This window comes from Pongo abelii, chromosome 22 (genome assembly GCF_028885655.2).
Source record: "Pongo abelii isolate AG06213 chromosome 22, NHGRI_mPonAbe1-v2.0_pri, whole genome shotgun sequence".
NCBI classification, from domain to species: Eukaryota; Metazoa; Chordata; class Mammalia; order Primates; family Hominidae; genus Pongo; species Pongo abelii.
In genome coordinates, this window is record NC_072007.2 from 24,511,292 (window position 1) to 24,583,380 (window position 72,089).

A 72,089-nucleotide genomic window follows, 5' to 3' on the forward strand; every position below is an offset into this window, starting at 1 on the left:
GCAGCTTTCTTAGATGTCTCTCCTTCAAAGGATAACTCAGGAATCTAAGTTCCTTTCATTATATGGTTCTGCCATTTGGGAGCCTTTCACTTCCACACACACAGAGCAAGCAAATGAAAAACCTTATGACAGATATTAGGTACTAAGCCTGGGTTTGACTTTCAGTTCTTGTCTGAACTAGGCACATGGCCCTAACTCAACTGCAAAGAATTCTAAGAAATGTATTCATCCTGAGTGCACTGAAAAAGACAACAGGTTTCTCAGCAGCTAGCCTATTACTTCTATTATCCTTCTTACTTATATAATTAATTGCCAGTTAAAACTGTTCCTTGTAAGCCATGGTAATTGATTTATCTTTTTTTAATTCTTTTAATTTATCTCTATTAATTTATAGCCAATGGAAAGTTGCCCAACTTTCTGACTTTGTCACTCTGAAGACCCAGTATGGAAGGTTCTTAACAGCAAAAGCTGTATCACATTCAGAAGAGGATAACCACATGGAAATAAATGAGCAGTGAAGCTGACAGTGGTATCAATGTGTCTTTCAATGCTTCGTGCATCATCAGCTGTTTATTTCAATATTTTGTATGTCATCAGCACTTTGTCTGACAGCTCCATTTGTTCACTTTTCATACTTCTTTTGAGTAAACAGCATGTATAAGAGCTCCATTTGGGAACAGCACATTAATCTTCCCTAGTTAAGGGATGACTTGTTCTCACACTTATCATTGCACCTCTCTTGTGATATGACATCACCCCCTCATTTGCTGAGATAAATGCCAAACAAAAACATCACACCAGCATCTGAATTTCTACATTGTCTATTTGATTTGTATCACAACTTTGAAATATAAGGAAAGGAGGACACTAGTCATTAATGAAGCTACTTTTTTTTCTTGGCGCTTTTATATTTTCTACAAGATTTGTACTTAATATTGAGAAACTGACAGTCCTAAGCCAATTCTGTGGCTTGCCCAGTAGGTTAAATCAAGCTGTGCCGGAAAACCCAGACATATACCCATCTCCCACACAATGGAGTGGCAACCAGCCTCCCTTGTCCTTCGGCACCGATGGCAAGTTTGTCCTCTAGAGCACTGAGTTATATGAGCCATGAGCCAATGGCTGCATTTAAAACAATTCTGGAAGGTTTCTTTATAGAAAAAAGACCCGTGAAAGTTGTAATTCATTTACAAATAACTCATGAGTTCAGTCCTGTCCAGAAAGTGATGCTGAAATACTGCACAATAACAATGTTTGTTTGCCTAAAAAGGACATTCAGCAGCAATGGTTCACTACAGGTTAGGCACCATATTTCAATTCCTAATCAAATTCTATTTGGACCTTTCATTTCCTGAAATGACCCTGAAAATGTTATCTCTACTCTAGCTGCCATCCTTCCTGCTTGTGATCTCAGCTTGAAATCTGCGTATTAGTAGAAGACTGTGACTGGATTTGGCATTATTCCAGTTCACTATGAAGACACATTTAAACTGAAAAACATACAGTAAACTAAATGAGATGAACTGATCTCCATAACAGGAGAAAGTAATACGATGATGGCTTATAATTTGGAATAAAAATTATGTAGTGTCTTTAATATCTTTCACCTACAAGACATTATATGTATAAAGACTTAGAAAATTAGAAAATTACGGGAAAACATCCAAATGTCCAAGAGCAAGAGAATAAATAAATAAATTATGCTATGCTCAAATAATGAAATAGTATGTAGCAGAGAAAAGCAATAAACTACAGGCATGACTGACAATGTGTAGGATTCCCATGAACAAAAATGTTGGAAGAAAATGTCAAATGAACACAGAACAATATGGTATAAGATTTTGTATACAAACTTTTAAAACGTACAAAAGGATATTATATACAGCTAAGAGTACCTGCAGTTATTGTACTAAAAACACAGTGGAAGATAAATACCGGTGGCTCCCTCTAGAGGCAAGGAAGAAATGAGACGTGATCAGAGAGGAATGCTTAACGGCACTTCAAATGTGCAGGCTGTGTTTTATTTGCTAAGCTGGTGTTCACTTTATTTTTCTTTATACTTGCCTTGTATGCTTATATATTTGCAAAATAAAATGTAATAAAACCATGTAGGTGGCGATCCCTGCCCTTAGAAATTAAAAAAATCTTATGGAGAAAAGACACTTGCACATTTCTTCAACTTTATATATATTTTATTGTTGCAATAATATAGACTACAAGAAATTAGCTTATTAAGTAAAATCTACCTTCATTCATATATATATAATACTTTGAGTTCTGGAGCACGTGTGCATAACGTGCAGGTTTGTTACATAGGTATATGTGTGCCATGGTGGTTTGTTGCACCCATCAACCCTTCATCTACATTAGGTATTTCTCCTAATACTATCCCTCCCCTAGCCCCCACCCCCCAACAGGCCCCAGTGTGTGATGTTCCCCTCCCTGTGTCCATGTGTTCTTATTGTTACACTCCTACTTATGAGTGAGGACATGCAGTGTTTGGTTTTCTGTTCTTGTGTTAGTTTGCTGGGAATGATGGTTTCCAGTTTCATCCATGTCCATGCAAAGGACATGAACTCATCCTTTTTTATGACTGCAGAGTATTCTATGGTGTATATGTGCCACATTTTCTTTATCCAGTCTATCGTTGACGGGCATTTGGGTTGATTCCAAGTCTTTGCTATTGTGAATAGTGCTGCAATAACATACATGGACACTTGCACATTTTTTAAAAGGTAGACGACAACACAAGATGACAAATGTGTAAATTCCAAATGAATCTTACTGATAACCTGATAATATTCCTGGAGCCTTCAGGAAAATTTTATTTGTGGAAATAAAATGTCTTATTATTAAAGAAGCAGATGGAAACAGGGAGAGGACTAAGAAGAATATGATCCATGTCCATACAATTATAATGTATATCTTCTTACTGGAATGTTATCTCCATGAAGGCAGGATCATCTGTTGTGTTTAGTGCGAATCTTGAGTCCCTGGTATATCCTAGGTAAAACCTACATACAATAACTATCATGGAGGGAAGACTGGCATTCTCTAATACCAGTATTCTTGAGATAGAAAACACATAGACATTCTGACAGGTTAGTAATATACAGTGTTTTACACAGCAGTTCTCAACCTCATAGAACTCCTTTTTCCAGAGAAAACATATGGTAGATATTTTAGGTTTACATTTGTGGCTGACAGATCAGTATTGCATGAGAAAGAGAATGTAAGGGTGTATCTGATACAGCAACTAGTTTGATCCTTTAACCTGAACCATGATGCTCCTGTAGCAAATAATAATTAAAGTGGAACAATAACAACTAAATCTAGGACACTTCAACCATTGATGTCAAAAATACTGAATTGAGAATTAGTACACGTAAAATTAAATTTACTCTATTGTTTGCACTTGATCTAGAGGTTGTATGGAAAAAAATAGAAACAGAAAATAGTGATGGGTTTTAAATAGTTCTTTGTGTCCTAAAAAGCCAACCAAACGACAACAACAAAAAACGTAGATCTCAGAGGCCTTTGCAGGCTGTACATTTCAAGACCAGATAAGAGGTGAGAGGTCTCCAGTGACAGACCAAGATGGGTCACAGGATGCCTGAGAAACCACGTGATTAGGTGCAGTCAGACGAACAACTGTAGAGTCAGTGAAAAATCAATCTGGTAGTGACAGAAGCCTATGAGTAAAATGTTTTTTCCATATTTTTTAGCTATCACTCTGAAAATACACGCACTTGAAATTGGATGCACTTGAGAATTAAAAGATATTAGATCTATAAAGCATTAGAACAGTGTCTACTAAGTACTAACTTCTCAATAAATACTGTCTACTTTGCTGAAGTAATAAGTATATTAATAACAAAATTTTTAAATATTGAATTAAATTTTTTTATTGTATATACAGAAGCTCCTTCAATGCTATCTTTTATTGTCACCATGGCTTCACATTACCCTATCACAAAATTCTACTCCTTACCTACGATCTCAGTGAGGGGTTCTTGCACTAGGATGTACTAAGAACACCAAAGATTCTAAAGAACTCATGGTTATGGCAATTTCTACAATGAAGATAAACAGGGATTATGCAGTTTGGTTGACCTTCAGGTACCCAGTGTGTGGTCTTTGGCCTTTAGTGGTCACACTATGTGCTGCTCTGCTTCTACTTATATCATCTTCATCAAATAACAGGCCTAGTAGGAGAATTGGAGGCAGGGGGTGAAGGAAAAAAAAAATGTATGAAACCTTCAACCAAACAGAACGACTTTATATTACCAGTACTGGTGGGAGATTTGTTATAGGACTAAAAAAGATGCAGAAGAATTCATATAAGAATCAGGAGATCCAAGGCCTACTCTAATTTGCCACTAACTATCTGGGTCACCATGGGACTAATTCCTTAACATCTGTGAGTACAATACTATACTCAAATTAGAAAATCTCCAGATCCCTCCCATTCCATATTTATGATTCATTGATGTTGCACCTTCCCAGACAACCAAGAATCACCTATAAATAGGAAGGCGCAGGCATTTCTCCTTTCTCATCACATTCTCATTTCCAATAGATGTTACTACCCTCTAATTTTTTTTTTTTTTAAATAAAATCCTCTAGCGAAAGCAATGATTCCTCTATTACTCATCATGAACAAAAGGGCCAGATATGTTTCCTGACTGATAGAAATATCTGAATAAACACGTGGTGCAGTGTCAAAAGCCATGGACATGGAAGATCTGCGGCTAACCTCCGATTTACTACTTACTAGCAGTTTTACTTTAGAAGTGATATACAAATTATAATATTGGTGGCTACTGTCTTGGAGATTTTGTCTTTGATTTCACTCACTTTAGAGAAGAGCAAACACCCTCAGTGAGACTGAGGATAGATACTGCTGGAGACATGGTGGGAACCTAGTGATTTTTCCCCCAAGACTTTGAAAACAATTTTTTGGTTTCAAAGACTGAAAAAAATCTTATTAATTATAACAATTCTTCAAGTAAAGGCCCATGTGCAACTTTAATATATTATCAGATCGAAATGATATCATTGCAGTGAAGAGAAGCAAGAGCCTTAGGGTCTTTCACCTGACTTCTCCCACCTCCCTTCCCAACACCACAAGGCAAGAAAAACTCTGACTCCTAGGACTCTTCCAAAGCTCCTCCTCAAAGTGGCCATTCGCATCACCTGAGAGCATGAAAGCCTTGAAAAATCTCAGGCCCCATTCCAGGTTCAGTGAATCAGACTACCATGTGACAAGATCCCCAGGTGGTATGTGTACACAGTGAACTTGAGAAGCCCTGATCTAGAATACAATTTTAAAACTACCAAATTACCCATGCTGTTCTTCCTAATTAAAATCTCTGGCTTAGCTTTCCCAATGCCTACTTCACAGTGTTGTTAAAACCATGAGGGTGAACTCATTTTGTAAAGTACACATTCTATAAACAAAAGGTACTCTTATTCGTTCCAAGTTCCTGGAAGTTTCTGCTACCTCTCTGCTTGTGTTCTAGCTTAAAATCTTGAAATTTCCATTAAAATAATTCTATGTGATAAAGCTATCCCCATGTCTTAGCAGATATTCACTAGGAAAACAATCCTTGTTTGATTTGCTTATAGAATTTCTGTGTAACAAATAATTCCCTATGAGTTGTTTCTCTGATATCTGCTTATCTAAGTCACTTTCTATGATTGAAGTATTTAATTGTGTGTTATTTGCACTGTGTACTGGGTGAGCTGTATTTGATAAGTCAAGTGCTTTACCCAGTAATCACACTTAAATCCCCTTCCCAATTAGTACACTCCACCTTAAATATTTCAAATAATGAAGTAAGGTCCATTTAAAAAAAATACAGCTAAACAACATATGAACTAATAGGTTATTAATAAATGATGGACACTCAAATATATTGAATGAATGAATTAAAAATTTGAAGAAATAAATTTCAAGGAGGTTCAGCAAATTCCTCACCAACTATTGTATTTAACCCTTTGTTTTTATCTGAAAATTCATTTCAGCGAGGCTACTCTGTAATGCTAGTTTTTTTCCAACTTATAATGTGATATGTAAAAACTTATTTTGGCAAGTTTCCAAAAAGCTCAAAACTACGCAGCTAACCTAAGTTTGTGATGAAAAGATTTGACTCATTGTGCTTTTTGTGTGTACCCTCTCTGGTTAATTAATTTAAGAAGAAGTCTCACTTATGTAACCGAGATGTTAAATGGCTGTATGATCTCATGATTCCCATTTCAGTACATTGACTTTTTTAAAAAAACTTAATTATAAGAGTTGTCATTAGATTACTTAGAAACAAGAGTATTAGAGTGTGGATTGATTCCTCTCTCTGTTTTCTTTCTATAAAAAATCTACAGATATATGCATCTCCTGGAAGGAAAAGAAATAAAATTAACCTCATATCTATGTTTAATTGTCTTAATGTGAAATATATGATACTTTCAATCACCAGTACATCGTATATTCAATCATGTCGTTTTACTGCTGGATCTTAGAGATTACTATTACATATCTCACACTCATGCCCTGTTTTCTCTCCAAAATGGTTGCATTTCCTTCCCTATTTCTGTATATTTTATTTTATTTTTTGCTTTCTTGCTCTCTTTTTACACTACTTTGGAATTTTGAAAACCAACATTAAGGTAGCACTAAGGTTATGAATTTATTTTATTTATTTATTTATTATTATTATTATTATTATACTTTAGGTTTTATGGTACATGTGTGCAATGTGCAGGTAAGTTACATATGTATACATGTGCCATGCTGGTGCGCTGCACCCACCAACTCGTCATCTAGCATTAGGTATATCTCTCAATGCTATCCCTCCCCCCTCCTCCCACCCCACAACAGTCCCCGAAGTGTGATGTTCCCCTTCCTGTGTCCATGTGTTCTCATTGTTCAATTCCCACCTATGAGTGAGAATATGCGGTGTTTGGTTTTTCTTTCTTGCGATAGTTTACTGAGAATGATGATTTCCAATTTCATCCATGTCCCTACAAAGCACATGAACTCATCCTTTTTTATGGCTGCATAGTATTCCATGGTGTATATGTGCCACATTTTCTTAATCCAGTCTATCATTGTTGGACATTTGGGTTGGTTCCAAGTCTTTGCTATTGTGAATAATGCCACAATAAACATATGTGTGTATGTGTCTTTATAGCAGCATGATTTATAGTCCTTTGGGTATATACCCAGTAATGGGATGGCTGGGTCGAATGGAATTTCTAGTTCTAGATCCCTGAGGAATTGCCACACTGACTTCCACAAGTGTTGAACTAGTTTACAGTCCCACCAACAGTGTAAAAGTGTTCCTATTTCTCCACATCCTCTCCAGCACCTGTTGTTTCCTGACTTTTTAATGATTGCCATTCTAACTGGTGTGAGATGTATCTCATTGTGGTTTTGATTTGCAGTTCTCTGATGGCCAGTGATGGTGAGCATTTTTTCATGTGTTTTTTGGCTGTATAAATGTCTTCTTTTGAAAAGTGTCTGTTCATGTCCTTCGCCCACTTTTTGATGGGGTTGTTTGTTTTTTTCTTGTAAATTTGTTTGAGTTCATTGTAGATTCTGGATATTAGCCCTTTGTCAGATGAGTAGGTTGTGAAAATTTTCTCCCATTTTGTAGGTTGCCTGTTCACTCTGATGGTAGTTTCCTTTGCTGTGCAGAAGCTCTTGAGTTTAATTAGATCCCATTTGTCAATTTTGGCTTTTGTTGCCATTGCTTTTGGTGTTTTAGACATGAAGTCCTTGCCCATGCCTATGTCCTGAATGGTAATGCCTAGGTTTTCTTCTAGGGTTTTTGTGGTTGTAGGTCTAATGTTTAAGTCTTTAATCCATCTTGAATTGATTTTTGTATAAGGTGTAAGGAAGGGATCCAGTTTCAGCTTTCTACTTATGGCTAGCCAGTTTTCCCAGCACCATTTATTAAATAGGGAATCCTTTCCCCATTTCTTGTTTTTCTCAGGTTTGTCAAAGATCAGATAGTTGTAGATATATGGCATTATTTCTGAGGGCTCTGTTCTGTTCCATTGATCTATATCTCTGTTTTGGTACCAGTACCATGCTGTTTTGGTTACTGTAGACTTGTAGTATAGTTTGAAGTCAGGTAGTGTGATGCCTCCAGCATTGTTCTTTTGGCTTAGGATTGACTTGGTGATGCAGGCTCTTTTTTGGTTCCATATGAACTTTAAAGGAGTTTTTTCCAATTCTGTGAAGAAAGTCATTGGTAGCTTGATGGGGATGGCATTGAATCTGTAAACTACCTTGGGAAGTATGGCCATTTTCACGATATTGATTCTTCCTACCCATGAGCATGGAATGTTCTTCCATTTGTTTGTATCCTCTTTTATTTCCTTGAGCAGTGGTTTGTAGTTCTCCTTGAAGAGGTCCTTCACATCCCTTGTAAGTTGGATTCCTAGGTATTTTATTCTCTTTGAAGCAATTGTGAATGGGAGTTCACTCATGATTTGGCTCTCTGTTTGTCTGTTATTGGTGTATAAGAATGCTTGTGATTTTTGTACATTGATTTTGTATCCTGAGACTTCGCTGAAGTTGCTTATCAGCTTAAGGAGATTTTGGGCTGAGACAATGGGGTTTTCTAGATATACAATCATGTCATCTGCAAACAGGGACAATCTGACTTCCTCTTTTCCTAATTGAATACCCTTGATTTCCTTCTCCTGCCTAATTGCCCTGGCCAGAACTTCCAACACTATGTTGAATAGGAGTGGAGAGAGAGGGCATCCCTGTCTTGTGCCAGTTTTCAAAGGGAATGCTTCCAGTTTTTGCCCATTCAGTATGATATTGGCTGTGGGTTTGTCATAGATAGCTCTTATTATTTTGAGATACGTCCCATCAATACCTAATTTATGGAGAGTTTTTAGCATGAAGGGTTGTTGAATTTTGTCAAAGGCCTTTTCTGCATCTATTGAGATAATCATGTGGTTTTTGTCTTTGGTTCTGTTTATATGCTGGATTACATTTATTGATTTGTGTATATTGAACCAGCCTTGCATCCCAGGGATGAAGCCCACTTGATCATGGTGGATAAGCTTTTTGATGTGCTGCTGGATTCTTTTTGCCAGTATTTTATTGAGGATTTTTGCATCAATGTTCATCAAGGATATTGGTCTAAAATTCTCTTTTTTGGTTGTGTCTCTGCCAGGCTTTGGTATCAGGATGATGCTGGCCTCATAAAATGAGTTAGGGAGGATTCCCTCTTTTTCTATTGATTGGAATAGTTTCAGAAGGAATGGTACCAGCTCCTCCTTGTACCTCTGGTAGAATTCGGCTGTGAACCCATCTGGTCCTGGACTTTTTTTGGTTGGTAAGCTATTGATTATTGCCACAATTTCAGCTCCTGTTATTGGTCTATTCAGAGATTCAACTTCTTCCTGGTTTAGTCTTGGGAGGGTGTATGTGTTGAGGAATTTATCCATTTCTTCTAGATTTTCTAGTTTATTTGCATAGAGGTGTTTGTAATATTCTCTGATGGTAGTTTGTATTTCTGTGGGATCGGTGGTGATATCCCCTTTATCATTTTTTATTGCATCTATTTGATCCTTTTCTCTTTTTTTCTTTATTAATCTTGCTAGCGGTCTATCAATTTTGTTGATCCTTTCAAAAAACCAGCTCCTGGATTCATTAATTTTTTGAAGGGTTTTTTGTGTCTCTATTTCCTTCAGTTCTGCTCTGATTTTAGTTATTTCTTGCCTTCTGCTACCTTTTGAATGTGTTTGCTCTTGCTTTTCTAGTTCTTTTAATTGTGATGTTAGGGTGTCAATTTTGGATCTTTCCTGCTTTCTCTTGTGGGCACTTAGTGCTATAAATTTCCCTCTACACACTGCTTTGAATGCATCCCAGAGATTCTGGTATGTTGTGTCTTGGTTCTCGTTGGTTTCAAAGAACATCTTTATTTCTGCCTTCATTTTGTTATGTACCCAGTAGTCATTCAGGAGCAGGTTGTTCAGTTTCCATGTAGTTGAGCGGTTTTGAGTGAGGTTCTTAATCCTGAGTTCTAGCTTGATTGCACTGTGATCTGAGAGATAGTTTGTTATAATTTCTGTTCTTTCACATTTATTGAAGAGAGCTTTACTTCCAAGTATGTGGTCAATTTTGGAATAGGTGTGGTGTGGTGCTGAAAAAAATGTATATTCTGTTGATTTTGGGTGGAGAGTTCTGTAGATGTCTATTAGGTCCGCTTGGTGCAGAGCTGAGTTCAATTCCTGGGTATCCTTGTTGACTTTCTGTCTCGTTGATCTGTCTATTGTTGACAGTGGGGTGTTAAAGTCTCCCATTATTAATGTGTGGGAGTCTAAGTCTCTTTGTAGGTCACTCAGGACTTGCTTTATGAATCTGGGTGCTCCTGTATTGGGTGCATATATATTTAGGATAGTTAGCTCTTCTTGTTGAATTAATCCCTTTACCATTATGTCATGGCCTTCTTTGTCTCGTTTGATCTTTGTTGGTTTAAAGTCTGTTTTATCAGAGACTAGGATTGCAACCCCTGCCTTTTTTTGTTTTCCATTTTCTTGGTAGATCTTCCTCCATCCTTTTATTTTGAGCCTATGTGTGTCTCTGCACGTGAGATGGGTTTCCTGAATACAGCACACTGATGGGTCTTGAGTGTTTATCCAATTTGCCAGTCTGTGTCTTTTAATTGGAGCATTTAGTCCATTTACATTTAAAGTTAATATTGTTATGTGTGAATTTGATCCTGTCATTATTATGTTAGCTGGTTATTTTGCTTGTTAGTTGATGCAGTCTCTTCCTAGTCTCGATGGTCTTTACATTTTGGCATGATTTTGCAGCGGCTGGTACCGGTTGTGCCTTTCCATATTTAGCGCTTCCTTCAGGAGCTCTTTTAGGGCAGGCCTGGTGGTGACAAAATCTCTCAGCATTTGCTTGTCTGTAAAGTATTTTACTTCTCCTTCACTTATGAACCTTAGTTTGGCTGGATATGAAATTCTGGATTGAAAATTCTTTTCTTTAAGAATGTTGAATATTGGCCCCCACTCTCTTCTGGCTTGTAGGGTTTCTGCCGAGAAATCCGCTGTTAGTCTGATGGGCTTCCCTTTGATGGTAACCCGACCTTTCTCTCTGGCTGCCCTTAACATTTTTTCCTTCATTTCAACTTTGGTGAATCCGACAATTATGTGTCTTGGAGTTGCTCTTCTCGAGGAGTGTCTTTGTGGCGTTCTCTGTATTTCCTGAATCTGAATGTTGGCCTGCCTTGCTAGATTGGGGAAGTTCTCCTGGATAATATCCTGCAGAGTGTTTTCCAACTTGTTTCCATTCTCCTCGTCACTTTCAGGTACACCAATCAGATGTAGATTTGGTCTTTTCACATAGTCCCACATTTCTTGGAGGCTTTGCTCGTTTCTTTTTATTCTTTTTTCTCTAAACTTCCCTTCTCGCTTCATTTCATTCATTTCATCTTCCAGGGCTGATACCCTTTCTTTCATTTGATCGCATCAGCTCCTGAGGCTTCTGCATTCTTCACGTAGTTCTTGAGCCTTGGTTTTCAGCTCCATCAGCTCCTTTAAGCACTTCTCTGTATTGGTTATTCTAGTTATACATGCTTCTAAATTTTTTTCAAAGTTTTCAACTTCTTTGCCTTTGGTTTGAATATCCTCCCATAGCTCGGAGTAATTTGATCGTCTGAAGCCTCCTTCTCTCAGCTCGTCAAAGTCATTCTCCGTCCAGCTTTGTTCCGTTGCTGGTGAGGAGCTGTTTTCCTTTGGAGGAGAGGTACTCTGCTTTTTAGAATTTCCAGTTTTTCTGCTCTGTTTTTTCCCCATCTTTGTGGTTTTATCTACTTTTGGTCTTTGATGATGGTGATGTACAGATGGGTTTTTGGTATGGATGTCCTTTCTGTTAGTTTTCCTTCTAAACAGACAGGACCCTCAGCTGCAGGTCTGTTGGAGTACCTGGCCGGCTGTGTGAGGTGTCAGTCTGCCCCTGCTGGGGGATGCCTCCCAGTTAGGCTGCTCGGGGGTCAGGGGTCAGGGACCCACTTGAGGAGGCAGTCTGCCCATTCTCAGATCTCCAGCTGCGTGCTGGGAGAACCACTGCTCTCCTCAAAGCTGTCAGACAGGGACATTTAAGTCTGCAGAGGTTACTGCTGTCTTTTTGTTTGTCTGTGCCCTGCCCCCAGAGGTGGAGCCTACAGAGGCAGGCAGGCCTCCTTGAGCTGTGGTGGGCTCCACCCAGTTCAAGCTTCCCGGCTGCTTTGTTTACCTAAGCAAGCCTGGGCAATGGCGGGCGCCCCTCCCCCAGCCTCGCTGCCAACTTGCTGTTTGATCTCAGACTGCTGTGCTAGCAAGCAGCGAGACTCCATGGGCGTAGGACCCTCTGAGCCAGGTGCGGGCTATAATCTCCTGGGGCACCGTTTTCTAAGCCCGTCGGAAAAGCACAGTGTTCGGGTGGGAGTGGCCCGATTTTCCAGGTGCCGTCTGTCACCCCTGGAAAGGGAACTCCCTGACCCCTTGCGCTTCCCAAGTGAGGCAATGCCTAGCCCCTGCTTCGGCTGGCGCACGGTGCACTCACCCACTGACCTGTGCCCACTGTCTGGCACTCCCTAGTGAGATGAACACAGTACCTCAGATGGAAATGCAGAAATCACCCATCTTCTGTGTCGCTCACGCTGGGAGCTGTAGACTGGAGCTGTTCCTATTTGGCCATCTTGGCTCCTCCTCCTAAGGTTATGAATTTAAAATGCTGGAGGTGAGCATAAGCAAAGGGTAAGTTTCTTCAAGTAACACTATATATGATTAAAAACAAACTATATGCTTTCAAAAATGCATGCCATAAGGAAGAAATAAGGGGTGGGATGCTCACTGTTATATTGTATGAAAAGAACACATTAAAAAAGAGTCATATAATTTGTTTTCTAGGGTATAGAACTATGAAAAAGGTATACTTAAACTCTTAAATGCAGTACATGATTCTTCCCTATCAAATACTTTAGTAAAATTTAATCCAAATATCCAAAAAATATTTAGTTTATTAAGATTGTAAGTAGCTAATAGCATCAGACTCAGAGGGAACAAGGGGGTAGAGGGACAGCCCTTCATAGGCAGCTAACATTTAAGTGTCCCATTGTCATCCTTAGTGTCAGGAGAGCTAGGACTTTTAGGTTACAGAGGATTTTCCAAGTAAATAATACTGAGTAACTCTGCCAACTGAAGTCTACATGATCTGAAGGAGGAAATAACACAGAAGTCCCCCTTTAGGTTTAGTTTTAAATACAACATCCACTGAGATAATAAGGAACTACTAGTGTTCGAGAACTGTAGAGTCTAGAGCAGCTTGATGCTGTCTCACAATAAACTGACAGAGTTCATTTTGAGGAATTCAGAATTCTCTCAGAAAAAATTTCTGAATCTACTAATTTTTTTTCAAAGACTGTAGCTTGTGATTCTAGCATAAAAGATAAAAGCAAAAATATCAAAAATAACTATAGCTACAACAATTTGTTAATGGATTTATAAAATTAAAAGATGTAAGGTATGACATAAATAGCATAAAATATGGTGGGGGTGCAGAGTGAAAGTGTAAAGACTTTGTATGCAATTGAAGTTAAGTTGTTATTAGCTTAAAATAGAGTGTTATAACCATAAAATGTTATGTATAAACTCCATGGTAACCACCAAGAAAAAACTTCTAGAAGATACAGAAAAGATAAAAAGAAAGGAATCAAAGCATAACACTATAAAAATTCAACAAATCACAAAGGAAGGCAAATCACAAAGGAAGACAGGAAGATTGGTAGAAGGGAACAAAGGAAATAGCAGTAATAAAATGGCAACAGTAAGTTCTTGCATGTCAATAATTATCTTAAATTTAAATGGATTAAATTCTCAATCAAAAGACACAGTAGTTTTGGAGTAAAATATTATATAAGTCCATTTTCACACTACCTGGCCAGGCGCAGTGGCTCATACCTGTAATCCCAGCACTTTGGAAGGCCAAGGCAGGTGGATCATGAGGTCAGGAGATCAAGACCATCCTGGCTAACACGGTGAAACCCCATCTCTACTAACAGTACAAAAAAATTAGCCAGGTGTCGTGGCATGCACCTGTAGTCCCAGCTACTCAGGAGGCTGAGGCAGGAGAATCGCTTGAATCTTGTAGGCAGAGGTTTCAGTGAGCCAAGATCACACCACTGCACTCCAGCCTGGGCAACAGAGTGAGACTTCATCTCAAAAAAACAAAACAAAACAAAACAAAACAAAAAACCTACCTGAGACTGGGTAATCTATAAAGGAAAAAGCAGTTCTGCAGGCTGTACAGGAAGCATGGCTGGAAAACCTTAGGAAACTTACAATCATGGCAGAAGGCAAAGGGGAAGCAAGCATGTCTTACCATGGCAGAGCAGGAGAGAGAGAGAGAGAGAAAGAAGAGAGCTAAGGGGGAAGTGCTACACCCTTTTATACAAACAGATCTTATGAGAACTCCGTCACTATCATGAGATCAGCAAGGGGAAATTCTGCTCCCATGATCCAATCACCTCCCACTAGGTCTCTCGCCCAACACTGGAGATCTCAATTCAACATGAGGTTTGAGTGGGGATACAGAAACAAACCATATTATTCCACTCGTGGCCCCTCCCAAATATCATGTCCTTCTTACATTTCAAAACCAATCATGCCTTCCCAACAGTCCCCCAGAGTCTTAACTCATCCCAGCATTAACTCAAAAGTCCAAGTCCAAAGTCTCATCTGAGACAAGCCAAATCCCTTCTACCTATGAGTCTGTGAAGTGAAAAGCAAGTTACTTCCAAGATACAATGGGAGTACAGGCTTTGGGTAAATGTTCCTGCTCTAAATGGGAGAAATTGGCCAAAACAAAGGGGCTACAAGCCCCACACTAATCTGAAACCCAGCAGGGCAGTCATTAAATCTTAAAGCTCCCAAATAACTTCCTTTGCCTCCATGTCTCTCATCTAGGCTATACTGATGCAAGGGTTGGGCTCCCAAGGCCTTGGGCAGCTCTGCCCCTGTGACTCTGCAGTGTCCAGCCCCTGTGGCTGCTTTCTCAAGCTGGCATTGAGTGCCTGTGGTTTTTCCAGATTTGTGGTGCAAGCTGTCATTGGATCTACAGTTCTGCGGTCTGGAGGACAGTGGCCTTCTTCCCACAGCTCCACTAGGCTGTGCCCCAGTGGGGACTCTGTGTGATGGCTCCAACCCCACATTTCCACTTTCACTGCCCTAGTAGAGGTTCTCCATGAGGGCTCTGCCCCTGCAGCAAACTTCTGACTAGACATCCAGGAATTTCTATACATCCTCTAAAATCCAGGTGGAGGCTCCCAAACCTCAACTCTTGCCTTCTGTATACCCACAGGTCCAACAACACAGGAAGCAATGACCCAAGGTGTACCTTCACCCCTTTTAGCCATGGCTGGAGCTGGAGCAGCTGGGATACAGGGTACCATGTCCGGAGGCTGCATAGACAAGCAGGGCCCTGTGCCTGGCCAATGAAACCTTTTTTCCCTCCTAAGCCTCCAGGCCTGTGATGGGAGGGGCTGCCACAAAGGTCTCTGAAATATCTTGAAGACATTTTCCCCACTGTCTTGGCAATTAACATTTTGTTTGTCTTTACTTATGCAACTTCTGTAGCAGGCTTGAATTTCCTCCCAGACAATTGATTTTTCTTTTCTACCACATGGTAAGGCTGCAGATTTTCCAAAGTTTTATGCTCCTCTTCTGTTTTAAATATAAGTTCTTTTTGCTTATGCAAATGGCCATAGGATTTTAGAAGCAGCCAGGTAACCTCTTGAATGCTTTGCTGCTTAGAAATTTCCTCTGCCAGATAACCCAAATCACCTCTCTCAAGTCGAAAGTTCCATAGATCTCTAGGGCAGTGGCAAAATGCTGCCAGTCTCTTTGCTAAAGCATAGCAAGGGTGATCTTTGTTCCAGTTCCCAATAAGTTCCTCATCTCCATTGAGATCACTTTAAGCAGGACTTCATTGTCCATATCACAATATGTGTTTTGGTCAAAACTACTCAACAAATCTCTAGGAGTTCTGAACTTCCCTCATCCTCCTGTCTTCTCCTGATCCCTCCAAATTGTTCCAACCTCTGCCCATTATCCAGTTTCAAAGTCACTTCCACATTTTCAGGTATCTTTATAGCAATGCCCAAATCCTCTAGTACAAAGTTTTTATATTAGTTCATTTTCACACTGCTATAAAGAACTATGTGAGACTGAGTAATTTATAAAGAAAAGAGGTTTAATTGACTCACAGCTCGATATGCTGTACAGGAAGCATGGCTGGGAGGCCTCAAGAAACTTACAATCAGGGTGGAAGGTGAAGGGGAAGCAAGCATGTCTTACCATGTCACAGCAAGAGACAGAGAGACAGTGAGCAAACAGGGAAGTGCTACACACTTTTAAACAACCAGATCTCCTGAGAACTTACTCACTATAGTGAGAACAGCAAGGGGAAAATCCACCCCCTGATCCAATTACCTTCCGCTGGGTCCAACCCCCAACAATGGGGATTACAATTTAACATGAGATTTGAGTGGGGACACAGAGCCAAACCATATCACCTTTTAAGGATTTATTTTTAGAAGATCATAGGGTATAAACATTCTTATGACAGAGGGCATGACATAAGAATTTAGAAAACAGAGAATTTAGAAAATAGTCCAGAATTGCTGTCCAGAAAATATTAACTATTGAAAAGGAAATAAGCATTTGAAATAGAAATATAAAGTTAAGCATAAAAGTATTAACATCTAATTATTGTAAACTTTCTGTAATTGAACTTGAACTGTTAGGACAATTTTTAAAGGCAGTGTAGTGGTTCAGCATTGCCTTTGAAGCCATCCTTTATGGGTTTAATTCCATTCTGCTATTTGCTTGTTGGGCATTGTATAATTTTGCTATGGTTTCCATAACAGAATACCACAGATTTGGTGGCATAAACAACAGAATTTTATTTTCACAACTCTGAAGGCTGGAAGTCCATTATCATGGTGCAGGGTTGGGTTCTAACGAGGCCTCTCCTCTTAGTTTGCAGATGGCCATCTTCTTGCTGTGCCCTCACGTGGTCTTCTTTTCTGTGCATGTGCATGTCTGGTGTGTCTTCCTCTTCTTAGAAGGTCATAGGTCCTATTGGATTATAGCCCCACACTTCTGACCTCATTTAACCTTATTAACCTCCTTAAAAACTCTATCTCCAAATATAGTCACATCAGGGGTTAGTGATTCAACACATGAATATTGGGAGGACACAATTCGATCCATAACAGGTATGCTTGGCCAAGTTACTCGATGTCAGCATATCTGAGTTATCTCATTTGTAAAATCAAGGTAATAATACTTTATTGGCTATGATGGGATTAAATGTGCTTTTATGCATAAAGCATTCAAGAACAGTGCCTAGCACATAGTAAGTATTCAATAGATAAGTAGTTGTCACATTTAAAAATTGAAAGTTTACATGGACATGGTATGCATTAATCATTATACACTATAAAAATAGCTTCCATAGCAGGATTTCTAAATTGGATAGAATAATAATTCTTATAATTATTAGGAGTAATTAGTATTAATGGAGAAGAAATAGAAACATTAATCAAGTAATCCAAAATCATATAATGAATTGACAGCATGATTAAGAATAAGTGCAAATGTTTCAAGAAAAGTTATATCCTTTTAATTCCTTTTAAATTAAAATAACTGTCATAAAGAAGACTAGTCATCTTCTATAGTAAATATTTTTGAATTTTAGTAGGTGGAAACATGGGCTTAAAAATTTTTTAAATCACTTGGAAGATTTCACTTATTTCAGCTTTTTAAAACTGCTCCATCCACATAGAAAATAAACCTCCCAATACAACTAGCTCCAAAATGTTTAGTAGGATGTTTAAGAATAAGAAAAATGGGCCAGACACAGCGGTTCATGCTTGTAATCCCAGCACTTTAAGAGACCAAGGCAGGCAGATCACCTGAGGTCAGGAGTTCAAGACCAGCCTGACCAACATGGTAAAACCCCGTCCCTACTAAAAATGGAAAATTAGGTGGGTGTGGTGGCACATGCCTGTAATTCCAGCTACTCGGGAGGCTGAGGCAGGAGAGTCGCTTGAACCCGGGAGACAGAGGTTGCAGTGAGCCGAGATCGTGCCATTGCATTTCAGCCTGGCCAACAAGAGTGAAACACCTTCTAAAAAAAGAAAAGGATAAGAAAAATAAGTGCCAAGATACTAAGAGCATCCATATTACCTCCGTATTGAAATAAACTTACTGGAAAATGAAGCAACCCACAAGTAATACCTGAGTTGTATTTTGTGAGTAGTAGTAGGCAAGGTAACATTGAAAATGCAAAGGAAGGTATGATATATAAACAGATAATTAAGATAATATAGATATTCACATAATATCCTTGAGTATAGCTGAAGGACGCCTAACTCAGCATGGCAGGGAGAGATTGGGCAAGAATTCCAGCATCATAGTGGTCATTTTGGAATAAATGGAGAAATGGCATTGAGCTGAAGATTACTATAAGATAGCTGCCAATAGGGGCAGTGGAAAGGGATAGCTTAGCCAGCAGAGGTGTAGAAGACAGGCTTAAATGTGACAAAACTAGAGGCAGATAGAGTCATAAAAACAGCTGTGATGATCCAGCCAGAAGTAGGTAGTGGGGATAAAAGAAAAAGAGCAGAAAAAGTTGAGAAACACTTAAGCGTTAAAAGTATTAGAACTATGGATGGGTAGATACGGAACTGTGGAAGAGGAAAAGGATTAGACAGCAATTCAGGAAGAGGAGACATTTAGAGGGAAGATGACACATTCAGATTTCAAAACGTGATGATAAGTGGTTGACAGAAGGTTAAATATATAAATCTAGAGCATGGGGATTAAGGCTGGGTTGTACAGCAGTTGAAACAAGAGACTGGACAAGATCACCCACAGAGTATTAAAAATGACAAGCAGGTAAGGAGAAGAAAGGGATAAAGTGAGGTATAAAAATAAAGTCAGATAGAAGAAATAATCCCTAGTATTAAGTAAATCAGTAATTAGAGTAAACAATAACCTATTGCACATTTCAAAAGAGCTAGTGATGAATAATTACAATGTTTCTAGCATAAAGAAAATATAAATGTTTAAGGTGATGGATATCCAAATTACCCTGATTTGATTATTACACATTATGTGAATGTATCAAAATGTCACATATACCACAAACACATTTAAATTTATCATGTATCAATAAAAAATATTTTGACCAATGGCTTAGAGACAGAAGCCTGGAAAACATCAATATTAAAGGAAAAAACACATAGAAGAAACCCATGGAGAATCCAGAGGAGAGATGAGAACCAGCAAAAAACTGAGTTACAGAAGATAAATGTGCAGAGATTCTAACACAGGGGAGCCTTTGATAAAAGCCCATTGAATATGCCAAAAAGAAATTAATTTGTGATCTTAGAGATGTCAGTGTCTGTATGGTGAGGGAACTAGGAAGATGAACAGATTGTAGTGAATTCCTTTGAGTAGGAGATGAATGTCTAGAAATACCTTAGAATATTTCTCAGCTTATACAGGCAAGAAATAGTGTCTCACCTAAGGTAATATCTCTGTAGTGAAACAAACGTAGACAGAAGTGTTCAAAGTAAATGATGTGCAGAGACTAGATGGAGAAGTCTGGCCCAGATAGGAGACTACAGTTTAAGCAAGGATTATCAGCCTAATGAAATGCTTTACTTGGGAGAAAACAGAATTTCAAATGGAGAACTAACCAATGAGAAAAGAAAATGCATCATTATTTCAAACAGAAAATGAAGGAACCACAAGCAGAATTAGCAGTAATGTTGACTTTTGATGTCATGTCCTGCAAGTTACTCAGAAAGGATTCCTTAAATACCCTAGACTAAGGGCAGGGCAAGTTTCAGAGAATGAACTGGGCTTGAATGTGTCAGTAAAGATCAAGTTGCTCCAACAAAAGGAGAGGAGTGAGTGTGGGCACAGGGAGCTCGGGAAGCATAGGAATAGATTGACGGGGAAAACATGATTATCCAAGTTTAATCTGCATAGATATGCAAGATGGACTTCACAGCTAAACTGCTAGGACACATGAAAGAGTCAGGAAAGTAAATTATCCAATGGAATAAGAAATGGACAAAGGAAGAAAGAATAGCATGTCAGAAGTCAAATACATGAGACTTTCCATGCCTGGCACATAAGAATGTGGTAAAGTTTTATTGAATGAAGAAATGAATGAGTAAACAAATTAATGAAAAAAATAATGAATGCAAAGACTGGTCACAGTTTTATTGTTTCACTTTATCTAAATTAAGATAGAAATGCAGTATCCATGCTTCATCTAAAATTTCCATTTTTAAATTATGCATGGATTATCCTCCTCACCCTCAAATTTCTCTAGACAAAAGTTGACTTTATAAAAGAAAATTAAAAGTTAATTAAATTTTATTTGGAAAATTGAAAAGAATTAGTGGAAGCCATTGATGAAAATCACTTACAAACATAAAGAATTAGTTTTCCTTTACTATTGTCTTACTTTTCAGTTTCCTCTCAGTAGGAAAGTTATTAATCTGTTGTGTTTTATTGTAGGATCATAATTTTACATTTAATTATACATACAACCTGCACTAAGCATACCCTCACTAAATGGCATACCTTAATAAAGATGATAGAACATGCCTCTACAACCTAGCAAGGTCAATCTGTGAGAAGAATAAATAAAAACGTAATTTAGTAACTGCTAGAATAATCTGAGAAGATAGAAATGAAGATCATGTCTGGAGGACAAAATGATTTTTAAAAAATAGAAAATGATGAGGTCACAAGGTAAATGATTAAAAAGGCTGGATTTGGAGTCAGAAGACAGTTCTTGTTCTATGATTTACCTTGTAGTCTAGGACAAACCATTTAATGTGTCTTGCTTTGTTTTCCTCATCCACTATGCAGAAGCAATAGTGATCTTTTTAAAACATAAATCAAATCACATCACTTCCCTGCCTAAAATCCTCCAATAGTCTCATCTTACAACTGGAATAAAATCTAACCCCTTCCTCGTGACCGTCAGCATTGTGAACGTGAACGGAACCCTGCCTACCTCTTTAAATTCCTGTCTTTTCCTTTTTTCTTTTATTCACTGTTCATAGATTGTTCTTAAACCCTGTGAAGCTCACATTTGCTGTTTGTCTGCCGGAAATACTGAGTCCTAAGTCCTCTTGTTGTTGACTATTTCTTGTTATTTAGGTGTCAGCTCAGATGCTACCTGCTCAGAGATGCCTTACTTTACTTTCTATAGAAAAATAGCTACCTTACTCTCATCTACCAATCTCTTTCAAATAACTATAACTTATTCTTGTTTAACTAAGTATAGAAAATAATATATTATTTACTATTTATGTCTATATATTGTGTGTGTCCTCCTATCAAACATCTCCTTGCCTATCTTGTTCATCACTGAAATCTTTGACTCTGGCTAACAATTTCCTTCACAAGGATTTGTAGATGAAAGGAGAAAAAAGGAAAAAAAAGAGAGGAGAGAACAGGAAAGGAGAGAAGAGGAGAAGAAAGGAAAGGAATGAAAGGGGAAGGAAAAAAGAGGAAGAAATGGAGGGAGAAAACAAATAAATAAAATACTTAGGCAATAAAATGAGAAAAAATGAGAAATTATACTGGGAAAAAACTATCAAGGCATTGTTTAAATATCACTTCATGCTTGAATATATTTAAATACCACAAACTTGTTATGATTTAAAGGAACCCAAAGACTATTGTTTTCGTTTTCTTGATATTTCAGTGAAGCCTGCAAAATGTGTATGTGGGGACGTGCGAGTAGATGTGTGATTTAATTTTTGTGCTTTATTTGGATGAAACTGGAGTATGAAGAAACATAAGAGACACCCTCAGAGCACAATCAAGATGTCAGCATTCACAAACCCATGTGCTCCCCCTCTAAATTATACTCCTCCAGATGGCTTGGTTAATTTTGAAGTGGATAAAGCTAACAGTGCCAGATCACACCCAAGCAGTATAAAACTGTATAAGAACACAATAAAACAGTAATAAACAATAGATTATTTTAGTGGCATATGGCAGATACTGAGTCAGGCCAGCCTCAAATGTAATCTTTGGATTCTGTTTAAAAATCAGTGTCTGAATTATAGCATTAGCATTCAAAGCACTCCTGTAAGCAGTAAGCAACTATTCTAAAGAAGAGAAAGGGAGGGTCAGATAAAGGAGAAAAGGAAAACACAATAGTCATTGGAGAAGAAAGATAAACAAGAAATAATAAGCAGTGCTTGCATGACAATCTACAAGGGGAAATATAAAATTTATGAAAGCATTCAACAGGAAGAGATGGCAACAAGTAGACCAATACGAAGGAAATGAATATGGGAACTCCCAGCAAGAAGGGGAGCAAAGGAGAAAGAGGAAAATACACACAAACAAAATAACAATTCCTCCCTCTTCTGAATATCTGGACATAAAATTTATTATCTTCCATTAAAATGACAAAAATTATATGTTGCATCATAAAAGTTGGAAATATATTGTTAAAACCTTAACTCTGCAATCCCTAAGTAAAAATTCCCTCTTCTGAACATGTCTTCACCCCTACACTAAACCCAACCATCTTCTCCTGGGAGAGGGATGTTTCAGAACAATGAGAGACCTGTTCAAATTGCTGAAATTAAAGCTTCCAAGTGAAGAGCCCAGGATATAGCCCCTTTTTACCTACTTATATCCTATTTATAGTACGTATTTCAATGTAAACAAGACTTCCTCCATACCAAGTAGAGATTGTACACCTAGACACTAAATAAAAAAGTATTTTTTCCAGAAAAATACTTTTCAAGTGAGAGTTTTGTTAATGGATAGTTTCTTGATAACATGAGTGATCTGAATAAAGATAGTTATCCACATAATTAACTATATATGGCTGAATAGGAAGTCCCAGCCTTCATTCCCACACAGAAACACTAATTGCTCACAAATGTACACACTAAACATTTTTATACAAATTCCAGATTCCAATTAAGATGTTGCAGTATTCCAAGTGTGCACAAAGTACAGAATAGTCAAATTGAATTGAGTAAGAAGAGCAATTTCATTTACGTGTGTCAGCCTCTCCCCCAAGTTAGCACAGCTCAGTGCCAAGACAGAATGCCTCTTCACATCTTTTTCCTCTGGGAGAAAAGAATGGAGCATGCCTCCAACATTCCAGCTTTTCAGAGAGCTGCCCAAGAAACTGGTCTCTTACTTCCTTGATTGGTGTGCCAACAGAACTAGCATAATTTGAATGTCTGGGGGTCACTGAGGACAATGGAAAGCATCAGGTGGCTTGATATGGTTGGCACAGCATGGCACAATTGGGGAAGGAAGTGCACAACTTAAGACTTCTTTCTTGGCAAGGAGGGAGAAGAGTGGAGCATGTGTTGGCATTCTGGCTCTTCAGAGGGCTGCCCAAGGGACTAGTTTCTGTCTTGCCTCACTTGGAGCACTGATGGAACTAACATAGTTTGGATGCCTTGGAGCCACTGAGAGCAAAAGTTTAAAAAAAATAGCAGTAGGCAATTTGCTATAGCTACCACACCTCAGTAAAATCAAGAGAAGATGCACAACTCAAGGCTTCTCCTTCAAGAGGGAAGGAGAAAGGAGCGAGAAATGAGTCTGTCATTCTAGCTTCTTGGAACACCAGCTTCTGAGAAACTGATAACTGTCTCACCTTATTCAGTGTACTGATAGGAAGCTGGCATGCCCTGGATGTTTGCCAGCCACTGACAACAAAAGAGAGTGGGAAACTTGCAGCTGTAGAACCAGAGAACTTGTGGTGGCACAGACAGACATCAGAAAATATAATGAGTTCCTGAGGGGAAACAAAAAACACAGTAAGCCTCTCTGAGAAATTGCATGCACAGGCCCAGATACCCCAAAAAAGTTTCAGAGGATTCCAGAATCTCTTTCTGGGCTACTTAGTGGGAGTCTTATCTAAACAAAGCCAGTCTGAAGACTGGGAGCAGTGACAGATCCTAATACAAAGCTACAAGGTGCATGAAAAAACAAGGAAACATGGCTCAATCAAAGGAATAAACTAAATCTCCAGAAACTGAACCTACAAAGAGGTATGTGGACAACTTGAAAGAGAATTCAAAATAATTGTCATAAAGATGCCCAGTGAGCTCAAAGAAATAACAAATGAACAGAATAAAGTATCAAGAAAGATACAGAAAATATAAAAAAGAAGTTTTGGAGCTGAAAAAAAAAATAAACTGCAAAATTCACTAGAGAAGTTGAATGGCAGACTTGATATTCAGAAGAAAACATCAGCAAACTTGAATATGAGTCATGGGAAATTATCTGCTAGAGGCGCAAAATGAAAAAAGAATGACAAAGAATAAAGAAAACCTAAAGGACATATGAGGCACCATCAAATGGACCAATATTTGCATTATTGTTGTTTCAGAAGGGGAAGAGAGAGAGAATGGGGCAGAAACATTACTTAATAAAATAATGGCTGAAAACTTCCCAAATGTAAGGATGGAAATGGACATCTAGATTTGAGAAATTCTACATGCACCAAGCAACATCATAATCAAATTGTCAAAAGTCAAAAAAAAATTTTTTTGAAAGCACCAGGAGAAAAGCAAATTGTTATGAACAAGAGACTATCACCAGATTTCTCAGAAGAAACCTTCCAAGACAGAAGAGAAGTGGGATGATATATCAAAACACTGACAGAAAAAAAACCTGCCAGTCATGAATATTGTATCCAGAAAACCTATCCTTTAGTAATCAAGGAAAAATACTCTCCCAGATAAAGAAAAGCTGAGGGAATCCATCATCACTAGACCGCCTTATAAGAAGTGCTAAAGGGAGTTTATCAAGTTGAAAGGAATGCATGCTAAACAGCAGCATGAAAGCATACATAAATACAAAGCTCACCAGTAAAGGTAAATACATAAAAACATAAAGAATACTATTGCTGTGATCTGAATGTTTGTGTGCATTCAAAGTTCATTTGCTGTAATCTTAATCCCCAAGATAATGGTATGAGGAAGTGGGGACTTTGGGAGACAATTAGGTAATGAGAGACAAGCCTTCATAAATGGGATTAATGCTTTTACAAAAGAGGCCCCTGTGATCTTGCTTGCCTCTTCTACTATGTGAGAACACAGAGAGAAGGCCCAGTCTATGAATAGGAAGTGGGCCCTCATCAGATACCAAATCTCTTGGCACCTTCACCTTAAACTACCCAGCCTCCAGAACTGTGACAAATAATTGTTGTTTATAAGCTACACAACTTATGGTATTTTATTACAGCAGCCTTAACAAACTAAGACAACTGTAATATTGTAACAATGCTGTATAAATCTTTTAATTTTTGTATAAAAGTTAAAAGATAAAAGTATAAGAAATAATTATAAAAATCTAGCAATGGGTATATAATATAAAAAGATGTAATTTGTGACATCAGTAACATAAAGTGTGGGGCAGGTGAGTAAAAGTTAAGCGTTTTTGTATGGAATTGAAATTATCAGTGTAAAGTAGATTATTTTAACAATAACATGTTTTATGTAAGTTTTATGGCAACCACAATGAAAGTACCTATATAGCAGATATTCAAAAGAAAATGAGAACGAAATCAAAACATGCCACTACAAAAAAGTCAGAAAAATACAAAGTAAGACAGTGAGAGCAAAAGTGACTCAAAAACCTACAAGACAGCTAAAAAGCAATTTAAGAAATGGCAATAGTAAGTCCTTTCCTATCAATAATTACCTTAAATGTAAGTAAATTTTACTCTCAATTAAAAGACTGATATGGTGGCTGAATGGATTTAAAGAAAACAAGACGAAACTATATGATGTATACAAGAAACTCACTTTGGACTTTAAGACCCACACAGGCTGAAAGTGAAAGGATAGAAAAAATAATCCACACAAATTGTAGTCAAAAAAGACAGCAAGAGTGGCCAAATTTATAACAGACAGAGTAGATTTTAAGTCAAGAACTGTCCAAAAAGACAAAGGAGGACAAGGACATTATATAATGATATAAGGGTCAATCTGCAAGGAATATGTAACAATTATAAATATACATGTGCCCATAATCAGAGCACCCAAATATAGGAAGCAATCAATGAAAGAATTTAATAGAGAAATAGACAACACACAATAACAGTAGGGAATTTCAATATACCACTCTCAATAATTGATAGAATATCCAGACAGAAGATCAATAAGGAAATAAATAAATAAGAGGATTTGAACCAGACTATAGATCAAACGGAACTGACAGACATTTGCAGAACATTCCACCCTGCAGCAGCAGAATACATATTCTTCCCAAGCATGCATGAAACATTCTCCAGAATAGATCACATGTTAAGTCACAAACAAGTCTTAACAAATTTAAGAAGATTCAAACTGTCCCAATTATATTTTCCAACAACAATGGAATGAAACGAAAAGCAAAGGAAAATGGAAAAGTTCTTAGATATGTGAATATTAAACAACACACTCTTGAATAATCAATGAGTCAAAGAATAAATCAGAAGGTAAACTTTAGAAAAATATTTTGAGACAAATAAAAATGAAAAGAGAACATAACAAAATGTATAGGATGCACCAAGACCAAGTCAGATTTATCCCTGGGTTACATGGATGGCCAAAATCCAAAAACAATCAATATGAGACACCACATTAACAGAATAAAGGATAAAAATTACATTATTATCTCAATATATGCAGAAAAAGCATCCGAAACATTTAACACCCTTTCATGATAAAAACACTCAATAAACTAATAGAATAAAATTACCTCAACATAATACAGGCCACAGTTAACGTCATGCTATACAATGAAAAACTGAAAGCTTTCCTCTAAGATCAGGAACCAGTTAAGGATGCCCACTCTGACCACTTCCATTCAACATTGCTACTGGAAGTCCTAGCCAGAGAAATTAGGCAAGAAATATAATAAAAAGGCATCCAAATCAGAAAGAAAGAAAAACAAATTTTCACTGTTGGCAGATAATATGACGCTATATGTAGAAAACCTTGACAATTACACACACACAGACACACACACATACACAAACCATTAGAACTAATAAACCAATTAAGCAAAGTTGCAGGATACAAAATCACCACACAAAAATCAGTTGAGTATATGTACACTACCAATGAACAACTGGAAACAAAAATGAAGAAGGCAGTCCATTTACAACTGAATCCAAAAGAATAAAATTCTTAGTAATAATCTAAACTGAGAAGTATTATAAAATATGTAGACACTGAAATCCATAAAAGATTGCTAAAACACGCGCGCGCACACACACACACACACACACAAATAGGGGGTGTGATGCCATAAGCCAACCAGCCCACAATGTCAAGTTTATCATCCAGAACACCAATGCGGCAGTGGCCATTTCGATTCAGAGTGTCTTCTTCTCTGAGGTGCCCATAATAGTCATTGACTGGGTTCAAATTGATACCAATTCCTCAGTTCTTCATGATGAGTTCATGGCTCACAAACTTAGATTAATTCCCCTCATTAGTGATTACATTGTGGACAAGCTGCTATCCTTCCGGGACTGACCATGTGAAGAGTTCTGCCGAGTGCTTGGTGGAGTTCACCCTCGATGTGCAGTGCAATGACAACCAGATTTGACATGTCACATCTTGAGACCTCATCTCCAACAGCCCCCAGGTCATTCCAGTGAACCAAGATGATGACCCTAACGATTACGTGGAGCAGGATGACATTCTCATCATCAAGTTGAGAAAGGGCCAGGAGCTGAGACTTTGAGTCTATACAAAAAAGTGTTTTAGCAAGGAGCATGCCAAGTTGAACCCTACTGCAGGGGTGGCTTTTGAATACAATCCAGACAATGCCATGAGGCATGCAGTGTACCCCAAACCCAAGGAGTGGCCAAAGAGTGAGCACTTGGAGCGGGATGAGGATGAGTCACAGGTGCCCTGTGACCCCACGGGCAAGCCAGAAAGGTTTTACTACAACATGAATTCCTATGGCTCTCTGTGTCCTTAAATGATGTCCTCTTAGCCCTCACTGGATTGAAGAAGAAGCTGAGTGATTTACAAACTCAATTAAGCCAGGAGATCCAGAGTGACATGCTAACTATAAACTAGCTGCAGCTTGCTGCTTCAGCAAGAATGGGGATTCAAGCCAGCAGCTGGATTTGGGGGGGTCTCTCTTGAGACCCTTCTAGTTTTTGGAAATCTAGTCTACTGCTGCTTGAGCTTCTTGGCAGGTCATCAGTAACAACTAGAAGCAGGTAATAGATTACTAGGGATGCCAGCGGCATTTAAGCAGGACAGTTTTTTACTGGCCCTAGCTGCTAATTGCCAGCAGTGCTCCACAGATCCCAAAACATCCCTTTTAGCCTGTTTCCTAATGCACCTGTAGGGGAGCCAACTGGACTTCTCTCCTGGTTAGTTCAGCTCTTTAAACGCTTTCTGTCCAAAAGGAATAATTTCAGTTGTACCTTAGATTTCTGGTATTAGGATTGAATGTCACAGCCTTCATTCAAAGGGCCTATAAACCCTTCCAGTTCTTTCCCCAAGGCTGTCCTACTAGCGCTTCAAATTCCCAGGTGTCTTTAATTTGAGAAGTAACCTTCTGGGAATAGCATCAGGCCATGGCTGTGCCCTCTCCCCTACGTAAACACAATATTTCACTCTCTACCCAGCAGTTACAAACCCCTTCACCACCAATACCTGATTATTTAGTTTGGTGATGGTGGTGGTGGTAGTGGTGGCAGTGGCCAGCAGGAGCAAGGGCCCCTCCCACATACACAGAAGTATTTCATTTCTCCCAAATGAAGGCTCTGACCCTGACCTCTTAACACTGTCTCCAGGGAGGAACATACACAAAGCAGTTAATTAGGCAGCCTGGAAAAAATATAGAAAGAAAGAGATATTTATTGATTAACAGAAGTTGTGTTTTTAAAAGTGTTTATTTTTGGCAATGAAGAGCACAACATAATCTCAAAAAAGTTAAAAGAAGAAAACAGAAAGAAAAGAAGACACAAATAAATGGAAAGACTTCCCACATTCATGGATTAGAAGACATTGTTCAGATGTCCACACCATCCAAAGTCTACACATTTAATGCAATTCCTATTAAAGTCCTAGTGACACTTTTTGCAGAAATTGACAAAACAATTCTAAAAATTGTACAGAAGTACAAATGACCCCAAAGTAGTCTAAACAATCTTGACAAAAAGAGCAAAACAGGAGGCCTCAAACTTTTTAACTTTAAAACATATTACAAAGCTATAGTCATCAAAAGACCATGGTACTGGAATAAAGATAGACATATAGGCTAATGGAACAATACTGAGAGTCCAGAAATAAACCCACACATATACAGTCAAATGATCTTTGACAGGATGCCAAGGGCACACGATGGGAAAAGGATAGTATCAAAAAATTGGTGCTGGAAAAATTAGATATTCACATGCAAAAAGAATAAATTTGGATCCTTATTTTATACCATACACAAAAATCAACTCAAAATAGATTAAAGACTTAAACATAAGACATGAATTTATAAAACTCCAAGAAGGCAACATAGGGTAAAATCTTCATAACATTTGTCTTGGCAATTAATTCTTGGATATGACATCAAAAGCACAAGTAAGAAAAGCAAAAATAGACAAATGGATTTACATCAAATGAAAAAGCCAGAAACTAAAAATCTTCTGCATAGTGAAGGAAATAATCAACTGAATACAAAACCAACCTACAGAATGAGAGAAAATATTTGTAAACCATATATCTGACAGTGGGTTAATATAAAAATATACAAGAAACTCAATAGCAGAAAATAAAAATAAAAATAACTATCTTCAAAGAAGAGATACAAATGACCAACAGGCATATGAAAAGACATTCTTCACTAATCATTAGAGAAATGCAAATCAAAACCACACTGAGGTATCATCTCACACTCATTATGATGGTCATTATAAAAAATTAAAAATTAAAAAAATAAAATAAAGTGTTGGCAAGGATGTGGAAAAATTTGAACCGTGTGCACTACTGGTGAGAATGTAAAATGATGTTGCCACTATAAAAAAAAACAGCATAGAGATTGATAGAAAAATTAAAAATAAAAACTACCATTTGATCCAGCAATCCCACTTCTGGGCATTTATCCAAAAGAGCTGAAATCAAAACATGGAAGATATTTGCCCTTCCATGTTCATTGCAGCATTATTCACAATAGATAAGAATTAGAAACAACTGGTCGGCGCGGTGGCTTATGCCTATAATCCCAGCACTTTGGGAGGCCGAGGCGGGCGGATCACGAGGTCAGGAGATTGAGACCATCTTGGCTAACATGGTGAAACCCCGTCTCTACTAAAAATAAAAATAAAAAATTAGCCGAGCGCGGTGGCAGGCAGGTGCCTGTAATCCCAGCTACTCCAGAGGCAGAGGCAGGAGAATGGCGTGAACCCAGGACGGGGAGCTTGCAGTGAGCCGAGATCGCGCTACTGAACTCCAGCCTGGGAGACAGAGCGAGATTCCGTCTCAAAAAAAGAAAAAAAAAAAGAAAAGAATTAGAAACAACCTAAAAGTTTATCAGCAATATGTATGGATAAAGAAAATATAGTATGTATTTATACAATAGAATATTATTCAACCATAAAAAGAAGAAAATTCTGTTACATAGATATATCTTGAGGACATTATGCCAAGTGAAATACGCCAGTACAAGAAAAATAGTACATGATTCCACTATATGAAGTATCTAAAATAGTCAAACTCATGGAAATATAGAGTAAAATTATGGTTTCTAGATGCTAGGAAGAGGGATAAATGGGAAAATTGCTATTCCGTGAGCGTAAAGTTTTAATCATACAAGAGGGAAAATTTTCACAGATCTGCTCTACAACATTATGCTTATAGTTAACAATGCTGTACCATACATCGAAAATTTAAGAGGAAAGATCTTACGTGTTTTTTACCACAATAAAAAAATTTTGTAACATTCACAGAAAAAAATTTTTTTTTACTTTATTTGTACATATGATAGAACCTTTTGATCTATAGCTCAAAGGCAAAAAGTAATCATTCCAAATTAAATTATCTTGGTTAATATGGCTGTTTACAATAGGGAATATGGCTCATCACACTCCAACTGAAAAATAAAGACTTTCTAATCTCAATAGCCTGGCCTCTAAAAGAATATAAAATTATAAACGCAAACTTTCAACTCCCAAGTGAAGCATGAAATTCCAGAGCCACTGTATATTGAGAGTGGGGAGAAGTGTATGCTTAAAGGTATGATTCATATTTTATATTTTATCTCCCTGGAGGAACAGCGTCTTTCCTCTAAGAGAGAGGCATCACACTGTAAACCATAATACAATGGCAATCAAAGGGACATCCACAGATAACCATGTTCATTACATTGCCTTTAATTGCTTCAGCCTAAAAGACAGCAGCCCAAAAGTATAGATCCATGACAGATCATTGTACTTAAACAGTCAAATATGTATCCTTCATATTTTAAAATATAGCCACTGGCCCACCAAATAGGAGTCCTACTGTCCACTTCTCTCACACTGCCTTCTACGCAGTATAAAACCTTTCATCTTGACATAATTAGAAGAATCTTCCAACCAAGTAAAACTATGACTTGCTCACATGCCTACTTTTCCCACGTGACCATGGCAAAATCAGATATTGTCAAATAACTGGAGGACCTCAATTCACCATAGAATTTTCATAAAATGGTTAAGAGGTAGGAGCCTATGGTTCATGGAGGAAATTTGGGAAGAACTCTTGCTCGGGCTAATAAAAAATACAGTTCATTCATTCATCTCCATGAAGACAGGAAAACTATGGCATCCTGATGTTCACTATATCAATGGTCTTTAACTGTTCAGTAAAAATTTTTCAAATGAAGGAATGTCCAAAGTTGTCTGGATTCAGTCTGTAAAAGAGTAATTAAGCTTTTGCTTTTGTTTAATGTACATGCCTTGACAGTATATTAAAATGCTTAATGAAGCAGCTTTTTTATGGTCACAGAGTCTTTGTGATATTTAACATTATGAAATCTACATATTCAGAGCCACCTCTAGTCTATAAAATTAAAGTATTTACATATAATTTAATCACTTATGTTTTCTTCATAAAAGGCATTATTTAAGAGATGGCAACTAAATCAGAGAATTCTGGACAATTGCTTTTATTGATAATTTTATCCAAATGATGAAGTTCATAGTTACACAATGTTATAGTTATTAATATATTAAGGTAGACCTTAAGCAAAAGAGTAACACAGTGTCTGAGATTGTGCAATATACCAGAGAGGATACTGACTTTACTCTGGATAATATGCAAACAAATTTACATTTATGTCTTAAACTCAACCCCTAACCTTATAAATGACTGAATGCATCCAGTGGCTTATTTTCTGTAAATCAGTAAGTAACCTCAAACGAATGCATCAATTTTCATAATGCATGCATTGTTAGTATCATCTCATATTTTTATTTCAAGTAAATAACCATATTATTCATGCTTGTAGCTGGTACAAACCTTTACCATTCTTCTTAAATTACTTAGCTGGATTCACCCACTCATTTTTAACAGATGGCCAAGCCTCCTACCTCACAGAGAAAATAGCAGCCATCAGTCACAAACCGCACCTCTTGTATTATCTGCATGTTCCCCAGCTTTCCCTCCTTCCCTTCTGTCCCAGAGGATGTCTTGCCTCTCTTCCAAAGATAACACTTTAATCTGTACTCCTGATTTCATCTTCTTCCTTTCTTCCTTTCTATGTTTATTGAGTGCCTTCTGATGCCAGAATATTCTAAGCCTGGGGACACAGTGTGAAACAAGACACAAAGCCCCTCTCCTTGTGGACTTTGCATTCTATTATGTGTCCTCCAAGGCCTTTTCAATATTCACCACCGTTTTTTGAATCTTCACTGTATCCTCTGTCATGGCTGTTCTCTTTTAGCTTGCAAACCTGTTTAACTTGTCCTCATCCTTAAAATGAATCTGCTTATTTTGCTGACCTTGAAGGCATGTATCTCCTTCCCTTACTGCTGCACTTCTAGAATCAGCTGCAGTTTCTGTTTCTACTTTCACTTCCCTTTTTCACTCCTCAGTGCACAGCTATTTTTCTTTTGTTCTCTGTATTCCAGTGAAACATTTATCCTCAGCCTTTGACACACTCTCCCTTCCCTTGAGTCCTCATGAATCCTAGGACAGAATATAGTTTATTCTCTTGGCTACACTTTTTGCTACTGCTTCATTCTCTGCCTACAACCTTAGTGTTTGACTCCCCAGGATTTCTTCTTTGCCCTTCTTTTCTCATTCTGCCCATTTTTCCTGAATCATCCTACCCACATCCATGGTTTCAACTAGTACCTATGGGCTAACAACTCCAAAATTCTGTTTTCAGAGCCTTCTGAATTCCTTATCTATATTTTCAAGTACTCCAAAAGCATTGTCATTTAAATAGCCATATCATATGCTAAAGATGTGGTACGTATTGCCACAGAGAAACACAGAGAAAATATTACTAGCTGTGATTATAGAAAATCTCCAAAATCTCAGTGGCTTAATAAAATATGAGTGTTTTGTTGGTGGTGGTGGTGGTGTTGGTTTCGTTTTTGCTCATGTAAGGTCCAGTTGGAGGTGGTGGTGGCGGCAGTGTGGTGTGGAGGGTAAAGGTGGTTCTGAGACCCAAATTCATGAAGAATCTCCCCTCTATTATGTCGCTTGCCAGGTCATTCAAGAAAGTTTTATCCAGACAGTGGATGGGAAAAGAGTTTGGAAGGGGTGGAATATTTTATGTGACAGTTTTGGAATTGTTATATTTTCACCCACATTCCATTGAACAGAATTCAGTGACATGGTCCCATCTAGATGCAAAGGGGGTGGAAATGATAGTCCATGTCTGGGCAGCCGCTTCATAGCATCCTCTATATTATGCAAGAGGAGCAAATCTTTAGTAGTTGGTTAAAAGTGTTTGCTACAGAAATCCATGGGTGACCTTTCTAGACAGAATTTTGTTTCCGATCAGTTGAATAAGGATTGTGAAGATTGAAAGTGGAGATGAACAGGGTGATTCTTTTCTGGAAGCACAATGTTAGTGTTTAGGTGCTCATTTAATGTTCTTAGAACCAAAACTTGGCTGTTAGGGAAACAACAAAGCTCAAGAAGCAACTGATTTCTCTACCTTCTATTTTTATTTCCTTTAATCCAAACTTCATATAATTTGAATGTCAGAGTGTCATATGTTGCTGGATATGTTTGGATGTTCGTCCTCTCCAAATCTCATGTTAAAATGTAATCCCCATTGTTTGAGGTGGGGCCTCATGGGAGGTGTTTGGGTCATGGTGGCAGGTGCCTCATGAATGGCTTGGTGCCATCCCCATGGTAACGAGTGAGTTCTCGCTCTGGTAGTTCATGCAACAGCTGGTTAGAGTGTGGCCAGTGTTTGTTCAACCTCAACAAACCAGAGTTTGTTCAGGTCAAATACCATTCAACAAACTCACAACCACATATTCCATTGATTCATGCTGCAAATACGGCATTGATTGGGCAGTGAAATTAGTGGGGTTTTCCTGGGGGCTAGAGTAGACTGATAAAATAAGCGTGCTCTTTGCCCTCTTGGAGCTTACAGTTTTTGGAGGAAGTAAAAGGAGAAAATAAATAAAAAGAAGTGTTCAATATAATATAAGGTGAGAGGTAAGTTCTATAAAGTAAAATAGAGCAGAGCAACAGGATAGAGAGGGTGGGAAGGGGCAGATGGAACATACTATTTTAGATGGTGTGGGTAAACGTCTCCAGTATAATGAGGAGCCTTCTGTGCTAGACCTGAGTAAAGGGAATAAGCCATAGAAATGGAAAGATCTACGGGAAGAGCATTCCAAACAAAAAGGAATACAAAGATCCTGAGGCATGGAGTGTCTAAAGACACTCCACAAGAAGGGCTGATGTGGCTTCAACTGAGTAGGGGGAGACAAGCTGGAGAGGCAGGCAGGGGCTAGTTCTGTGAGAGTCTTGCAACAGGAGTCAAAACTTCCATGTAGGTCTAAATTATTGTGACACTTGTGACAAGACTTTAATTAGGGCCATGCTTATTCCTCTTGAGGAGTGAAAATAAATTAGGCAATCTAGAATAAGTAAAACCAAGAAAGTTATTTCTGGTGCCAATTGTCCTATTATTTGTCATGCTACCTATTTTCTAAAAGAGATTACCTTATTAAAGCATCTCATTTATTTACACCCAAAGGGCTTTGCATAAACTGAAATTAAATCAGTGTGAGGGCTTTTACAAAGTTGGGGGAAATTACTTCTCAGCCTGAATGTAGTAAGGGAGATTTTGCTAATGACCTTATGAAATCTTCTTAACTTCCTAGGAATGCAATCACATTTTCAGATCTTTCTGAATAAACCTTAGAGAGATCTATTGTTTTAGATATGAGAACACTGTTATTTCTGCAAAAATCATCCAGGTCATTAGTGGCTGATTCATTCACATTTCTGCAGTAGCTCAGTATGTAGAGCAGGCTTTGAACCAGATACAACCAGACTTACAATCTATTCTCAATCTTTCTACCACTCTGAACCTCAGTTTTACAAATTAATTGATAATAGAATCAAATGTAGATACCTGGTCTAGTGCCTGGCACATCACATAAACTTTAAACTAGTGTTTCTTTGTCCTTAGCCAGTTGTATTTCATGAAACTTGTAGACAAGAACATTGCTATACTTACTTCCCTGCAAAATATTCTCCAATGCCATAGCATATTTTGTCCCCTTCATTCACTTTTGCCTTTCAATTACCATGTTTCCTAGAGGCTAAGTCAGTTTAAGAGCCCTTCTTTCTCCCCAAATATGAAAGCCTTCAAAATGGAATGGGCCTCTGAGGTAACTAAGAACTGTGTCATATCATACATACAACAAACAAATAGATTGCAAACCTATCCGACAGACTTTAAACATATATTCTGAGCCTATCTATTTCATCTCACAGACCCATGTTTTGATTTGGAAGACATTTCAGCACATGTAAATTCACTCCCATTGATGAGTCAGACACTTAACCTCAGAATATGGTGTATGAATGCTGTCTGCTTCCAGGATCTATAGCAGCAATGTGTTACCTGAAGAGAGAAAATATATAGTAGAACCTATCATACATTTGTTTCTGGCTTCTTTCTGTAATGGAGTTTTCAACTTCTAAGCTCCTGAGGAGACATCCTTGACAAAATACACACCCAGACACACACACAAGCACAGGCATGAACTCACACGTGCACACACACACACACACGCACTTATACTTGCTGTGTTTACGTAAGGGAGCATTTTGCGCATTATTCCAGAATCTGCAAATCATTAGGATCAGAGGCAAACCCAGAGTTTACTGATTGGCAGTTTTGTTCACTTGCTTCCAATGCATTGTCACCTCTATATAAAAATGATCTATCCTGCCAGGCACAGTGGCTTACGCCATAATCCCAGTACTTTGGGAAACCAAGGAGGGGGGGGGGTCACCTGAGGTCAGGAGTTCAAGACCAGCCTGACCAACATGGTGAAACCCCGTCTCCACCAAAAATACAAAAATTAGCTAGGCATGGTGGTGGATGCTTGTAATACCAGCTACTTGGGAGGCTGAGGGAGAAGAATTGCTTGAATCCGGGAGGTGGAGGTTGCAGTGAGCCAAGATTGCGCCATTGCACTCCAGCCTGGGCAACAGAGTGAGACTTCATCTCAAAAAAGCCAAACAAACAAAATGATCTATCCTACACAGGATACAGACCTATCTGCCTATTCTGTAGTGAACTGTCCCAGACAATGAAGCCTGAGACAAGCCCATAGCTGGGTTTTATACTAATATATGGCATGACTTCTAAGTCTATTCTTGCCACAAATTGGTTATATATCATTGTCAGTTTATTAAAACTCATCTCAAAACACATGTATAAAATTTAAGTAGTAAAATTGCACATAGATCCTAGACTTCCTTAACAATCTCAACATGTAAAACACATTTGCCTTCATCCATGGCCTTTGGTGCTTTTTTCTTCTGAACATGCATGGTCAGGACCTTGGGGCAGACTTATCTGAGAGTCAGATTTCCTGAACTTTAAGGACACTGAAGAATCTCGGATGTGTTGAAGTTTATATTTTTCTACTTTTCCTGACTGGGTTCTGCGAAGCTAGAAGCTGAGTTGAAGCCATATTGAGGAAAACAGATCAGAGAAGAGAATTGGAAAGCCACTATAACACTGGGAAAAGGCAAAGTAACCCTTTTCAATATTGTCACATTTTCGCTTGTCTTTGATCAGAGTCCTTTCCTTCTATCCCTGAGTTTTCCATTTGGTTTGTATGACCCCATCCACCAAAACCCACACCTAGTGCATCTCATATATAGTCTTGCCATATTGTTTGTCTTTTCAACTTCAACAAATTGGACAGAGAATGGTTTTTAAATGTTTCCCTTTACAGATTCCAGTTTTCACCTTTACTGTTTTGAAATATGTCAAGCACTTCATCCGTGTCATCTTCATTAGAATTAGTGATCATTACCATTCATAAAAATATTGTAATATGAAACAAATAAATGTCATCTGCAAGAAATAATATCCTAATTTGCTGAAAATTCCCTACTTTCACTGTGAAGAATCTTTTGGTAAATCCTCCGGCATGAGAAGGAAATAACCAACATTTCAGAATGGAAATTATCCAGTGTGGGCAATTATACCACGGGCAAAAAGTACTTTACCATACTCTGAAGGAAAGTTTTAGCAAAAATATCTTTAGAATATCTGGTTTACTGTATGAAGAATGAGATATATTAGGTTGACGCAAAAGTAATTGTGGTTTTTGCCATTGAAAGGAATGGCAAAAACCGCAATTAGTTTTGCACCGACCTAATAAATCAAATTCAACAATTTTTTGGAAATATTACTCCCAGTGAAAACATTCGCATGTTAACAATTTGCTTTCTTCTTTGGATCTCCCTTCTTACCCTTCCTTATATTGTCTTACGCTTAATTTTCGTAGGTCATTATTTCGTTAAAGCAAAAAAATTAGGGATTAAAACAAACTCACCTTTGCCTGGTACCTACAAGGAAATGCCCTAAATATCATTAATAAGAAGCTCCCTTCTTCCCATGTCACATTTTTTTTCCTCAGGTTTCTTCTATTGCATGAAATTATTTGATGGGGTAAGTGTAAAATAATTACAGCAACACATATGTTGCAGGTAGCCCCCAAAATACGAAGCAGCAAATTTGTGCTTTTTCGTAAGTGGAGAAATAGAAATAAAATAACCTAAAATAGCGTTTCCAAAACGTGAGCCCTAGATCAGTAATAATAATACCACTAGGAACTTGTTAATAATGCAAATTATTAAGGATCTATCTCATAGATACTGAATCAGAAATTCAGAAGTGCAGCCCAGCAGTCTGAAGTTTAAACAAGCTCTCCAGGTGATTTTCATCTGTACCCTAAAGTTTGAGGATCACTGACATAAAGATGGATTTTCTAACTAGGATAAATGAATTGTCTTTACCTGTGTCCATACCTGAAGATCTTTAAGGAGCCCTGCTTCATGACCAACGACAAAGTTACAAACTTGTTACACAAGAAGCCCAGAGTTAACTGTGGAATTTGCCTGTTAGTATTGAGAAGATTGAAATGGGCCCGGCTATGTAGCTTATAGAGGAAAAATGAAGACTTTATCATAAAACAATAAAAATGCAAAGACTGGTGCATCTATGCAAGTCACAATGTAACTATTTTAATGTTATTATATGCTCATAACTATTAGAAATGAAACAAAAATTCATTTAAGTAAACTAAAAGAATGTCACCTGAGGATGTGTGGTAGGCAGAATTCTGGCCCCTGTAATCTTTGTCCTTAGTTACTCCCAGGAATATTTTAAATTGTATGGCAAAGGGGACTTTGAAGATATAATTAAAGTAACTCATCAGCTGACTTTAAGAATAAGAAAGATTATCCAGGTGGACCTAATCTAACCACATGAGCACTTAGAGGCTTTTCCTCTGGCTGGTAGCAGAAGGAGAAGTAAGGTTCAAAGCATAAGAAGGATTAGACCTCCTATTTTGGGCTTAAAAGTTAAGGGGGCCATGTCTGAGGGAAATACAGACTCTAATTTAAAACTGGATTCTGAAAACTACCAGTGAGTTTGGAAGCAGATTCTTCCCCAGACCCTCTAGATAAGAAGCACTCAGCCTCACTTACACCTTGATTGCAGCCTTTGTAAAGTGCTGATCTGAGAGGACCTAGCTGAGCCCTGCTGTACTTGGACTCTGATTCATGGACTGTAGGATAATGAATAGGTATTGTTTTAAGCTGCCAAATTTGCGGTAATTTGTTACAGCAGCAACAGTAAACAAATACTAGGTGTTAATTTTAAATGCTGTTACAGTCATCCCACTTTGAAAAGAGCCTGCTGCCTTTGACAGCAAAAGAACCAATCGGCAATTTAACATTCAGAACACAAGGTCTTCACCAACTTTTGTAATATTTAGAATATCTGGATGATCCTTTTGGCTTCTACAAACAAGCACTCCTTCAGTACATTTGTCTTGAGGGCACACTCACTTTTCTTGTAGACCAGACAGCAAGATCTGATATTTACATAACCTCTGGAAACTAAAAAGAAGTACCTGTCTCTTTCTTTTGTGCTCCTGCTTCAGAAGGATCTTTCTATGTACAGGAAACTTAGCTCACATGGTGCAGGGAAAAGCCACAAGATAGCTCCACTGCCACAGCTTGGCAGACTTTAATACGTGATATATTGTCAGACCTCAGCACTTGCAGGAAAACGGAGTCTTTCAAATGTGAGTTCATCCGGCAGTTTTTCATTTTGCAGACAAAGATTATACATTTAACTCTTTTTATGTAAAGGAAGTATGAAAGGGACTCATAAGATTATGAACACTTCCACATAGTAGAGTCCCCAGTTTCTTAGAGAAGTCATGCGGACAAGGAGACCTGGAGCAAAGGGGACAGGTGGTATATTAGTTTTTTTAGCACTGCTATAATGAAGTACTATAGACTGGATGGCTTCAACAACAGAAATTTATTTCTCACAGTTCTAGAGCCTAGAAATTTACGCTCAAACTGTCCGCAGGGTTGGCTTCTTCTGAAGGCCCCTCTCCTTGGCTTGTAGATGGCAGTTTTCTGGTGTCTTCACCTGGTCTTCTGGGTATGTCTGTGTCCTAATCTCCTCTTCTTATTAGAACGCCAGTCATATTGGATTAGGGTCCACCTCCAATTACCTCGTTTGACATTTAATTACCTCTTTAAGATTGTTATCTCCACATACAGTCACATTCTGAAGTACTGGGGTAAAGACTTCAACATATGAATTTTGGAGAAACATGATTCAGTCCATAACAGGTGAAGTCCAGTTGCTTCAGGAGTATAACTTCATCTGTTCATGACTGCCAGTGACCCTCCCAGACAATGCATCAGAAACTTTCCCACTGCTGTCAAGGAACCCTAGAAGAGGTTTATCTTCCATATATGACCAAAGAGGATAATAGGTGTTTTTGCAAAAGTTAGGTGGTGGGAAGTAATACAGCCAAGATAAAGCAAAGTCTCCTGATACGAAACCCAGTGGCTTTTCTATTGCATTGTACCATCAGTCCTGGTTTACAACAGAAAACTCCTCAAGAAATCATATGCGCTCTGTCTTTATCACAGTTAGGATATTCCATTACATTAGAAAATCATTAACTGTTTATCTCTTTGTATTCTCTCCATGCTTCCTGAAGTATCCATAGAATACAGATGATAATTGTGGCTTAATATCATGTATTTCTTTCACAGAACATAAAAGTTAATTAAAATAATCCTTGACATTTATTGAGTCAAAATGTTACAGATGCTGTGCTGAGTGGTTTACACACATTATCTCAAGAAACTCACAATAACTGTATGAGCTAAATACTATGGTTACTCCAATGTTACAGAAAAGAGAACTGATGTTTAAAGAGATTCAATACCTTACCAATGCCAAAGAACCAGTATGCAGTGGAGCCAGGTCTACTAAAGACTATGCCAACTGTCTCTCTGATAGTGATTGTCTTCTGAATATAGTAAGCAAAACCTCCGTCATAGAATGAAGAAAAGTGACATCATCATTCATGAGTTCCCATATACGATGAACAACTATGCTGGCAAAATCCACTACAGTTTTTGTATTATTATATAATATAAGGACAGGTCATCACCTTATCATTACAAAGTTTGTTTCTGTATGTGAAATATTTCATGGGCTTCTAAAGGTGTGAAGCCTCTTTCTGTAACATACCAGAGTATAAGATTCTCTGTTTTTAAAAAAGCATCACCTTCATATATTAAAATGAAATTAATAGTAGAACATAATCTTCAGACAAGTGACCACGTACTCTGGATTCCAGGTCCAAATCACTAACGTCATGGCTATAGCTGCCTACTTCTAAGAAAGTGGGAAAAAGTTATGGGCATTTTCAAGAGAAAAACATTAGTGTCAAGTACTGCTTTAGTGAGGACAAAGAGACCTATCTCTTATCCTGAAAGCAAACCTAGACCAATTATTTTTCATGAACAAAAATTAAGCCATAACACACTAGTAAACTTATTGCTAGGAAAAAACAATATTTGAATAACACTATAAATTCCTACTGATCTATTTCAAGTAAACTATTACCACTTCCTAGTAATATTTTTTTATTTATCTAGTAGACTGTGGAGAGCAGCTTCTGTCTTTTCTCATCAAGCCTTAAGTTGAAACAACGCTGTCTGCAAATTCAGCGCCAAGACTAGGACTCCAGCTTCATTGAAAACCGGGAAGTCTGCTGGAAGCACCTCAACATTTATCCTCATCCTAAACTCTGGAGAGGCACAGCACCCTCTGCTGGTTAAAATGCTGGGGCTACAGCACAAATATCTTTCAAAGAAATGAAATAAAGATTTCATATAACCATGTGATGCAAAAACGTTCCACCAGCAGATTTGCACTAAAAGAAATGTTAAAAGAATTTCTTTTGGCACAGAAAAATTATACCAGATAGAAACTTGAAACTACACAAAGGAATGAAGAGCACCAAAAATGGTAAATATGTGAATAAATATAGAATGAGGTTGTCTTCATTTTTAAGTTTCTTAAAAGATAATTGGCTCTCTGCTACCTTTCTGTTCCACAAACAGCCATGTGTCCTTGTGAACTGCCAGACACATACCTAAGACATAATCGTAAGGGTCCAAGTCACCAGATTTGTCCACATAGAGCCCCTGGACTCCAGGGCTGCTTTAAAACTTCAACAAAGAGTCATCATCAATGACTCCTTCACTGTATAAACAACATGGTGTACATATTCCAGTATGATTTAATACATGGCAATTTCAGTGGCACTGTCAAGGCTGAGAACAAGAAGCTTGTCCACAATGGGAAGGCCATCTCTATTTTCCAGAAGCCATATGCTGTCTGCATCAAATGAGATGATGCTGTGCTGAATATGTTGTGGAGTCCATTGGTCCTGGGGCTCACTTAAATGGTGGAGCCAAAGGGGTCAACACATCTATCCCTTCTACTGATGCTCTCACAATTATGATATTCCCAACTTCAACACAGTTTCCCTCCCAGACTCCAAGAACCATGAGAAGTATGACAGCTCCCTCAAGATTGTCAGCAATGCCTCAAGTACCACCAATTGCCTTTGCCCTCTGACAAGTCATCCAGGATAACTTTGGCATCAAGAAGGGAGCAAAATTCTTATGATCACTGATACCAGAAGACTGTTAATGGCCCATCTGAGGAACTGGCATGACCATGTGGGGCTGCCCAGGACACCATCTCTGCATCTCCTGAATCTGCCAGGATTGTGAGCAAGGTTATGCCAGCTGAATGGGAAGTTCTCCAACTTGGCTTTCTGTGTCTGTGTCCCAACTGTGTTGGTTGTGGACCTAGCCTACCATCTGGAGAAAGCTGCCAATTGTGATGGCATCAAGAAAATAGTATAGCAGGTATCAGAGGGCCTGTAAGGAGCATCCTGGGCTACACTGAGAATCAGGTTGTCTCCTTTGACATTAACAGTGGTGCCTACTATTTCTCTTTTGATGCTGGGGCTGACATTGTTCTCAAGGACCACTTTATCCAGCTCATTTCCTGGTATAATAATGAATTTGATTACAGCAAGAGTGGCAGACCTTATAGTCAACATGGGCACCAAGGAGAAGAGCCCTGGGCCACTAGTCCCAGCAATAACAAGAGAAGACTAAAGAGGTTTTCAGCTGCTGGGGAGTCCTTGACCCAACTCAATTTCCCAACAAGCTAAAAAGCCCTCACTCCCAACATGATTTCTATCCCAGACTCCCTGAAGAAGAGAAGCAGCTTAGCGAGCCCTACCTTGTCATGTACCATCAATATAATACAAGGTACTCCCTCCAAAAAAGATAATTTTTAAATAAAAACAATATGCTAGGGTTTGTAATAGATAGAGGTTGTAAATGTATGAAAGTGGCTTATAGAACAGGAAGGAGGAATGGAAGTACATTGTCTTGAGGTAGAGAAATGATATAGTAAGATTTGAAGATAGACTGTGATAAATTAAATATGCATTCATAAGCCCTACACACAGAGCAATCACTAAGATAATAAAGTTGTGTAGATAACAAGTTGAGTGGCGATAAAATGGTATTCAAAAATGCTCAACCAAGAAGATATCAAGAAGAAGAAAGAAACAAACAAAATCTGAAAAAATTAGAAAGAACAGCAAGATCACAGATTTATCCCAATCAGATTGATGGTTAGATTCAAGATAAGTGGGTGGATTGGATTTTTTTAAAAAAGAAGACACAGCAAGAAGCACACTTGAAATATTAATATAAAGACTTAGATAGATTTAAATGAAGGATGCAAAAATATAATACAATCGATAAGTATTAGGGAGTTAGATTAGCTATATTATTATCAGGCAAAGGAGACTTCAGAACAAGAACTATTATTATTTGGGAAAAGAGGGACATTTCATGATGATAAAGGGGTCAATCATGAACAAGACAAAGCAAATCTAAATGGATATGTACTCCAGAACAAAGCTTCAACAAAGTTTAGCAAAAATTAATGGACTTGAAAGGAGAAACTGAAAAGTCTACAATTATAGTTAGAGATTTCAAAATTTCTCTCTAATCTACAGAACAATTAAACAGAAGATCAGTAAGGATACAGAAGATTTGAACAACAGTTTCAACTAACTGGACCTAATCGATAGTTATCAAACACTCTAGCCAACAGCAACAGAATATACATTGACAATGAAAAAGTTGCCATAGACCTGGTGGACCTGAGACATAAAGGAAGTCTCAACAATTTTTTAATAGGCAGTTACAAATTTTATTATAATTCATAATAGCAAACATTTTTACTGTGGTGAAATAAACACATAAATTTAACCATCTTAACCATTTTTGAGTGTACAATGCAGTAGCATACAGTATATTTATATTATTGTGCAACAAATTCTAAAATATTAAAATAATGCAAATATGGTTTTTGACTACAACAAATTTAAGTCATCATAAATGACCAACAATTGAGAAAATGAATGAAAGCAAAAAGCTAGACCTTTGAAAAGACCAGTTATATCAATCAATTTAACTTCTAGCTAGGCCAATCAAGAAAAAATAGAAAGAGGACATAAATTACAATATTTTATAAATTACAAAAGAAATATCAGAGCAGAACCTACGAATATTAACAAAAAGATATCTGGAAAGTCCCCCAATATAAGGAAACTAAATAAAGTACTTCTAAATGTGCCACAGATCAAAGAAGAAGTCCCACAGAAATTTAGAAAATATTTTGAACTAAAAAAATGAGAGCATAACTTATCAAAACTAAAACTGAAGCTAAAGCAGTTCAATGTATATATTATAAATCTATAATTTTAAATGCTTATATATAAAAAGAAAGGTCTAATATTTATGCTCAGAGCTTCTGTCATAAGTTGCTAGTAAAAAAGAGAAAATTAAACTCAAAGAGTTAGAAAGAAAGACAAGTAAAACCAAGAGTGAAAATCAATAACACAGAAAATGACCCACAATGGAGAAAATCAATGAAAGCGAAAAGCTAAATCTTTGAAAAGACCAATTATATTGATCAATTAAACTACTAGCTAGGCCAGTCAAGAAAAATAGAAAGAGGGTATAAATTACAATATTCTATAAATTAAAAAAAGAATATTAGAGTGGAATCTACTAATACTAAAAGGAAAATGTAAAGGAATATTAATTGATTACATGGAAATATTATGAACAATCTTCTACCAATAAATTTGACAACATAGATGAAGTGGTAAAATTATTTAAAAGACACAAATTACCAAAACTGACATAAAAATAAATAATAAAATTGAATATACTTGTGTGAATTATACAAATAGAGTTTATAATTTAAAATCTTTCCACAAATAAAATTCAAGTCTCCTAAAATCTTAAAATATAAGCAAATCAAATCCAGCATAATTTATCCAAGAACATAAGGTTGATTAGATATTCAAATGCCAATAATATAATATTTAAAAAATACATAGAGAAAACATCTGATTATCTGGATCCAGAAAGAAAAGCATGTGACAAAATTCAGTACCATACATTAAAAAAAAAACAACTCAGCAAACTAGGAATAGCCAGGAATGTATGCAACCCAATAAAGGTAATCTTTGAAAAACCCGCAGAAAACATCATATTCAGAGGGAAAAATGGAACATTTTCCCCATGAGACTAGAACAAAGCAAGAATCTCTCCTCTCACGATTTTGATTCAGTGTTACGTTGTGGCTATATGTCTTACGTTATTATATTGACCAGTAAATATGTCTATCTACAGGTAACATAATCTTCCATGCAGAAAGTCCTGAAGAATCACCTAAAAAGCTAATAAATGAATTTTACAAGGCTTTAGGATACAAGGATACAATGTCAATATCTATGTCAACTGTTCTTTCCATATGCTAGTAATGAACAATTGGAAAATTTTAAATAAAAAATTTAAACCAGTACAGTATCCAAAAGCATGAAATACTTAAGAAAAAAATCTCCATCCCAGACTCCCAGAACAATAAGAAGTACGATAACTCCCTCAAGATTGTCAGCAATGCCTCATACACTCTATGCTGAAAATTATAAAATCTTGCTCAGAAAAATAAAAAGAAGCCCTAAATAAAGGGAGATATAAACTATGTTGATTGAATAGAAGACTTAAGATTGTTAAATTGTCAGTTCTTTCTAAACTGATCTACATACTTGATATGGTTTGGCTGTGTCTCCACTCAAATCTCACCTTGAACTGTATTTTCCATAATCCCCACATGTCATGGTCTGAAGGACCCATTGGGAGGTAATTGAATCATGGGGGTGGTTACCCTCATGCTGTTTTCCTGATAGTGGGTGAGTTCTCATGAGATCCAATGGGTTGTTTTGTTGTTTTTGTTTTTGTTTTTTTGAGACCGAGTCTCGCTCTGTTGCCCAGGCTGGAGTGCAATGGTACAACGAGATCCAATGGTTTCATAAGGGGCTTTCCCCCCTTTTGTTCTGCACCTCTCATTCCTGCCACCATGTGAAGAAAGACATGTTTGCTTCCTCTTCCACCATGATTGTAAGTTTTCTGAGGCCTCTCTGGCCTTGCAGAAATGTGAGTCAATTAAGCCTCTTTATAAGTTACCCAGTCTTGGGAAGTCCTTTATAGCAACATGAGAATAAACTAATACAGTACTCAACAAATCGTGGTTAAAAATCCCAGAAGGCTAATCTGTAGATATTGACACACTAATTTAAATGTTTTTATGGAGTCATTTCCAAGATAGCCAAATAGGAACAGCTCCAATCTGCAGCTCCCAGCATGATTGATGCAGAAGACGGGTGATTTCTGCATTTACAACTGAGGTACCTGGTTAATCTCACTGGGACTGGTTGGAAAGTGGGTGCAGCCCACGGAGGGTGAGCTAAAGCAGGATGGGTCATCACCACACCTGGGAAGTGCAAGGGGTCAGGGATTTCCCTTTCCTAGCCAAGGGAAGCCGTGACAGACCTTACTGGGAAAATCGGGACATTGCCACCTTAACACGGCTTTTCCAACAGTCTTAGCAAACGGCACACCAGGAGATTATATCCAGTGCCTGGCTCAGCAGGTCCCACACCCACAGAGCCTTGCTCACTGCTAGTCCGAGATTGAACTGCGAGGTGGCAAGCTTGGCTGGGAGAGAGGTGTCCACCATTGCTGAAGCTTGAGTAGATAAACAAAGCAGCCAGGAAGGTCTAACTGGGTGGAACCCACTGCAGCTCAACTAGGCAGAGCCCACTGCAGCTCAACTAGGCCCATTGCCTCTGTAGACTCCACCTCTGGGGGCAGGGCATAGCTGAATAAAAGGCAGCAGAAACTTCTGCAGACTTAAACGTCCCTGTCTGACAGCTCCGAAGAGAGCAGTGGTTCTCCCAGCATGGTGTTTGAGATCTGAGAACGGAAAGACTGCCTCCTCAAGTGGGTCCCTGAACCCTGTGTAGCCTAACTTGGAGACACCTCCCAGTAGGGGCTGACTGACACTTCACACAGCCAGGTGCCCCTCTGAGATGAAGCTTCCAGAGGAAGGATCAGGCAGCAATATTTGCTGTTCTGCTATATTTGCTGTTCTGCAGCCTCCACTGGTGATACCCAGGAAAACAGGGTTTGGAGTGGACCTCCAGCAAACTCCAACAGACCTGCAGCTGAGGGACCTGACTGTTAGAAGGAAAACTAACAAACAGAAAGGAATAGCATCAACATCAACAAAAGGACATCCACACCAAAACGCCATCTGTAAGTCACCATCATCAAAGACCAAAGGTAGATAAAACCACAAATATGAGGAGAAACCAGAGAAGAAAAGCTGAAATATGTAAAAATCAGAGCACCCCTTCTCCTCCAAAGGATCACAGCTCCTCACCAGCAATGGAACAAAGCAGGATGGAGAATGACTTTGATGAGTTGGCAGAAGTAGGCTTCAGAAAGTTGGTAATAACAAAATTCTCCAAGATAAAGGAGGATGTTCGAACCCATCACAAAGAAGCTATAAACCTTGAAAAAAGATTAGATGAATGGCTAACTAGAATAAACAGTGTAGAGAAGACCTTAAATGACCAGATGGAGCTGAAAACCACGGCATGAGAACTACGGGATGCATGCCCAAGCTTCAGTAGCCAATTTGATGAAGTGGGAATCAGTGATGGAAGATCAAATGAATGAAATGAAGTGAGAAGAGAAGTTTAGAGAAAAAAGAGTAAAAAGAAATGAACAAAGCCTCCAAGAAATATGGGACTATGTGAAAAGACCAAATCTAGATTTGACTGGTGTACCTGAAAGTGACAGGGAGAATGGAAACAAGCTGGAAAACACTCTTCAGGATATTATCCAGAAGAACTTCCCCAACCTAGGGAGGCAGGCCAACATTCAAATTCAGGAAATACAGAGAATGGCACAAAGATACTCCTCGAGAAGAGCAACCCCAAGACCCATAATTGTCAGATTCACCAAGGTTGAAATGAAGGAAAAAATGCTAAGGGCAACCAGAGAGAAAGATTGGATTATTCACAAAGGGAAGCCCATCAGACTAACAGTGGATCTCTCGGCAGAAACCCTACAAGCCAAAAGAGAGTGGGGGCCAATATTCAACATTCTTGAAGAAAAGAATTTTCAACCCAGAATTTCATATCCAGCCAAACTAAGCTTCAAAAGTGAAGGAGAAATAAAATACTTTACAGACAAGCAAATGCTGAGAGATTTTGTCACCACCAGGCCTGCCTTACAAAAGCTCCTGAAGGAAACACTAAACATGGAAAGGAATAACCGGTACCAGCCACTGCAAAAACATGACAAATTGTAAAGACTATCGATGCTAGGAAGAAACTGCATCAACGAACAGGCAAAATAACCAGCTAACATCATAAGGACAGGATCAAATTCATACATAACAATATTAACCTTAAATGTAAATGGGCTAAATGCTCCAATTAAAAGACACAGACTGGCAAATTGGATAAAGAGTCAAGACCCATCAGTGTGCTGTATTCAGGAAACCAATCTCACGTGCAGAGACAGACATAGGCTCAAAACAAAGGGATGGAGGGAGATCTACCAAGCAAATGGAAAGCAAAAAAAATCAGGGGTTGCAATCCTAGTCTCTGATAAAACAGACTTTAAACCAACAAAGATCAACAGAGACAAAGAAGGCCATTACATAATGATAAAGGGATCAATTCAACAAGAAGAGCTAAATATCCTAAATATACATGCACCCAATACAGGAGCACCCAGATTCATAAAGCAAGTCCTGAGAGACTATAAAGAGACTTAGACTCCCACACAATAATAATGGGAGATTTTAATACCACACTGTCAACATTAGACAGATCAACAAGACAGAAGGTTAACAAGGATATCCAGGACTTGAACTCAGCTCTGCACCAAGCAGAACTACTAGACGTCTACAGAACTCTCCACCCCAAATCAGCAGAATATACATTCTTCACAGCACCACGTCACACTTATTCCAAAATTGACCAAATGGTTGGAAGTAAAGCACTCCTCAGCAAATGTAAAAGAATAGAAATCACAACAAACTGTCTCTCAGACCACAGTGCAATCAAATTAGAACTCAGGACTAAGAAACTCACTCAAAACCACACAACTACATGGAAACTGAACAACCTGCTCCTGAATGACTACTGGGTAAGTAACGAAATGAAGGCAGAAATAAAGATGTTCTTTGAAACCAATGAGAACAAAGACACAATGTATCAGAATGTCTGGGACACATTTAAAGCAGTGTGTAGAGCAAAATTTATAGCACTAAATGCCCACAAGAGAAAGCAGGAAAGATCTAAAATCAACACCCTAACATCACAATTAAAAGAACTAGAGAATCAAGAGCAAACACATTCAAATCTAGCAGAAGGCAAGAAATAACTAAAATCAGAGCAGGACTGAAGGAGCTAGAGACACAAAAAACCCTTCAAAAAATCAGTGAATCCAGGAGCTGGTTTTTTGAAAAGATCAACAAAATTGATAGACTGCTAGGAAGACTAATAAAGAAGAAAAGAGAGAAGAATCAAAAAGACACAATAAAAATGATAAAGGGGATATGACCACTGATCCCACAGAAATACAAACTACCATCAGAGAATACTATAAACACCTCTACACAAATAAACTAGAAAATCTAGAAGAAATGGATAAATTCCTGGACACATACACCCCCCAAGACTAAACCAGGAAGAAGTTGAATTGCTGAATAGACCAAAAACAGGCTCTGAAATTGAGGCAATAATTAATAACCTACCAACCAAAAAAAAGTCCAGGACCAGACAGATTCACAGCTGAATTCTACCAGAGGTACAAAGAGGAGCTGGTACCATTCCTTCTGAAACTATTCCAATCAACAGAAAAAAAGGAAATCCTCCCTAACTCATTTTATGAAGCCAGCATCATCCTGATACCAAAGTCTGGCAGAGACACAACTAAAAAAAGAGAATTTTAGACCAATATCCCTGATGAACATCGATGCGAAAATTCTCAATAAAATACTGGCAAACCAAATCCAGCAGCACATCAAAAAGCTTATCCAACAAGACCACCTTGGCATCATCCCTGGGATGCAAGGCTGGTTCAACATATGCAAATCAATAAACATAATGCATCACATAAACAGGAACAATGACAAAAACCACAAGATTATCTCAATAGATGCAGAAAAGGCCTTCAACAAAATTCAACAGCACCTCATGCTAAAAACTCTCAATAAACTCTCAATAAACTAGGTATTGATGGAATGTATCTCAAAATAGTAAGAGGCATTTATGACAAACCCACAGCCAGTATCATACTGAATGGGCACAAACTGGAAGCATTGCCTTTGAAAACTGGCACAAGACAGGGATGCCTTCTCTCACCACTCCTATTCAACATAGTGTTGAAAGTTCTGGCCAGGGCAATCAGGAAAGAGAAAGAAATAAATGGTATTCAATTAGGAAAACAGTAAGTCAAATTGTCCCTGTTTGCAAATGACATGATTGTATATTTAGAAAACTCCATCATCTCAGTCCAAAATCTCCTTAAGCTGATAAGCAACTTCAGCAAAGTCTCAGGATACAAAATCAATGTGCAAAAATCACAAGCATTCCTATACACAAATAACAGACAAACAGAGAGTCAAATCATGAGTGAAATCCCATTCACAATTGCTACAAAGATAATAAAATACCTGGGAATCCAACTTACAAGGGATGTGAAGGACCTCTTCAAGGAGAACTACAAACCACTGCTCAACAAAATAAAAGAGGACACAAACAAATGGAAGAATATTCCATGCTCATGGATAGGAAGACTCAATATCGTGAAAATGGCCATCCTGCCCAAGGTAATTTATAGATTCAATGCCATCCCCATCAAGCTACCAATGACTTTCTTCACAGAATTGGAAAAAACTACTTTAAAATTCATATGGAACCAAAAAAGAGCCCACATTTCCAATCCTAAGCAAAAAGAACAAAGCTGGAGGCATCACACTACCTGACTTCAAACTATACTACAAGGCTACAGTAACCAAATAAGCATGGCACTGGTACCAAAACAGAGATATAGACCAATGGAACAGAACCGAGGCCTCAGAAATAACACCACATATCTAAAACCATCTGATCTTTGACAAACCTGACAAAAACAAGAAATGGGGAAAGGATTCCCCATTTAATAAATGGTTCTGGGAAAACTGGCTAGCCATATGTAGAAAGCTGAAACTGGATCCCTTCCTTACAGCTTATACAAAAATTACCTCAAGATGGATTAAAGACTTAAATGTTAGACCTAAAACCATACAAAACCTAGAAGAAAACCTAGGCAATACCATTCAGGACATAGGCATGGGCAAGGACTTCATGTCTAAAACACCAAAAGCAATGGCAACAAAAGCCAAAATTGACAAATGGGATCTCATTAAACTGAAGAGCTTCTGCACAGCAAAAGAAACTACCATCAGAGTGAACAGGCAACCTACAGAATGGGGGAAAATTTTTGCAATCTACCCATCTGACAAAGGGCTAATATCCAGAATCTACAAAGAATTTAAAACAAATTTACTAGAAAAAAAAAACCCCATCAAAAAGTGGGCAAAGAATATGAACAGACACTTTTCAAAAGAAGACATTTATGCAGCCAACAGACACATGAAAAAATACTCATCATCACTGGCCATCAGAGAAATGCAAATCAAAACCACAATGAGATATCATCTCACACCAGTTAGAGCGGCCATCATTAAAAAGTCAAGAAACATCAGGTGCTGGAGAGGACGTGGAGAAATAGGAATGCTTTTACACTGTTGGTGGGAGTGTAAACTAGTTCCACCATTGTGGAACACAGTGTGGTGATTCCTCAAGGATCTAGAACTGGAAATACCACTTGACCCAGCCATCCTATTACTGGATATATACCCAAAGGATTATAAATCATGCTACCATAAAGACACATGCACATGTATGCTTATTGCGGCACTATTCACAATTGCAAAGACTTGGAACCAACCCAAATGTCCATTAATGATAGACTGGATTAAGAAAATGTAGCACATATACATGATGCAATACTATGCAGCCATAAAAAAGGATGAGTTAATGTCCTTTGTAGGGACATGGATGAAGCTGGAAACCATCATTCTGAGCAAACTATCGCAAGGACAGAAAACCAAACACTGCATGTTCTCACTCATAGGTGGGAATTGAACAATGAGAACACTTGGACACAGGGTGGGGAATGTCACACACCGGGGCCTGTCATGGGGTGGGGAGATTGGGGAGGGATAGTATTAGGAGAAATACCTAATGTAAATGATGAGTTAATGGGTGCAGCACAGCAACATGGCACATGTGTACCTGTGTAACAAACCTGCACATTGTGCACATGTACCCTAGAACTTAAAGTATAATAATAAATAAATAAATAAATAAAAGTTTTTATGGAAACAGAAGGAAATTAAATAGCCAAACAATTTTGGAAAACAACCATGAAAGATGACTAAATTTACCGAAATCAGAAAAGGTAGTACTAAACTTTTTTAAAAAAGATATATGGATCAATAAAATAGAATAGCAAACTCAAATATAGAATCCTACAGACATGGTTAATAAATTTTCAATATAGATGACAAGGTAATTAAATGGGAGAAAGAATGTCTTTTCAACAAATAATGCTGGAATAACTGAATAACTATATGGAAACAGCTGAAATTCAACCCTCACTTAACACCATACACAAATAAAACTCAATGTGTCTCGTTAGGCTAACTGCGACATTTCTAGCAAAAAAAAAAAAAAAAAAGGAGAAAGAAATCTTTGCAAGCTTGAAGAAGGCAAACTTTTCTAGACTGGACTCAAAAAACATGAACTATAAACAAATGGTATATGCGAATATATTGGACCTTATTAAGATTAAAAACTTCTGCTCTTCACCAAAAAATGTTAAGAAGTGAAAGAACAAGCCACAGGTTGGGTAATCCATAATCTGGCAAAGGATCTATCTGTAGAAAATATAAATAACTCTTAAACTTAAAAATAAGAACATGTGCACACACACATACACACACAGAGTTTAAAATGTCCAAAAGGTTTAAACAGACACTTTCTAAAAGAAGATATACCAAAGACCAATAAGCCCATGAAAAGATGCTATATTGTTAAGTCAGACTACACAGACTCATAAGAATGGCTAAATTTAAAAAGACAATACCAAGTGATGAAGAGGAAACAGAGCAACTGGAATTCTCATACACTGCTGGTAGGAATACAAAAGAGTACAATTACTTTGGAAAAGAGTTTGACAGTTTTTTCGAAGGTTTAAAGTACATACCTACTATATAATCTGGAGATTCCATTCCTACATATTTGTTTAACAGAAATGGAAACATATGTTCACAAAGATTTTACTTGAATGTTCATAAGCAGCTTCATTCTCACAGTTTCCAAAACCTGGAAACCAACAAAATTTCTAACCTCAGGTAAATGGTTAAAATAGAATGGGGTATACACATACAATGGAATATAACACTGCAACAGAAAAAGATAGACTACTGATGCAGTAACATCACAGATGAATCTCAAAAATATGCTGAGCAAAAAAAACCACAAAAGATTTCATTAAAAATTCATTTATATGAAATTTTTAAAAAGGCTAAACTATTTTATTGTGAAAAGCAAATAATTTGTTGCCTGGGCCCAGGGATGGAGGAATTGACTGGAAGTAACATATGGATACTTTTGGGGGAGTGATGAAAGTATTCTATGTCTTAATTTGGTGGTATACATGAGTTATACATTTTTTTAAAAAACTCATTATATTGTACACTTAAGATGGGTGCATTTTATTATATGTAAGTTATGCTTAAACAAAATTTTAAGAGGAAAAAAGAAACACTTGGGGGCCATTCTCAAACTTATCAATTTGACCAAACAGGCTAAGTTCTCTAAAACTTAATCCCCTCTTCTCAGTTTGAAATGATTCCCAGAAAACTCCTACTCTTTCCTCACATGTCCGTGATATTTGCCCTTTGAACTTATTCTCTTAAGAAGACACTCTACTTCTAACCTGGGATGTTCTTGTTACCATCACCACCCAACCTGCAGATCCTTCTAGGAAATAGGATATAGATTTCTAAACTATGTCCTCACTACTAACTAACTAAAACGGGTATATCGATATTCTTTGTTTTACCACTTTTACTAGATTTAGCTGTGGAGAAAAAGACATAGATGATGACCATAACCAAGAATGGAGAAAACTACATACTTGCCCAATACTTCACAAGGGCATAAAATATGCTAACCATTCTAAGGTTTATCTCAATCTATGGGAAATGCTAAATATTTGGCTTTGGAATCAGTCTACGAAACTGAGAGTGCCCTGGATGTTAGGATGAGTTAGTGGATCTTTCTGTCTCTCCTCAGAATTTATTTCTTATTCTAAAAGACAAGACTCCACCTTTTTCTGTTAATATCTTCCTAGTTCTCATGGAAATAATAATAATGAACAAGCAAATGATTGAGTGAATGAATGACATTCCCATGGTTCTTCTAAATAGTCACTTTAATGAGAACATTCTAAGAGCAGGCTCTTACAATAGGCTAACAGGTACCACACGTATTTCTGATTTTGAACTTAAGTTGCTCACCCACACCTAGTCTATTGATCATCTTTTACAGAGAAATAGAAAACGTATTCATTTAGAGATATTCTTCACAGTTGAAAGTTCTCTTACTTATTACCTTCAAATGTGTGAAATAATGGATGGTGACAGCAGATCTTTCTTTACAGAGCATTCAAAGAGATAACCTACTCTATGGTTGGCAGCCATGACAGGTGTCTACATGGCCCATCAGAGGAAATGATAATTTCACAGTTTATACAGTTGTAAAAACAAACCAGCCTAAAATCTCAATACTGTGGTTTGCAACAATAGATGCATTTTTGACTCACAGGCCTGAGAGTTGCTGTTAACTCTGCTCAGCTCTGCTCCAAGTATCTTTTTATGCTGGGACCCAGGCAAGGCTGATGAAGAATTCTATCTGCTAAAACATGGCTTCTATTATGTCCATGTACATCCCCTAATAAAGTCACATGTTCAAGCTTACCAATGGCACTGTAGGTGTATTCTCTCTAGGGGACTGCACTGGTAGTCAGATGGCAAAAGGAGTGGATGTACACCTCTTGGGAAAGGAGCAAACAATTAGGAACAATAATAATATTGTTCCCAATTGGAACAAGAATAATATCCACCACATGTGGTTAACTAAACTAAAAAAAAGCCCCACGCAGAAAAAGGCCATGCTGTCCCTTGCCACTTCTCAAGTCATCTACAACTTAAGAATATAGAAAAAGCAATCATTACTCCCTTGAAATATCTGCATAGCACCTAATATTGAGTACAAAAATGCAGGCTAAGTAGATATGAAAAGAGATATGGCAGTTTCTGGAAAAAGACCTTGAGGTTGTGGCTTGTCTGCCATTCACCAGATGTGCAGAATCAATTACAGAGCAAGCATTAAAGCCTGGATGACACACACACACACACACACACACACACACACACACACACACACAAATCTGATTGAATCAGGAGGGAAGCTAAATACTCTTTCATTCATCTGTTCTGAGTGAAAAATATACAAAATTTAAATGAAAATAATTTTCTCCAGCTACCCAAGTGTGATTTACTTTAATAAGGCACTAATTGATATGTTAAACTTATTATTTTCACCACGTCTTCAAATCTTATTATACAAGTCAACTAGCCACGAGATAACCACTGTGATCTCCTCTAAAAAGCCCGTTGAAGACAATCCTGGTCTTAGCCAATTCACTCTTTGTTCGTAAAAGAGAGCTAAGGAGTCCTAAATTACAAAATAATTATTTTGAAGCCCAGGCTTGGGTGCAGATAAAAAAGTCCGTAAAGGTGGACTCTAGAGGTGAAATGGCACAAAAGAATTCTACTATCTTATATACTTTATGTAAATATTTTGAATAAGTCTCCTTCCAATTTGCTTTATAAGAGAGATTCAGAACTTGAATCTCTTCTTAGAGATTCAAGTTAGAGATTCAACTGGCCAAACAGGCTAAGTTTTCTAGAAATCCATGGAAAAAAATAAGCAAATATCTGCTTAGACCAGAACCTGCTTGTTTTATGCTAAGTAATTAGGAAGATAAGAACTTCATTGGGTTTACTAGCTAGTATCACCAAAATTACCACCCAAGGGAAGGTAATGTAGCCCTAAGAGCCTTACAAATAAAGTAGGGCAGCAACACTTTCTTTGTTAGAAATTAAGGGAAACCACTTTCCTTCTGTGGTAGCCAATTTCCCACTGATTCCTGCCTCCTGCTGTTTACACCTCTGTAGAATCCCTCCCACTTTTTAGCAAGGTTGGTTTTTATGGCCGGTAGTATATGGCTTAAGTAATGGCATGTCATTACCAAGATTAGTTGGTTCTAAAAGTTTTATTTTCGGCCAGACGCGGTGGCTCACGCCTGTAATCCCAGCACTTTGGGAGGCCGAGGCGGGTGGATCACGAAGTCAGGAGATCGAGACCATCCTGGCTAACACGGTGGAACTCTGTCTCTACTAAAAATACAAAAAATTAGCCGGGCGTGGTGGCAGGCGCCTATAGTTCCAGCTACTCGGGAGGCTGAGGCAGGAGAATGGCGTGAACCCAGGAGGTGGAGGTTGCAGTGAGCCCAGATGGCGCCACTGCACTCCAGCCTGGGCGACAGCGTGAGACTCTGTCTCAAAAAAAAAAAAGTTTTATTTTCACCAAGTCTTGATTAAAAATCTTGGCAGCTTCTGCCTTGGGCCCCCTCTCTCTCTCTTAGATCACTCACTCTAGGGAAAGCAAGCTTCTATGTTGTGCACTGCCCCATGGAGAAGCCAATATGACAGGGAACTGAAAGAGGCCTCTGGCCAACAAGCAGAAAGAAAACAAGGCCCTCAATCCAACACTCTGTGAGGAACTGAGGACTGCCAATAACTATGTGAATGAACTCAGAAGATCCTCCCCAGTTGACCTTTTAGATGAATCTCAATCCTGGCTAACAACTTGACTGAAAAAACAAGACAGATCTTGAGCTTGACCAGCTAGCTAAACCATTTCCAGATTCAAGACCCACAAAATCTATAAAGTAATAAACCGTGGTTGTTTTAAGCTGCTGTTTTAGAGTAATTTGTTATGTAACAATAGATATTTAATATATCCTCACTGTTAAAGTTGTGTCTGTTAGATCTTATTCTTCAAAGAACAGAGACAAAAATAAGCCTGTGTTCTTTGTTCCTAGCTTCTTCTAATTTTTCTTTACTCTTAGTGTCAATATTTTATCATATGCACCATCTAATTTCTGGTAATATCAAGAGTCTTAAATTATATATATATATAAAAAATATATATAACTTAACTGGTTTGTTCTTATGCTGCTAATAAAGATATACCCAATACTGGGTAGTTTATAAAGAAATGAGGTTTAATTGACTCACATTTTACATGGCTGGGGAGGCCTCAGGAAACTTATAATCATGGTGGCAGAGAAAGCAGATGCATCCTTCTTCACATGATGACAGGCGACAGAATAAGAGTAAAGGAGGGAAAAGCCCCTTATAAAACCATCAGATCGTGTGAGAATTCACTCACTCTCATGAGAACAGCACGAGGGTAACTGCCCCCATGATTTAATTACTTTCCACCAGGTCGCTCCTATGATATGTGGAAATTATGGGAATAGTTCAAGATAAGATTTGAGTGGGGACACAGCCAAACCATATCAAGGGTCAGTATCTATCAATATAAAATTTTCCTTTGTAGACTGGGAGGTTAAAAATCTACTTTTTGTGATATATAATTCATTTTACAGGCATTGGATAATGTAATATCCAGTGATAAGATAGTGTTCTTGCTGCTTCTTAACAAGAGTCACCAAACTTTTCCAATTTTTAAATAATCACAATAGAGAAAATCTAGTATAATATTAATATTTGTATCATTACCACTTATGTTACTTTGGAGCATTATTATTTTTATATATTTTATTTTATTTATTTTCTATTTTTTAGAGACAGAGTCTTGCTGTATTGCCCAGGTTAGAGGTCAGCGGTGTGATTATAGTTCAGTGCAACCTCAAATTCCTGGGCTCAAGCAATTCTGCCTCAGCCTCCCAAGTAGCTGAAACTACAGGCATGTGCCACCATGCCTGGCTAATTTTTGTTGTTTTTTTTTTTTAGTGACAAGGTTTCACTAGGTTGCCTAAGCTGCTCTCAAACTTCTGAGCTCAAGCAATCCTCCCACCTCGACTTCCCAAAGCACTGGGATTACAGGTATAAGCCACCATACCTGGCCTCAATATTATTTTAATACTTATCACACTAACTTGTGAAACAAAAAAGTTCTTATTAAATTGTGTTGTTCAACATTATAAATGCTTTTATCGAGAGATTCACATATAGAAGACAAAAAAAAGTAGTTTGAAAGTAAAATGGAAAGTAAATATCAAATGAATATTTGTACTTGTTATTAAGACGTCCTAAAATTTCAGTGTGGCCTTGGAAAAATCCAACCTTGATGTTACTAAAATTTGAGAATTAAGATTTATGTATATAGTAAAAACTAGTTTGAACAAATTTTTCCTCAGGCTACACTGACTTGAACTGATTAACCAGTTGGCAGATTTGATAAATTTACTTGGTTACTAGTGATATAAAAGTTAACATATAATGAGTATTTTATAATAAATGCAAGCTTGTGTACTTGAAACACCTGAGCACAGATTTTGTTACTCTAAATGGGAGAAGGCTGAAGTTTTTATTTATTTATATGTATGTATGTATTTATTTCTTGAGACCGAGTCTAGCTCTGTCACCCAGGCTGGAGTGTAGTGGAGTGATCGCGGCTCACTGCAACCTCTACCTCCCGGGTTCAAGCTATTCTCTCACCTCAGTCTCTCCAGTAGCTAATAGTATAGGCGCCCGCCACCACACTCGGCTAATTTTTGTGTTTTTATTAGAGACGGGGTTTCACCATGTTGGCCGGGCTGGTCTTGAATTCCTGACCTCAAGTGAACTGCCTGCCTCGGCCGCCCAAGGTTCTAGGATTACAGGCATGAGCCACCGTGCCCGGATGAAGGTCGAAGTTTTAAAAATTATAACTAAATTGCCCATGGTTATACTGATAGTAAGTAGCAGAGGATTTATAGACAACCTGTCTTCCTCTAGAATCCCTAGTTTTATCACTGCACTGTACTGTATGTAGTTCAGGACCCATATGACTGATAATGTACTTCTCCATTCTTCATTATCATTCTTTATCTAAACCCCTACAGGTCTAAATACATTCTATGCCAGAAATGCAACAGACTGAAAATGTTGTGTCCCCCAGAATTCATATGTTGAAACATAATCATTGGTGTGATGGTATTTGCAGGTGGGGCCTTTAAGCAGTGATTAGGTAATGAGTACAGAGTCCCCATAAATGGGATTCATATCCTAATAAAAGAGACCCCGGAGAGCTCCCTCACTTCTTCTGCCATGTGACAACAGTGAGAAGTTGGCCATTTATGCACCTGCTGGCATCTTGATCTTGGACTTCCCAGCCTCCAGAAGTACAAGAAATACATTTCTGTTGTTTATAAGCCATCCAGTCTATGCTATTCTGTTACAGCAGCCTGAATGGAATAAGACAGCTGCTATGGTTTGAATATGTTCCCCTAAAGTTAACGTGTTAGAAATTCGTCATTGTTACAGTACTAAGAAGAGGGACCCTTGAGAGGTAAGTGGATTAACGCTTTTATTGTGGGAGTGTGGAAGTTATTGCAAGAGTTCAGCCCCCTTTTTCTCTCTCTGTCTCAAGCACTCTTTTTCTCTCTCTGTCTCAAGCACTCATATGCCCTTCCGCATTTTTACTCTACCACCCCTCTGCCATAGAATAATGTAGCGTGAAGACCCTTGCAAGAGGTTGGAACCATGCTTTTGGACTTCCCATCCTTCAAAACTATGAGCCAAATAAGCTTCTATTGTTTGTAAATTGCCCAGTCTCAGTTATTCTGATACAGCAGTAGAAAATGAACTAAGGCAACAATGTAGGATTCAGAATGATGGTGATGACAGTGACAATAAAAATGAAAATGATTATGATGACAGCTTCGCACATTGAGTCCTTAATATGCTCTTAATACTTGCTTTACAAGTGTTATTTAGTTAATCCTCATAACAATTATGATAACATGGACAAGGCTTGATAATCATGTCCATTTTAAAGAAAGGGAAAATGAGGCACAGCAATTTTTCATTGTTTAGTGTAGAAAAAACAGTAAATTATAACATTAAAAAACCTGTAATTGAGCCCCAACTCTGCCATAAAATCCTATCATCTCTAAAGTTGATCTCTATGAGTTATTAACATAATTTTTTTTATTTATGAAGTAATATGGTTGAACAAGATAGTTTTTTTTCATTTTATCATCCATTACATATTTGTCTTATCTAATATTGAAATCCAGGGCTATGTTTAATATATCTACTTTCTCATTAACCACAAAAGTAGCAGCAGCTCAACAAATAATGCTGAATTTCTATGAACTCTAATTTAAAAGGGAACAAAAATGCTAGTCTCCATATTAGAAGCTTTTATCAACTACATCATTAAGTTCCCTTTTCTGATGTTCTTGAACTTGTGAAATTCTCCTACAATACCTCTAACTCTGTGACCAATGTTTCTTTCATCATGATAATATGTCTTCTTTACTAATTTATTACTATATGTAAGATCCAAGAAATTTATGTAATTTTCTATTAAAGTTCTGTATGCTATTGAAATGAGTTGTTCATTTCTAGATATTCAATCATTTTCATGATTATTTCTCTAATTTTTGCAAAAATCTGTTTTTTCACCTATGAAAGCCAAATTCTGGTATCTGTAGCAATCTATCATTTGACAATGTATTGGCTTAAATGATGAAGTGCTTTCTTAAATGCCAAGTAAACAGTGTCATAAAAGAAACTGCCCGTGTCAATCTGCAATAGGATCTTATACTAAGAGTTAAGGTTAATTAGGAAGAAGTCCATCCTCCTAAATCCAAATAAGTTGAACATAATAAAGAATAGATCAATTACTAGATATATGTCAAGAACATGAATCCATAGATTGAATATTTGGCAATAATGTCAAAAAGTCCAAATCACCAAACATAACAAAAGACTAATTACAAGTTTCAAATGTAAATCATATATAAGTGAAGGAGTAAAAAATTATTTTTGTATAATTGTTCAACTGCGTATTAATCTAAGTTGTTTAAAAACATATTTCCCTATCTACTGTTATAAGATATATTTCTAAGTAATAACCTGGATTAAGGAATGAACATGAAAATACCTGTCTTTATAGAATATCCTCAATATATAATGACTAATCTTGAAAATATGATGAAAGATACTTCATAATTTTAGTAATAAAATAAAAATAGTTGTAAATATCTATTTAAAAGTTAAAGAGATTTTAACATTTAATATTTTTAATTATACACGTTTATCATCCCCTATTTTAAAAGCATGTCCAAGTATTTGCAATTAAAAATATTTTAGTATACCCTATGTGCCAAATATTTTGCTTAGAATTGTACATGCCCTATCTCATTTTACATTTACAGTAATTCCATTAAGTACTGTTATAATTACCCCCATGTAACACATGAGGAAAATAATATTGAAAGATTACACAATTTGCCACACAGTTAGTTAGTAGCAGAGGTGAAATTTGCTACCAGAATTCAAACCCTAAATCACTTAACAATGCTCTTAATTTCAAGACAGAAGTCAGTCTTTGACAAGCTGATTTTACCTGTTCTCTGAAATTGTTTATATGCTTTAGTTTCTCCAAGCCACATAAGACTTCATTTATTTAGCCATTCATTCACTGTCAAGAAATATTAAGCCAAACTATATGTTGAGTATCATGTTAAGCACGGGACAAAGTGTCATGCTCATTATTTCCCAGAACATCCCACGTTCATTCTATTTTACACTTTATTTTTATCCCACATCTTTTGCCTGAAATGTCTCCACCCACCTAGCACCATTTTAAGGTCCATCCACATGACCTACTTAAAATGTTATTTCCCTTAGAGAATAAGTCTTCCTTTGAATGCCAATAGCCCTCATTATACCTACCACATATTTGGAAATTAAATAAAACTAACCACCTTTATTATTTATACTTTTACAAGAATATATTATAAGCCCTTGAGAGAAGGGTTATCCTAAAGTCCCATCCCTGGCACTCTTCCCTGCCAACAGAAAGCACTCCAAAAATATATATAGATGATAAGGTAATGATGCAGTAGTTTATTTAAACCAGTTTTTTAAAATTGATATAAACTTTAGAGGCAAGATAAAAAAGGAAAAACGTCTTAAAAGTATCAAAAGGAATAACAAGATACTAAATATTAAGCTAAAATATGACCATGTATAGTGGTCTACACCTATAATCCTAGTGCTTTGTGAGGCCAAGGTGAGAGAATCACCTGAGGCCAGAAGTTCAAGACCAGCCTGGTCAACATAGCAAGACCCCATCTCTAAAAAAAATGATAATAATAATAATAAATTAGCCTGGCCTGGTGGCACATGCTGTAAAAATAAAATTACAGAAAGAAAATATTAACTTAAAATGAGCAACCATAGAAGTAACCAGGGTATAAACCCTCAGCTGGTGATAACCTCAGTTGGTTTTAATGGTCTCATAGGGTGAGAGGAAAAGAAGCTAAAGTCTGGGCTTACCCCAAAATGCTGAAATTTAATAAGGCACTCCAATATTAAGCAAGGATACCAAAATAATATGCTACCAAGATAAAGATGAAATAAAAGTAAACACCCCTACCCCCAAGGACCTGAAAATAAGTTTTTTTTTTTTTTAACAGAATAAGCAGAGAAAAGAAAAAGGAAGTAGTCCTCAGAGATTATAAATCTGAAGCCACAAGCCAACCTCTTGGGCACTTATGTCTCAAACTTACATCACATGGGTGATGAAGAAAACAAAATAAACTTTTAATCAAAGAAATAATGGGAAAAACTTAAATTGAGAATTTGGTTTTTAGCTTTCCAGAGTGGTAGTGTCTTGATATACCTGTCAGAAACAGATACACATCTTCTCTAGAGGATACGTTTTTATCTTGAGACTCAAACTTCTCATTAATAGAATTTCAACGCCAATGAACAACACAGAGTTAAACTAAGTACACCCACACATGCACACACCCCACCACTACCACTACCATGAGCATAAACCTGCAGAAACAACAGACACCCAAATAAATCCATAAAAATACTGATATAAGCTTATCAGACACAGATGTTTTCAATGTTTAAAGAAATTAAAAACAAGCTTGAAAATATCTGCAGAATACAGAAAACTACGAGAAGTTTTGCAAAAAATCAAATACATATTTTGGAATTAAAAACTATATAACCAACAAAATTCAAACTCAAAGTATAGTTTTAACCATCGAGGCCTCGCAAGAAATATTAATGGGAAACATGCAAAATGATAGATTAGAGGTATGTGAAATTCATATGTACTTGAGGCTGAGCAATGCTGCCACAGAGCGTAGGAAAACTCTTGCTATGGTTTTTTGCTATTTTTGTATGGTATAATAATATGGCGATTTATTTATTGTTTGTAAACACTTATTTTTCAAAAAAAATTCAACAGTAATAGCTTCAGAATTCTCACTTTTAATGTATAACAAAGTATTTTTCAAGGAAGTTGATAATAAATAAGTTACTTGCACAAAATGTATGTTAATATTTTCCACATAACATGAAGCCATAGTGACATCAGTGACATGAAATTATTAGAATCATCTTCAAAAGTTAGTAGCCAGTCACATCAGGAAGATGGAAGAATTAGAAGTTCCAACCCTCGTGCCCCACAAAGAAAAGCCAATTTTGGCAATAACCCAGATAAGAATACTTCTGTGAGAGCCCCAAAGTCCAAATGAAAGTTTCCAGAACTCCAGTGGAGCACAAAACCTGAGTGAACCCAATCAGAAGGGTAAAAAGAACAGTTTCACTTTACTCACATAACCTCTCTCCAAATGTAGCACAGCTTGGTGATAAGAGAGGCACCCTCAGCCCACAATTGCTCCAACATGGAAAAATGAGAGAGAACTATGTGCCCAGTTTCCCCAACCTTGGGAATGCTGTCCAGCAAAACACTGAGGGAAGTGGAACAACTGAATTGCCTGGGGAGAGTTAGAAAGAGAGAGAAGGGTAGGAAATCATAGCAAATGAAATGCTAATTTCAATAGCTAGCCACAGATCATGCTAACCCACATAAGGACATCACCAAGAGGTCTGTTCATGAACCCCACACAACAATTAGCCTATGAACTTATCCAACAAGCCAACATATACATCCAGCACTCCTTGTGTACCCCTCTGGAAGGTGTCATGCAATACATCCCCATTCATGGTACCTGCATGTTCCCACATGTGTGATAGCACATGATCACAATAGCAAGTACAGATCTTAGTAGCTGGCTCAAGTGGTAGATTAGAAAATGGTGTACAACCTTGAACCGTTCAGTGCATGGGCCTAGGGAAAATAAATGAGAGACTCTCAGAACCAGACCTGACTTTGCAAGATTGAGAGAAGGTACATGACAGAAAATTTCCCCCACAAGAAGAATAAGAGAAGTGGAGCAGAAGTGGATGCATCTGCACAGAAGGTCTGAGAGAACCCAGAATCTTTTATCCATCTCCTGGCAAAGGTCTTTCACTCCAGAAACCATTCAGTAAAGACTGGAGATTATTACTTCTTCCAATGTGAAGACAGTAATGCATGCCTTCAAGAAACTAGAAGAAGCAAGGAAATTAAACACTACCCAAAGAAAAAAATGAAGTTTGAATGACTAGCTCCAAAGAAATGGAGATATACAAATTGCCTGAAAAAGAAATCAAAGTAACTGTCAGTGAAGCTCAGCAAGCTACAAAAGAACAAAGACAATAAACAATGTCAGGAAAACAATACATGAACAAAATGATAAGTTCAACAGAAATAGTAATCATAAAAAAAGAATCAAATAGAAATTATGGAGCTGAAGAATCCAATGTCCAAAGTGAAAAATACAATAGAGAGCTTCAACAGAAGACTTGATCAAGCAAAAAAAAAAAAAAAAAAAAAATAGTAAGCAAACTCAGAGACAGATCATTTGAAATTATCCAATCAGAGGAACAATAACATCAGCAAGAGTTAAGAAAGAAAACAGGGCTTAAGAGACACCATCAAAATGAATATATGCATTATGAAGGCTACAGAAGGAGAAAAGCAGAGAAAACTTATTTTATGTTAAAAATAATGATGTAAAATTTCTCAAATCCGTATAGGGAAATGAGCTTTCAGATTCATAAAGACTAAAGAGTCTTAAATATGTTTAATATAAGGGGGTCTCCTTTGGGACACATTATAATCACACTGTAAAAAGTCAAAGACAGAGAATTTTGAAAACAATAAGAAAAAGGTGATTCTTCATATACAAGGCAACTACTATAAGTCTACAAGCATATTTCTTAGCAGAAACTTTGCAAGCCAGGAGAGAGTGAGATGATATATATTTAAAGTGCTTAAAGAAAACAAAATCACTGAGAATACAATGTCTAGAAGAAAGTCTTTACCTATCAATTATTACTTTAAATGTGACTGGACTAAGTTCATGAATCAAATACCTGTAGTGACTAAAAGGACTTTAGTAAAACATAATCTAACTACATACCACTTCTAAGAAACTCCCCTTTAGCTTGAAGGACACACATAAGCTGAAAATAAAGGACAAATGGGTCCTTTACTACAAAATTAAATGGTAAAATTATAAATATCTTGGAAAAAACAAAAATGGAAATGCAACATAACAAAATTAATGAGATGCAGCAAAAGCAGTTCTAAAAGGGTTTTTTTAAATTAATTTTTCTATTTTTTTATTTTTGTGGGTACATGTTAGGTGTATATATTTATGTGTCATGATAGATATTTTGATACAGGTATGCAATGTGTAACAATAACATTAGGGTAAATAGAGTATCCACCACCTCAAGCATTTATCCTTTGTGTTTCAAACAATCATAATATACACTTAGTTGTTTTTAAATAAACAATTAAATTATTTTGCTGTAGTCTTTCTGTTGTGCTAGGAAATACCAGTTCTCACTTATTCTTTCTATTTTTGTACCCATTAACCATCCACCTTCTTCCATAGCATCCCCGCTTCCAACTATCCTTCCCAGCCTCTGGTAACCATCTTTCTAGTCTCTAACTCCATGAGTTCAATTGTTTTAATTTTTAGCTCCCAGAAATAAGTGAGAACATGCAATGTTTGTCTTTCTGTGCATGGTTAATTTCATTTAACATCCAGTTCCATCCATAATAACATAATAACTTAATAATGCAAATGATTGGATGTCACTTTTAATGGCTGAATAATTTTCCACTGTGTATGTGTACCACATTTTCTTTATCTGTTGATGGACACTTAGGCTGCTTCCAAATCTTGGCTGTTGTAAATAGTGCTGCAATAAACCTGGGAAGGTGGGTATCAGTTCAATATACTGTTTTTCTTTATTTTGGGTATAGACCTATGAGCAGAATTGCTAGTTGACATGGTAGCCCTATTTTTATTATTTTGAGGAACCCTCATACTGTTCTCCACAGTGGTTGTACTAATTTACATTTCCACCAACAACGTATGATGGTTCTTTTTTCTTCACACTCCTGTCAACATTAGTTATTGCCTTTCTTCTGGATATAAGCTATTTTAAGTGGGGGTGAGAAGATATTGCATTTTAGTTCTGATTTGCATTTCTCTTATGATCAGTGATTTTGCGCACCTTTTCATACACCTGTTTGTCATTTGTATGTCTTCTTTTGAGAAATGTCTATTCAAATTACTTGCCCATTTTTTAATCAGATTATTAAATTTTTTTCCCTATACAGTTGTTTGAGCTCCTTATAGATTCTGGTTATTAATCCCTTGTCAGATGGGTAGTTTATAAATATTTTCTCTAATTCTATGGATTTTCTCTTCACTTTTCTGATTATTTCCTTTGCTATGCAGAAGCTTTTTAGCTTGATATAATTGCATTTGTCTATTTTACTTTGCTTGCCTATGCCTGTGTGGTATTGCTCAAGACGTCTTTGTCCACTCCAATATCTTGAAGAGTTTCCCCAGTGTTTTCTTGTAGTAGTTTCATAGTTTGTGGACTTAGATTTAAGTGTTTAACTAATTTTGATTTGATTTTTCTATATGGCAAGAGATAGGGGTCTAGGTTTATTCTTCCACTATGGATATTCATTTTTCTCAGTACTATTTATTGAAGAGACTTCTTTTCCCAAAGTGTGCTCCTGGAATATTTGTCAAAAAAGAGTTCAGGGAAGATGTATGTATTTATTTCTGGGTTCTCCATTCTGTTCCATTGGTCAATGTATCTCTTTTTATGCCAGTGGCATGCTGCTTTGGTTACTATAACTCTGTAGTATAAGATGGAGTCAGGTTATGTGACTCTTCCAGTTTTATTCTTTTTGCTCAGCATAGCTTTGGCTATTCTGGGTCTTTTGCGGCTGCATATACATTCTAGGATTGCTTTATCTATTTCTGTGAAGAAAATCCTTGGTATTTTGACAGAAATTGCATTAAGTCTATAGATTGCTTTGTGTGGTATGGATACTTTAACAATAATAATTCATCTAATCCATGAACATGGACTATCTTTCCATTTTTCTTGTGTCCTATTTACTTTCTTGCATTAATATTTTAAACCATTTATCGTAGAGGTCTTTCACTTCAGATAAATCCAACTTGGTTATGGTTATGATCTTTTTAATGGATTACTGATCATAAAGCTGTTAGAACTCACAAACAAGTTCAATAAAGTTGCAGGATACAAAATCCACATACAAAATTCAGTTACATTTCTATACACTAACAACACACACTATACTTTAATAAATTAAGAATATAGTCCCATTTAAAATAGGGGCAGGGAATAACCAAACAAAAGGTAGCAGAAAACTCTGCAGACTTAAATGTCTCTGACAGCATTGAAGAGATTAGTGGTTCTCCCAGCAGGCAGCAGGAGATCTGAGAACAGACAGACTGCCTCCTCAAGAGGGTCCCTGACCCTTGAGTAGCCTAACTGGGAGGCACACCCCAGTAGGGGCAGACTGACACTCACACAGCTGGGTACCCCTCTGAGACAAAACTTCCAGTGGAATGATCAGGCAGCAACATTTGCTGTTCACCAATATCTGCTGATCTGCAGCCTCTGCTGCTGATACCCAGGCAAACAGAGTCTGGAGTGGACCTCCAGCAAACTCCAACAGACGTGCAGTTGAGGGTCCTGAATGTTAGAAGGAAAACTAACAAACAGAAAGGACATCCACAGCAAAACCCCATCTACACATCACCATCATCAAAGACCAAAGGTAGCTAAAACCACAAAGATGGGGAAAAAACAGAAGAGAAAAACTGGAAACTCCAAAAATCAGAGCGCCTCTCCCCCTCCAAAGGAACGCAGCTCCTCACCAGCAACGGAACAAAGCGGGACAGAGAATGACTTTGACGACTTGAGAGAAGAAGGCTTCAGATGACCAAAACACTCCAAGCTAAAGGAGGAAGTTTGAACCCATGGCAAAGAAGTTAAAAACTTTGAAAAAAAATTAGAAGAATGGGTATCTAGAATAACCAACGCAGAGAAGTCCTTAAAGGACCTGATGGAGCTGAAAACCATGGCATGAGAACTACATGACAAATGCACAAGCCTCAGTAGCCAATTCAATCAACTAGAAAAAAGGTTCTCAGTGATGGAAGATCAAATGAGAAATGAAGCAAGAAGAGAAGTTTAGAGAAAAAAGAATAAAAAGAAATGAACAAAGCCTCCAAGAAATATGGGACTATGTGAAAAGACCAAATCTACATCTGATTAGTGTACCTGAAAGTGACGGGGAGAATGGAAACAAGTTGTAAAACACTGCAGGATATTATCCAGGAGAACTTCCCCAATCTAGCAAGGCAAGCCAGCATTCAAATTCAGGAAATACAGAGAATGCCACAAAGATACTCCTCGAGAAGAGCAACTCCAAGACACACAATTGTCAGATTCACCAAAGTTCAAATGAATGAAAAAATGTTAAGGGCAGCCAGAGAGAAAGGTCGGGTTACCCACAAAGGGAAGCCCATCAGACTAACAATGGATCTCTCGGCAGAAACTCTACAAGCCAGAAGAGAGTGGGGGCCAATATTCAACATTCTTAAAGGAAAGAATTTTCAACCCAGAAACTAAACTTCATAAGTGAAGGAGAAATAAAATCCTTTACAGACAAGCAAATGCTGAGAGATTTTGTTACCACTAGGCCTGCCCTAAAAGAGCTCCTGAAGGAAGCACTAAACATGGAAAGGAAAAACCAGTACCAGCCACTGCAAAAACATGCCAAATTGTAAAGACCATTGAAGCTAAGAAGTAACTGCATCAACTAACGAGAAAAATAACCAGCTAACATCATGACAGGATCAAATTCACACATAACAATATTAACCTTAAATGTAAATGGGCTAAATGCTCCATTTAAAGGACACAGATTGGCAAACTGGATAAAGAGTCAAGACCCATCAATGTGCTGTATTCAGGAGACCCATCTCACATGCAGAGACAAACATAGGCTCAAAATAAAGGGATGGAGGAAGATCTACCAAGAACATGGAAAACAAAAAAGGGCAGGGGTTGCAAACCTAGTCTCTGATAAAACAGACTTTAAACCAACAAAGATCAACAGAGACAAAGAAGGCCATTACATAATGGTAAAGGGATCAATTCAACAAGAAGAGCTAACTATCCTAAATATATGTGCACCCAATACAGGAGCACCCAGATTCATAAAGCAAGTCTGTAGAGACCTACAAAGAGACTTAGACTCCCACACAATAATAATGGGAGACTTTAACACCCCACTGTCAACATTAGACAGATCAACGAGACAAAAAGTTAACAAGGACATCCAGCAACTGAACTCAGCTCTGCACCAAGCAGACCTAATAGACATCTACAGAGTCTCCACCCCAAATCAACAGAATATACATTCTTCTCAGCACCACACCACATCTGTTCCAAAATTGACCACATAATTGCAGTAAAGCACTCCTCAGCAAATGTAAAAGAACAAAAATCACATCAAACTCTCTCTCAGACCACAGTGCAATCAAACTAGAACTCAGGATTAAGAAACTCACTCAAAACTGCTCAACTATGTGGAAACTGAACAACCTGCTCCTGAATGACTACTGGGTACATAACGAAATGAAGGCAGAAATACAGATGTTCTTTGAAACCAACGAGAACAAAGACACAACATACCAGAATCTCTGGGACACATTCAAAGCAGTGTGTAGAGGGAAATTTATAGCATTAAATGCCCACAAGAGAAAGCAGGAAAGATCTAAAATTGACACCCTAACATCAAAATTAAAAGAACTAGAGAAGCAAGAGCAAACACATTCAAAAGCTAGCAGAAGGCAAGAAATAACTAAGATCAGAGCAGAACTGAAGGAAATAAAGACACAAAAAACCCTTCAAAAAATCAATGAATACAGGAGCTGGTTTTTTGAAAAGACCAACAAAATTGATAGACCGCTAGCAAGACTAATAAAGAAGAAAAGACAGAAGAAACAAATAGACTCAATAAAAAATGATACAGGGGATATCACCACTGATCCCACACAAATACAAACTACCCTCAGAGAATACTATAAACACCTCTACGCAAATATACTAGAAAATCTAGAAGCAATGGATAAATTCCTGGGCACATACACCCTCCCAAGACTAAACAAGGAAGAAGTTGAATCTCTGAATAGACCAATAACAGGCTCTGAAACTGAGGCAATAATTAATAGCTTACCAACCAAAAAAAGTCCAGGACCAGATGGATTCACAGCCGAATTCTACCAGAGGTACAAGGAGGAACTGGTACCATTCCTTCTGAAACTATTCCAATCAATAGAAAAAGAGGGAATCCTCCCTAACTCATTTTATGAGGCCAACATCATCCTGATAGCAAATCCTGGCAGAGACACAACAAATAAAGGTAATTTTAGGCCAATATCCCTGATGAACATCGATGCAAAAATCCTCAATAAAATACTGGCAAACTGAATCCAGCAGCACATCAAGAAGCTTATCCACCATGATCAAGTGGGCTTCATCCCTGGGATGCAAGGCTGGTTCAACATATGAAAATAAATAAATGTAATCCAGCATATAAACAGAACCAACGACAAAAACCATATGATTATCTCAATAGATGCAGAACAGGCCTTTGACAAAATTCAACAACACTTCATGCTAAACACTCTCAATAAATTAGGTATTGATGGTACGTATCTCAAAATAATAAGAACTATTTATGA

The 72,089-nt window shown here is 37.5% G+C and overlaps 1 pseudogene; it reads left to right on the plus strand.

Annotated features, from left to right (window-relative positions):
- The first annotated feature begins 1,070 nt into the window (after positions 1 to 1,070).
- On the plus strand, positions 1,071 to 28,224 carry LOC100457060 (DNA-directed RNA polymerase II subunit RPB3-like; annotated as a pseudogene).
- Positions 28,225 to 72,089: the final 43,865 nt, after the last annotated feature.